The sequence below is a fragment of the Harpia harpyja genome, chromosome 1 (genome assembly GCF_026419915.1).
Source record: "Harpia harpyja isolate bHarHar1 chromosome 1, bHarHar1 primary haplotype, whole genome shotgun sequence".
NCBI classification, from domain to species: Eukaryota; Metazoa; Chordata; class Aves; order Accipitriformes; family Accipitridae; genus Harpia; species Harpia harpyja.
Window position 1 is genome coordinate 103,438,831 of NC_068940.1, and position 62,439 is coordinate 103,501,269.

Here is a 62,439-nt window from a genome sequence, read left to right on the forward strand (position 1 = left end):
TGTTTATTCAGATCGCTGCTTTGCCCTAACTCACTCACTCCTCGTCTCAAAGGTTTCTTGCTTAGCTTAGGCATTTCTGGGTAAATGATTTTCCAGCTTTTGATGTCAAATGCAGCCCTTCTTGTTCATTATAAACCAGCGCACTGTTATCTGCTCTTATTCGTGCACTGGCTTTGTTGCTCGATCAACTTTCTGATATGTGCAGAATAAATCCCCAGAAAGAACTCCATAGAAATCCAGTTATCTTTTGGTGCAAAAGCAGCTCTGTTTATGGCCATGATGCTTTTTGAGAGGGCTAAGAGGTTACCTTTGCCAGACTCTGACTTCAAGCAGACTTAGACGTTGCCTAAATCAGATCCCCTCAGACAGTCCTGCCCTTTCTTGCCCCCAGTAGTGAAGCATTTAGATTCATTTCACCTGGACCCTGCCTCCCTTAAGGTCTGGCCTGCCTTTCATTTTTGCCAGGAGGACCAGGGTATTCCTTAGAGCTGCTAACACCCTGGAGAGATGCTCTCTCCTGCGGCTCATGCAAAACCTCCCCAGTAAAGCCACAAGCACAGGGGACCACAAGCTGAGCTGAAAAAACTCGCTGGTTTAGAGGATGAATATATGACCTGTGCCAGAAGCACCCATTTAAAAATCCCCATACAGAGGAGCTCATTTCTGCTCCACCTGAGACAAGGTGGGGAGATGGATACCAGCAGATTTCCACCTAAATCAGAATCTAGCTTTGGGTCTAGATGGCTGTTGGTGCCCCGGCTGTGATATGAATTTACCCAGTGTTTTTATGGGGAAGAATGAGACCTCAGTAATTGGCAACAGGCTGACAGGAGCAGGGAGGAGGCTTCATCTCCTCCGCTCTTCTGTGCCAGCTCTCCAATTCACACCATCCCCGTTTGCACATCAGCTTTTAATATTTAATTGCAGCTTTGCCAAGGGACTTTGCCTCCTGTCTTGTAAAGAAGGGGGAGAGGAAGGAGCCAGAAGCGTGGTACTGAAGAGCCCCAAGGAGACTATCGAATGGCAGATCTCGGGTGGAGGAAAGCGCTCTAGCATGTAAGTGATTTTACACAAAACCCCTCCCAGATCACAGAAGATGGAATGAATTAATATCAGAAAAATCCTCTAAACCCTTAGCAACTGGGGGATGCTGTGCTGATTGTGGGAACTGTTCAGGGTGGGCTGAGAAGACTATTTCTATTGACTGCCTGTACTGTATTTAAGGAAAAGGGGGGATATAAATGGAAAATCAGGGAACACTTCCCTCCTAACAGGCTCATTCTGCCACAGAGTAAATCCCTCGAGGGCTCTTCACCTGGAATTGTTTAATGTTAGACACCACCGCAAAAATGGAAAACAATCCCTGGACTGTGGGAGGTGGGAGCCTGTGATCTAACAAATCTGTCTCTTCTCTAACATCATGGGTAATGACCTGGAAAACAAAAAAAGGAAATTTCTAAAGCAACTAGTGAGAAATACATCTCCCTTCCTCTGGTTGTGATTTCAGATGTCTTAAAGGCATGAGAGGAGAGGCAGAGATTCATAAACTGCTGAATGATGTCCCTGTCCCCCAGAAAATCTGCCCCACTTAAGTGCATCTGGAAGTGGACACCCCCCAACACAGGTGGACAGTGGCTCTGGGCACAGCCTAATATTCAGGCCAGTGCAACAGAAATCGCTTATGAAACGTATTTTGCAAACAACATGGCTTTTAAGTACTTTCAAAATCTAAATACAAATATCTAATAATCCCATAGTTCAAATGTCTGTGTCAGTAATTAAAGAGCAATTACATATAACTTGTATGTCCCTAGAGCTCTGTCTAATTCAGAAAGTGAACCCCAGATGACCTAATGTACTTGCAAGTGTCAGATCAGTCATTGCAAATCCAATGCTTGAGACTTCTGCTGCACATTTCTGATGCCTGGAAAACAAGAACATTTTTGGCAAAAGAGGCCGAGAGGTGCTTAATTCTCCAGTTACTGCCTGAATTCAGAGCTTGTTCAGGTCTGTGCAACACTGGAAACATAAGAAAATTTTAACCAATAATACATATGCAAAATTTCCATCAAATAATTTTTAAATTATTTAAAGCTAATTCTTCAGGTTCTTTCCCTCTCCCTGTCACAGAGACGAACTGGGAGATCTAAGAGAATTATAAAAGTGGTAGGCAGAGGTGGAAAAGACCCATTCCCTGCATCAGGAGTAATTTAATTTAAATCGTGTCTTCTTTAACCCTATTTTATTTTTTCAAAAGTGAATTTATGTGATGAGGTTTGCAGATGTATCAGCGAAGACAGCATTTGTTCCACAGCCCTTTACTGATGCACCGATCCCATGAGTGGAGATGGATGCACTGATTGTTGGCCTCTTTTCCCTGGATCATCACGTCCAGCACCGTAACCTTTACTCTCTCACTCCAATGCCAGCAGACAGAGAACATGGAAAAAACTGAGAAGCTGAGGCCAGCTCAGTCCTTTCCTTTCCTGTGCCATTATGCAAGGAGCAGTCCAGAGCGCAGAGCAGTTTCTCTGAGAAAATCTCTGTCCGTCTCTGAACTGGTTGCCAGGTGGGTGGTTAATCTACTGTTGTAGTTCACCTTAGATCTGGGGGATTCCAAGGTGGACTCTCCCTCTCCCACCTCCATAACAAACAAACCTCACTCAGATAAGGTCTTTCCCAAGGACAGCATCTCAGCATGTCAGGTCTTGAGCTAGAGACAAGTACTTTTCTGTCATAAGTGCTCTTACCTTTTATATATTACCAAAGTATTATTTAGTCTGGGAAGGCAAGTCCTGATTTAAAAGCCAGATCCTCTCAACAAACTTCCCCAAATACAATGACGCAGAAGAATTTGCCCTCAACCCCAATGACTGGAGCATTCCCAGATGGATAATTAAAGCTTTTAATCTTGATAGTCTCTAAGATGCCACGAGGGAAACCAGCAAATGAGGGAGAGATGAACTGAGGAGGAGACAAGAGGGGTGTGGGCATCTCATCCCCTCCCGGTTTCTCTCAGCTGTTTCTAACCAAAATGCTCCAGGGAGAGTCACATTTCAACCCAAGCCCTTTAAGGGCTAATTTCTCTTCTGGTTACAACCCATAACTGAGATCAGACCACAATTCTGCCAAGAGCGAGACAAATAAGATTAGCAACAGTACCCAAAGTGCATCTCCCTCAACATAAGAGTGACAGAGCAGCTGTCAAGACTGTCTCTTGAACTTCCCCTTGGGACAGTTTAGTTCTGAATATCCCAAACTTGATCAGTTTTCACTGTAAAAAGTCGTCTCTGACAGAATCTTTGGAGAAAGCTGAAAGTGCACTCGCCACAGCAAGGAAGAGAAGGAAGGTGGTTTCTTCTGCAAAGGTCTCACTCATCACTGGTGTTATATTAGGTCAGGTAGTGACTTGATAAATCCCTTTACATTAGGTTAAAGCTGAATAAATAAACAATGCATTGACCTTCTAGAAAGTCTGACTTCATCTGCAAGCCACATACTATGAAAGTGCAATAATACACCACTTTCAGCCAATATAAGCTGCCAGCACAGCCACCACCAGTGGGGAGAGAGGGTGCTCTAGGGACACATCTGCGTGGAGCTTGGGAGGTGAGGGCTCACACTGGATCTAGCGGCACTGCACTGAACTAACCCATTAGACCGAAAACCAATCCTCTTTGGGGCATTTTTCACCTCTCTCTCACTCTTCAATATTGCTTTTGAAGTCTACTGGGTTTGATAATTTCCAGAGGGTAGGGGAAGGCAGAAAGAGCCTGTCTGCTATATAGAAAAATACATTCAGACTAAAAAGGGATTAAGGTGCCATCTCCTGTCTTCCCTACAGGTACCAGAGCATCCTGGACTGTGAAAGCAGCATGTCAAAGCAAGAACATCCCAAGGTGAGAACCAAAGGCTCAGACAAGGTGGGACAGAGCATGTACTAACAATATAATACTCCAGTTCTTGCCAATTAGAGACCGGAAAAAAAAAAACCCACAGTTTTTTGGGGTTTTTTTTGCAGTAGCTGGTGCTGTTTTGAGGACATCTCAGGGCAGGTCAGATCCAATTTCCTTTTAGTATGTACAGATAGACCGACACATAGAAGATGTTCCAGGATGGGATGGAAGCTTCATGTATAACATTCAGATTGCTCTGGAGTGAATAAATTGTAGGGGTAGAGACTGATGGAAGACCATCAAGAGGTGTAGGACCTGGCAGAGGATTTAGTAGCAGTTAGAAGGTGAGGGAAGGATCCAGCCTGAGGGAAACGCACACAAAGTTATTAAGGCACCCAGACAGCCACACTGGGATGACAGATATGACACTGAGGCATCTCTGCCCTCCTGCACCAGCAGCTGGAGGTTTTTGAGGTTACCCTGTGTGCCTCAGATAACACTTAGCACCTACCAAAGAAGGTAGGTGCTTAGTGTCATTTCTGTCATTCTACCCTAGGGTGCAGAAATCACTTTCCTGGTGCTTTTGACTGTAATGGGACTTAGACATCAAGTTCACGAGTAGATTTTGCTCACAGCTGCATTTAGATGTCTACATTTCAGCACCTTAAACTGAATTCCCCCCTAACTAGAAGCTGTGACTAATGTTCTCACATTATGGCAAAGGTGCACCTCCCACCTACCAGTGTCCCTTATATCATAGTTTGACTGCAAACTCATTGGCATAAGGTACAGTTCTCGGCTCTGTGTTTGCATGTTGGGTCTTGCTTTGTGATAAGGGCCTCTTACAACCTGGAATAACAATGATAAAATCACACACTGGAAGCCACATGCTCTAAACTTCATCCAATTTCCCTGCTGAAGACAGGGTTGATTCCCACTGACCAGAGAAAGCTGAATTGAACCTCATTAAAAAAAAGGCAGAATCTGAAAATTTTTATTTTCAATCCAGGTTTTTAGGATGAAACTGGAGGTTTCCCATGAAATGATAGAGAGGGGGATTGACTGACTCTTTGGAAACACAATTTCCTAGAGGAAGAGGATGGAGATGGGGATAAAACAATGATCCAAGAGGGAAGACAACAAGTGGTCATATTTTTTCTACTCCAAGGCTTCCTTGCATGACCACGGACAAATCAGGAGGGTGCACTGGAAATAGGCAAGACAGAAACTTCTTCCACACTTCAAAAAGGGCTAGAATGTGTTTAGATCATGTCCCTGACATTTACTCCAGAGAACATAGAGCAGAAAGTGATGAGACACACTTTCATCCCAAAAAGCTAGAAAGTCAACAGATGTGACCTTCCTGAAGAGCAGGAAATAAAAATTTCAGAAGATTTATTACTGAAGTTAGATATGAGCCTATTTTGATGTTTGTGGTTTTTAGCTCATGGAGAGAAGATATCTGTCACAGACTAATGTCAGTACAATGGGGAAAAACCATCCCAGCGATATGTGCTCAAGCAAGTCCATGGAGCATCTTCCCATCCCTAACATCAGTGCCCCAACAAGGAATCTCAAAGGAATCCTGACCAGCTTTGACACTCCTAAAGCCACTCCACAGTGTAAGAGTTTACATTTTGCTCCACTGAAGACACCAACTCCCAACGGCATTTTGAGGAAGAAGGAGCCTGATGCTAGAATCATGACAACAATCGAACCCCTGAGCACGGAGACCAAACTCCATAAAGACCCATCCTTCCCTTCCTCTCTTCAGAGCATCCAGAAGAAGGCACAGTGGAGTCCTGCCACCATCAAATGGACAGAGTCTCCTGCAAAGGTTAGTAGGTGCTCTTCTTTGAGATCTCCTGGAAATTTATTTTCTTTGGGTATCCAGAGTCATCCTTATAAGCAGTTGGGCTTCATGGTGGTGCTTCATCATCCACTGACGCCAATCCCTGGGCCTGGGGACTGCCCTGTGGAAGTCTAACCTTCCATTGTTAGGGAAGGAGGAGCAGGTTTACAGGGGAGCCACGTTGTGACATTGGAACTACCATTAGGATAGAACTTGCTCCAAAATGTGGTGAGGGTGAGCAACACAGCCTACTGCAGAAAACCCCTTGGCACATCACCTCCCTGCAGCGTGGAGGCCACCTCTCTTTCTGTATTAAAGCTGGCAAACACCCCACCAGATCCTCAAACTTATGCTGGGTCTCCCTCAGGCCAGGTTCTGCAATGCCACAGCATCCAGTGGAAAAGGGGTACCATGTGCTGTGACAAGTGGAAGATAGACCTGACTCTACTGTTAAATACCAAAGCGCCAGAGGAGCTGGAAATGGATGTTAGTGCCAGTTCATGCAAACAGCTAACAATGGCTGGAGCCAGGCAACATCTACAAGCAAGCACAAATTCATAATCACCTACGGCTTAAAATTCCTTCCAGCCCTGTTACTCTGCCCAGACACAACAACATATCTCCTTGGCCCAGTCCTCTCAGTCCAGACACCAATCTTTCGTTCTGTGCTCGCACATAGTTTATCTCTAGTCCCATCCAGCTCTGGGTGATTTAATGGTACCAGGGGCACAGGTCGTATGTTCAACAAACTATTCCTTGCCATGATCCTTTTCCTGGAGGGAAGGAGCTGGTAGGAATGGGCAGCCTAGATTGGAGAGAGACCTACATCAAGGAAACAAGAGAGTGCCATGAAGTTGTTATCATCTGGAATATTAATTATGTATGAGATCCTGTCTGAAATGGTCATGTCCATGTCACCACTGTATGATATCACACCAGTGATTACTACTCCACAGGAGGGACTGGTCCCTTCACTGGGAGTATAGCAAAGGGCAACACCAATCATTACTGGGTTTGAGACACTAAAATCATTGTGGGAGCTGGTAAAGAAAATGGCTGGATACTCCTGACTCTGAAAGAGCAGCAACGGTTCCTCAAAAAGAAAGATGGGTATGGAAAATATCACTTAGCTCTGGAAACTGGGGAGGGGGCAGTGGGAGAGAGGCAAAAACGTATGAAGCACTGTCCTTGGAGAGAACAGAGCAAAACCAAGCCTGGGTCAGGTCTACAGGAAAAAAGTCCAAACCACACACAATATGAGGAGGCAATGTCAGGGCCACCTTTGCCTCTGGAAAGTCTCTGGTGCGGTCGCCTTCCCCACAATGGGGCTTTGTGCAGTTCCTCTCCCCTATTTATGGGTATTTACCTGTTTCCACGCTGTCGTTCCCACACAGGAAGGGAAGCTGTTCCGTGACAGGCAGGGGATCATCTCCTCGGTGCAGGATACAGCCGATGACTCAACCACGGGCAGAAGCTGTGAGTTGGATTTATTTTGGTTACCAGTCCATTGCTACTCTGCTGCCAGCTCTATAGTTGCAACTGGGAAGGGTCTGCTTGGTCCTTGCGCAAAGTTGTATTTCCCATGTAATCCCATAGCAGAGACTGACCAGGCAATTCTGGCTGGAGATGGTGTGGGTACTGCCAGGACTGGCCATGCAGGAGCGTGGCCAAGGACAGGGAGCGCAGAGAGCAGACAACCCCACGACTGCAGCCATATCCCTTCCAGCCCTGAGCGGTCCCATTGCACGGAGCTGGCAAATCCCAACACAGTTGGGATCTGGGCCAGTGATGAGTCCACGCTGACTCTCCCTATGCTGTTAACCCAGCATTTAAAAATAGCTGGTATTACCAAGGCAGAAGTACGTCCACGTTTAGTTTGGGATGAGTAATATCTCCCTGCACCTCAGCCTTGAGGATAGGAAAAGGGAGAGATTCCTCTGTACCTAGTTAAGGAGTCTTGGCTGGGCTCCTTTTTGAATTGGCAGTGATGGTGTATCAGACACAGCCATCCTTGGCTTAAGATAGGACATGTAAGTGATCCCTAACGCTATGATATCATCGGGACTAAAGCAGGTCAGGAATCTTTCAAGGCAAGAGGCATCTGTGAACAGTGAGAGATTCACGCTCAAGCTTTGCATGGAAAAGGGTTGAATTTTACCAAAACTCACTGTCAGGAAGGTTTTGTAGATTTGGAGCAGAAAGAAACTACTCTCCAACAATCCCATGAGTGGATTTGAGACTAAGGGAACCATCCTGACTGCTTTGGGCCTGGATCAGGAATCCAGGGATGCCATATCCCATCTATCTAGGATTTGTTCTCTTTTCTTTCCATTTCTTCCTTTTCTTTCACAAAAGAAGGGGGAAAAAAATCACATGCTGTCTGGATTTGAGACACTGTATTTAATTACCCAGCTGCATGGGAAAAGAAGTCTCTTACATAGAACACAGACAAATAAAGGAGCTGAAGCTTCCACAGCGTTGCTGGGATTTTTGTTTAATATCAAAGCACATGAAGTCACCATGCTATCTTGCAGAACACGATCACAGTATTAGCTGCAGTGTGCCTTTTACAGCGTGAGGAACATCTTTTCTTCTGGCTGACGTACGATGAATCATGATCTATCTTAGAGCCTTACACCACTCTCCAGCCCCTGACTCAAAGGCCTTGCAATAGCAAAGACTTCACGTTGTCTCCAGCACGGCTTCTTTGGTAGGGCTAGGGTTTATGTGGTATGGGGTCCTTCTAGGGAGGCAATTGCAGCCAGGGAGCTGGGAATATGACAGCAACCTCTGATGTAGGTGCCAGATTTGCTCAGAGACAGGAGCTGTAATGTTTCCTAAAAAGTCCAGGAACCAGCTGTCCCTTATCTCTTCTGGGACATGAAGATGTGTCTGGGACTATACCTGTGCTGTGCTTGGTCATTCCCATTGAGTGAGAGGGACATCAGTGCTCCACGAGCCCCAGCAGTGACCAGGGCAGGTCTTCTACAGGAGCCTCCTCACCATCACCCAGGGACTGCCCCACAGCCCTTCCCCAGGGCTGAGGAGGGGACACCCAGCCGATGCAGTGACCTGGGATGGGGAAGGCAATGTTGAATAGTTTGAAGCCACACAATGTTGTAAGGTTCTCAGGTCTGGGACACTGCGATCTGGAGGACAACAGCTTGGCAGTTTTCAAGACAGCTCTGACAACTGGCATTTGGCTTATGAGCAAGCACATGCCCATGCAACAGGTCAGAGCTGAATAACTAGACATGAAGTCAAAGCACTGGTTGCTGTACCTTCTTCCAGACACAGCATAGTCACCTCTGAGACACTGCTGGAGTCCTGAGCATTGCTGAAAGGGGAAGGCCGCTACACCCCTTAGAAAAGCCCCTTTCCAGGCAGCTAAACCAGCTGGGCTACATCCCCAGCCATGCTGACGATATCAGATGATCTGGAGGAAGGTGCCACCAAAGATGTCACCAAGATACTAATTAAAGAGGTCCAAGCAGCTGTAGTTAGCAGTAATGAGATTAAACTGAGCAGTGGAAGACTTACACGATAGAACAAAACACTTCCTGGGGAGGAAGACTGTAAATCAAGGAACCATTTTCCCCAAAGGGGAATGGTTGAAAGCTTGAGTCCTTTAATATTAAAAAGGAGAAGGCATCAGCTAATTTGCTGCAGGTAGAGTCTCCTGAGTACTCTGGGTTTAAAAATTAACAACTTCTAGATGAATTTTGGCAATGAGAGAGAGGACAATCACGGCCAAGAATGAGAAAAGAGGGGCATGCATGTGGGCGTGCCGGTCCCTCAGCTCACACACATACATATATGCTTGTGCATGTATGTATTAATATAGCTCCATTATTCAGTGCTTTCAGCTGAAGGGCACACGAGGATGTTACCTCAGTGCAGTGCAAAGACAAAACGGGAGCCTGACATGACTGCAAATTACAGAGCATCCAGACAGCCTCCAAAATGCATTTAATTCCCTGCTCCCCCTCCCCTTTCTATTCTGTACTTGTTTCGACCTCCACTCATGGGGAATTTTCAAAAGCAAGGAGAGGAGGTGAAGGAGAGGGCAGAAAACAGTGGGTTCCCCCATCTTGCATGCAGGGAGACCCAGGCTTGGTCGCAACGCTTGCTTGGCAGGGGATGGTTTTTCCCCTGCTCTCTGTAGCACCCACACTTTCTTCTGCAAGGGGTGCGGTGCCATCTAGCGACAATGAAACCATCCCACTTAGAGCCCAAAATTGGTCACCGCAAGGATGCTGCTGCACAGCTGCCACCCAACACCGTGCCTCAGCCTCAGCGGTGGAGGGAGGCTGTCACCCTCCATCTCTCCATGACCTGGGGCCTTGCAGCCAGCATTCCCTCTTCTGCAGCACACTGTTCAGCAGACGGGTTTGGGTGAACGTCACTAGTGAACTGGAAAGATCTGAAAGGCGGAGGAAAAATGCTGATTTAAGATAAAAGGCTGTGCTTGTACTCACAGATGGCTCTGAGTTCAAGGCAACTCTGGCACCGGCAATGAAAGAGGCTTCTGCAGTCAAAATATTCCTTAAAGGCTCATTTTTCTTTCAACAGTTGCTTTTCATGAGCATGACAAGCGGGAGTTGAATGTTGGGACTCCTGTAAGTGGCCAGTCTGTCCGGTTCTAAGTGCTTTGTGCCTCTGTGACTCAGCCAGGAGGGAAACTTGGGGTGTTTAAGCATGAGATCTCTCTGCCCCCCGACTAGAGCACCCCACATCACAGAAAGAAGGGGCAGAAGCAAGAGTCATTCATCCCCTTTCACCTCTCCAGCCCCTGTGACAGCCAGTCAGGGATGCTGGGATCACAGGCACCATTTTTGGGGGCTGCCAGGGGAGCATGCAGTGGTTCCAAGGCAGCTGTGGAGGGCAGGGGAGCCGGCCAAAACCAGGACACCCTATCACACTCTCAGTAAGGCCCAGTGCCCCATTAATTAGAGGGGTTTTTTTCATGTCCTGCTTTCTAATTAGTTGCTGTCTTCCAGACGGGAGGAGAAAAACCCTTCCCCAGGAGCTGTGCAGAGCCGTCGGGTAGCTCAGATTGTGCAAGCTTGCAGGAAGGTGCTCACAGGAGCAGTTTGCAGGGACACTGATGGGGGGGGACATGCGTGAAAGTCACAACCCGTACAGACCAGGTCCTCCACCTAGGGATGGACAGAGAGACAGCAGGAGAATGAACAGCCAGCCATGCGTGCAGTCAGACCACCCCCCGCATACGTATGTATGTTGTATGTTGCAGTTAGACAGGCAAATGCATGTTGCAGATGAAGAAAGAGCTCCACATAAATACGTGCCTGCACCCTGTGTGTTCCTGCTGGGCATATGCATGCCACAAGGACACACACGTGCACACACACACACACACACACGCCCGTCGTGAGCTGCTGACTGAGCCGATATGCTCTGCCCTTCACCTCCTGCCTTTATGTCCCTCCACCCATATGGAATAAGTAAGATACTGCTGTTCCCAGCCTGCCGCTGTGTTTGCTGACACCCCTGCCACCCAGTTCATGCCACCTGAGCAGGTGGGTGTTTGCTGACAGCCCCTGCCACCCCCAGCCCTCTGCCTCACAGCCTGGCTGGTGACCAAAGACCTGTCTATCACCCTCCTAACAACATCCCTCGCTTTCCTGCTTCGCATCATTGGATATACTCAGCGCGGACCACTTCGGTCTGCACCTCCTCGGCTGCTTAGTACTGTCTCGCTCGCAGCCGTCACTCACAACGTACGGTATTCCCCTCAGCACGCAGCAGTAACAAGGGTGGCTGTATTTCCCCCCCACCCCCAGAATGTTAAATTTCAGCCCATTCTAATTTAGCTCTTTTCTCTGATCCTCATTTATTGAAGGAAGCAACAAAGAACATGCAGACCACTTCCAAAGGAGGGGTGATGATCTTCCTGGGCATCAGATTTAACACTTCGTAGCCTTGCAGGATGTTTAAAGAAACTGGGCTATGGTAGGGAGGAGCCAGGCCCTTCCAGGAGCCTTGGTGAAAGCAGATGGTCATTTGGAGCTGGACGTGATGTAATGTGATGTGATGTGATGTGATGTGATGTGATGTGATGTGATGTGATGCGATGCGATGCTGGCAAGGAAACCTCGTCACATGCTGAACTGCAACCTGGTTAAAGTGTAGCATCTTCTCCAGGGACTGATACCTGCTGACCCACAGGAAAAAGAGAGAGGCAGCAGCCCTTCCAAACACCCCTGTGAAACTCCAGCAAAGGTGTTCAGGAGGAGGAAACCAAAAAACTTAGCATCTCAGACTGGAAAATCAGCAGCAGTGAGTTGTTTGGCCCTTTGGAGCAAAGAGGATGGAGCCCCTTTGGGGACCGGGGTCATGCTTCACCTACTCAGCACAATGTTGCTGAGATCTTTATGTGACCAGTGAGCCCGGCTGAAATGGAGATGTGCCTGTGCTACACACTGTACAAACACATTGCAGAGGGGCTAAAAGACCTTGGGGAAGTACCCCTACCCTGTATTTGTGATGGCGCATTGGGGAACAGGAAGGCTAAGACAGCTTCTGTGCTGGCAGATAACATAGATAAGATTTTTGCCCCAGGACCATCTGGTCCAGCACAGCTCACATCTGTGCATCTCTCTCTCTCCCCCATCGCTGCAGTCCCATGTTGTCTGGCATTGGGTGCTGTGGGCCATGGGCATGGCCTGGAAGGTTACAAGCAGGGTGGGACAGAACATCGGTCTCTTGTGGCCCTCTCCCTGTGTTTTGTGACCCTAAGTACCTCTGAGTGAATGTTTTATCTCAGGTGATGGTGACTTCTGGTACTGGCATAGCCAACCCACATCTCCTTTCATTGCCACATGGTGATTTAGTCAAGCATATGCTCTCTAAAGGTGTCAGAGAAGTAAACCAGAGAGAAAACAGCTGGACCTGATTCAAACATTACTGGGTATCTCAGCCGTATCGCTATCCCAGACTGGTAAAGGTGGACTGTTAAAATAAGTCCCAGAGCTGTTGGTTATGTTTGCATTTGTAAATCAGCATGCCCAGGCCAGGGTCCCCAGCTCTGGCACACAGCTGTACCCACCATTAATGTGCTAAAAATAGCACCCATTGCCCAGCTAAGCTTTGAGGGCATTTAGAGCCCTCTGGGGCTGAGTGCTTTATTGTTATCCTTCTCCAAACACCGTCCAGAGCAGCTACCTGCAACACCGCATTGCTAGTAGAGGGACTGCAAGGATGGGAGTGATTCCCAGCTGACCATAAAGCAGGTAGCTTGATCATCCTTCTTGGCATACATGCTTCCCCTCACTTTCCTAAAATATTTTTTTCTTTCTTTCTTGGTTCTAAAATATTGGAACTGATGAGGAAATAGGGAACTAGAAAGTGTAGCTAATACCTGTCACCCTCCCAGCTTTTCCCTTAAAACTTTGGCTGTAGCCAGAGGCAAAGGGGGCCTGGCCGTGCAGATCACAGCCCGAGGACATGACAGTGAGTCAGGGAAATGCCGGTTCCCCATTGCACCACAGCCTGGAAGCATCCCCCATCCCGTACTGGGTTACACCAGGGGTATTTTGAATGAATAAGTTCTGAAAATAAGTCAGGCCCCCAGACTTCCTCAGGCTCCGTGGGATTGCTAAAACTCATGATTGACTCAGCCTGGTGGAAGCGCAATATCATATCACTCTTCCCTAAAAATAGACCGAGTGGTTCATCCTCTCAACATAGCCCAGCGCTCGGTGATAAAACCAGCTGCCAGAGACCACTGGGAGGCAGTGAACAGGACCGAGGGTGTGGGGAGTGGAGCAGGGCTCCTCATAGGATACACTAAGGGCTGCCCAGCTGTGAGTTTCACATAGATTTTCCACTGGGGCTGTCTACGGCGTGACACAGCTGTTGGGACTACCGAGACCTCCCTGTAAGTAATTTGGGGGGTAGATTAGAGAGGGGTGAAGTGTTGCATGAATATGAACTTCAGAGTGATGCTCGAATGCAGGGCAAATGAGGATGCTTAGCACTTCATGCTATGAAAACGGTGTTGCAGCTCATGGAAAGCCATGGATTTTATTTTGTTGGCCCAGAGTTTGGTAAATCCCACCCGCTGCTGCAGAAGGTGCTGTCTCTGTGTTCCACGGATGGTGGCTTTGGTCTGATTCAGCACCATCTTCTAGGGTGCTTGGGCATGTTTAAGGCAGAAACAGAGCATTGTACGTGTATGCTTTTCCCTTGTCCTGAAATATTGAAGTTCCTAGCTTTGAGGCTTAAAGTCACGGGGCCAGATCTGTGTCTACTCTCTCCCCCCAAAATACTGTTATTTACCATGACTCTGGTCACTGTGACCAGCAACAGGGGAAAGAATCTGTACGGGATTCGGTTGAGCCGGATGGATGCTGGGGGTAGAGGGGACATCTTCCAGATCTAAACCGTGTTCAGGACTGGTAGGCAGTGGGCAGCAAAACATGGACTGTTCAGGGGAAATGAGCTTTGCTTCATCTTACATCCCTAGGGAAGAGGAGGCACAGTAGGACGAGTTAAGGAGGGAATTTCTTTCCCTCCCTCTTCTCTCCTGGTCTCCAGGGAGGGCTGAGAAATGTGTTCGTGACCCTGAGCCAAAGAAAGGGCTTCAGGAGCCTGTTAGGTCAGCAGCATTAATACGGCGATACCATTCCCTATTTGTGCTCACGTATGGAAAGTAACTCCAAAAAAACAGCACGACTGTAAGATGGAGCAGAAATCTCCTCCTGTGTGTGCGTCTCATACCTGATTATCCATTTGCTGAAGCCTTTTAGCTCTAAGGTCTGTGTCGTGGCCAGTAGAAGAGAGCCAGGACTCCAGGTCCAGGTCTCGGTGCTGCCCCTCAGTCACTGTGTGATGGGCCTGACCCCAACAGCCTGAGCTGACAGCAGTATTTTCCTGCTCATGCATTTGGCGGTGGTTAATGTTTCCTTCTGAGATACACGTCCTTCTGATTGCTGCGAGAATGACAGAAATTCTTTAGCTTTCCCCAATTCCCTCCAGGTCTCCAGTTTTCACCCAAATCTTTGCTGGAAAATATCTGAAGTAGCTTCAGGTTTTTATTAGAAAACAGGGATTTGGGGAAAGAGACATGAAGCTGATGCATCAGGTACAGATAACACTTGATGAGAAGAGGCAAAATATGAAAACCCATGTTCTTGTCCAGGCAAAGTGGTAGATAATCCGCCAGTGGCAATTAAGAGATCCAGCATAGGTGGAAATTCATAGGAACATCCTACAAAGGCCATTTTCAGTTCTTGAATAGATGCAGTATTTTGCAGGATACAAAAGGTTCCTTTTGGGGGGAAACCAGGTGAGGATGCCCTAACCCTGTTGCTAGGGAATGAAAATCCTTCTTCAGCATTGGCAAAAACTCCAGGTCTGGGTCTGAACATGGTAGCAGGAATCTCTGCATTAAGTACTGTACAGTCTGGTATTTTACTCTTTTAAAGCCAACCATTTCTCTCCTCCCCCATATTATTACTGGCAATTTGCCTCATTCAGAAACAAATGGAAATGCCGGGGAAACTTAATAGCTACAAGTGGGTTGGGTTTTTCTCTTTAAAGCATACTGCTAAATTTTTTTTGGCTGTGGCTGTTTCTTCCAAAACAGTATTAAGTTTTCTTGGTTGTCAGTGATAAAGAGCTGACAGCAGCATGGAAACACCATGATAAGAATAGAAAGCAAAGGCAGGGTCTCAACAGCTCCTCAGAGCCGCATGGTATCCGTGCAATGCCCGTGCGTAAACACCATGGCATGGCGAAAAAAACCGCTTAAAAATGCATGCCACAGCCCTGAGCCCGGCTGTGCTCTGCATCCCAGGCGGGATGTGGAGCCGGTGATGCTCTCAGGGCTCATGCCTGCCCAGACATTCCCAAGGTATCTCTTCACGGTGGTTAGCGAGGGCTTCCCTTAAAAGGTCTGGTATTCAAGGCATGCCGAGAAGCCCTCTCCCCAGGCAGAGGTTATTCCAGTGGGTAGCTTGGTGTTGCTTTCCCTGGGAAAGGGGATTTTAGAGGGAGAGAAGCTGCTGTCATGAATGGTCATCCTGCATTGAAGCCTGCAAGCACTGAGATACTGCTCTATGGGAGAAGGTAGAGCACACAGAGGACATGGAGCCTGGCAGAGGGACAAAAATAGTCCTGCTGCCGGCCAGCATTCAGGGACAGGTGAAATAGAGAAACAGGGAAATAAAAACAGCTCTCGTTGGATGCCAAGCAGGGGAGTTTATCACCATTTCAGTGAAAAAACCCTGTATAAATAACAGATAAATAGTTACTGGAGGGTACGAGAACAGTGCCGGCATGAGCGGGGCATGATACACCATCCCCAGCATGTCAGAGGGCAGTGCTGGATGCCGAGATGCCAGCGATACACAGCCTGGGGCAGCGATTTATTAAACATCTGCTCGCCCTTTATTAACCCTTTGCAAATAGCAGAGGAACATGGAGAACGAGGCAATGCTGAACGGATAGTCGGGGCTGCATCCACCTTGTCTAGGCACTTTGTAGCCCAAAAGCAGGGGGGCCAACTCGGGTGATGTTGAAGACCCTCTCTAAGGAAAGACAACCCCACAGCAGTTGGCCCACTCGGGAAGGCCACGTCCCCAACCAGCAATGCCACTCGCAGCTGTCCCTCAGCAGAACTTCTTGGCATTTTTTGGTACCAGGAATAGAGTCCTCCACATTCCTGGATTTTTGCAAAGCCCAGAAATAGCCCCGAGCTGCCTTGGGGCAGATACTCAGCTTCGCCTGAAGCTAAATTTTCCCAACTCTTCTCTGGAGCTGTTTAAATTACCTGGGGGTTGTGGTATTGCTCCAGCAAAGGAAAGTCCAGCTGACACTGAGGAGCCAAAAACATTTGCAGAAGTGACTAAAGATCATGAACCTTCAGTTTAGAGGTGCTGGAAATTGTAGAGATCTGATTTTGAAACTCAAGTGCAGGATACAAGACACTCTTCAGTAGCTGTTTTTTCCTTCATCCCCTCCCACTCCCTCAGATCTGCAAATGCAACTTTATACACATGCAAAACGTTAATTGACTATAATTTAGTAGACAATTCCTAAAGCATGAAATGATATTTTAAATCTTATTTCCTCTTCAACACAGCTGCTTTTTAATTACATTATTTTATTTTACTTATTTGTTTAGCACCTTCCTCTGGTTCTGGCGCTTTTCTTTTCAGCCTATTTCCCACGCCAGAATTCATATATTAGCTCTATGCACCAGAGCTGCTCAAGTGATTGCAACATATGGCTTGCAGACGGCGCAAAATCTTTCTTAAAGCTTTTCAAAAGAGAATGATTTATATTTTTTGATATGCGTTAGTCATTACATCTATGATCTATACCAGAGATGCCCCCCACCTCCAAATCAGGGATCCATTGTACGTGATGCTGTACAAACTTATTTGAAAGGACAAGTTCTATTCATGAAAGTTTGGAAGCAGAAAAAAAGTGTTGTTAATTTGTATGATTTTTGTTAGTTATCTAACTGTAATCAGTGGTGTGCTTACATCTGAGTTGGTTAGGCGAGCCTGTGAAAATCTCAGTTTCCACTTTAAAAGACTGATTCCTAGCCTATGTACTTACAACAAAAAGGTAACTTGGACCAAAACAGTCAAAAACCAGATGACTTCTTTTAAAAAAAAAAACATGTTTACAATCGCCACTCTCTCAAATAATTGGCCAATCAGTGGCAAAAAGAAAAAGCTTGAATTTCAAATCCTCACTGTCCTTTGTAGAACTGAAAATGAGAGAAAACACTGCAGTTTGCAAACAGAGCAAAGTGTGATCCGGGAGTCAGGAGGGAGTACCCGTAAGGATAAACAGGATGTTTTAGAGCATCACTGGTCCTCACTCTTTACTAGAGGCTGCCTAAAATCCTGTTGAAGCTCTCTGCTGTAGCCTTCTCCGATCTTTTTTCCCCTTCCTTTGGAAAAAATAGCACATGACATTTTAAAATGCGCTAAAAGCCTCAAGGGTGGGTCAAGAGGCCAATGAGAAATAGCTAGAGATGCTCTCCCCTCCCCAAACCCTCACCCTCTCAGGACTACCCTTCCCCACACACCCTTCACTGCAGCATCCCGGGACCACTCACCCTTTCGGCAGCCTTCAAACTGGGGCAGCAAGGAGCCGGCCCCGCTTCCCACACCACCTTCAGCGTGCGTCTCCTCTGGCAGAGCTTCCCCATGGACCAGGACCGCCAGTGCAGGGGCTGGGGGCAGAGATTTAAACCTTTCCCCGCTGACCGAGCACCCCCAATGGGCTGCCAGGCTCCCGGATTAAGCAGCAGCACTGGTTTCCCGGCCAGCTTTTATGGGTGCTTACCCATCCGCACAAATTCCCCCAGCCCAGCCATGGAGCGGTGCCGGTATTTAGGAGCCCCTTTTGTCAGGGGACTGATTCTCCAGGGTGTAAAGCTGGGAGGAGGATGGGGTAGGTGTGATTCAGCGCATGCAGCTCCTACATCCAGGGACAGAGGCTCTTAGAAATGAGGTCCCCATCCGCAGGGACAGGTTTCCAGCTTCGTGAGGGGGACGGTGAGTTGCTGAGTTGTCGCCGACATGCACGCTAGGGACAAGCAGGTGGGAATGGGGACACACATCCAGCCACACAGCCTGAGTCAGGGGACTGAACTGGTAGTAACCGGCTAATTGGGAGTAACCCACGACCTTCCCAAGCAGGGAGGAATAGCAGAAATGGCCCCAAATTCCCAGGAAACAGCCAGCCCAGAGCAGCACAAACCCAGGAGCATTTCCATGTCAGTTCACCTCCATCCCCTTGGAGAACAGAGTCCCTTTCACAATGTGAAGAATTGCTCTTTTCCTGCCCTGATTCCCCCGGTGCTAAGAAGCTCCAGGACACGGGTCCCTTTGCTCCCACTAGCCTTTGAGTATTGGGATTCGGGTCCTGCACCGTGGGATGCTCCGAACATCTTGCAGCGCCCAAGCCGTGGCACAGCCAAGGGGTGAGACACGTCTGTGGTCCATGGCATAGGACGTGCCAGGTCCAGCAGCTGTCGTGACAAACCCGAAGCTGATCTGCAAAGGAGCAACGTCAGGCAGCCACTGAGCAGGTGATGGAGGATGCCGAATTCGGCTGGCTGGGATGGGATGCTCTCCGGAGCACCGCTCCCTTCGGCGAGCGATGGAGAGGGACGGGACCCTAGCACAATTTGCACCACTGGGCTATCCCTTTCCCTCCGGCTCGTGCAAGCCCTGTGCAAGCCCCCGGCTGATCTCAGGCCCCGTTACACAACCTCCAGTTCACGGACTGCCGTGGGGCACCCACGGCGACACAAAGGGCTTTGCTTAGCAGCTGTGTTTGCTCAGGGCGGCTGATTTTGGGAGCAAAGCCGATGACATGTGGTTGGCCAGGCGACCCGGGAGACTGGTGCTGAGCTTGCAGCTTCCTTTTTTAATAGGTGACTCAGGCAGTCGGTAGCTCACTGGGGTTGGTGGTGGGAGCCAGGCTGCGAAGGAGTGCCAGCGGCAGAGGTGGTGGACACCAACAGGTGGGTAGCGTTGTTTCTTTATAGGATAAAGTGGTTTAAACAGAAAGCCGAGCAAGCCGGAGCTGCTGTGTTACTGGTGAGATGGGGTTTTCTCAGGAGAAGGAGGGGGAAGGGGTTTTGTTAGTGATTTGTTTTCCACTTGTTGGGAGCTGGCTGTCAGATGTAACATGATTACAGTTCAAGAGACCTGTAATATTGTCTTCAGCAGGAGGCACAGCAGTTGAGTGATTTATGGGCTATAACTGAAGAGGAAGTGAGTGAATTTTTACATGAATATTTAAGAGCCTTTTCCCCCCTGTTCCCTTGCCTTTTCCCCTTGTGTCTAGAAAGATCAGTGAGTACAAATGAATATGAGGAATGATATTTCCCCCATTGCAAGTTTCCAGGTCCCACAGCCCTCCCTGCCCACCTGGGGTGCAGCTTATGGGGCAGAGAGGCTGTAAAGTGAGCCTGAGCTGCACATATGTGGAGCAAGGGAAGAGCTAAAGAAACCCCGACAGCTGCTCCCTATGGACAGTCCTAACATTGCAGCCCCTCACAAGAAATGTGCAGATTCATCCGGCGCCAGACGCTGGCACGAAGGACATTTTGCCGACAAATCCCAGCGGGGAGGAACATTCCCCGTATCCTTCACTTAGACAGCAGCGCTGTCGGCCGCGGTGCCAGCCGCTGGGTGGGACGGGAGGAGGGGGTCCTCAGGAGATCTTTCCTTCTATTTTAGCTCACAGGGGATGCTTTAATGCTTGAAGTATCAGGTTTAAAATCCCTGGGGCCGCAGTCAGTGCTAGTCAATCAGCGCCCCGCACGGGATGCATCATTCAGCGCTGGAACGGATGCCGAACGTACCAGCAGAGCCCTTTTGCTCAGCGAGGCAGAAATGTGGAGCACAGCACAGCTCTTGAACTGGACTTCCATGCCCTCCATCTCATACACAACAAATAACACCCTAAGTCCAGTCTGTATAACATCCTTTGGCTTTGCTTTAGCATCCCCAGCTGGGAAGTTTCCCCCTCCCTCCCAAGGGATGCTGCGCAGCAACACCGTGCTCACAACTCTTCAGATGTCCTAGGTGCCGCTTGGATGCTGTTAGCAGCGCACGTGTGACAGCTCGGCTTTCTCGTTAGTGGAATGAACTGTTGTTCTTTTGCTCTTATCTATAATTAGCAATTTAGAGGGTGGCAGCAGCCTGTTTCGTCAGGCAGAGCTGCGTGGTAGGACCAGACTTTCCGCAAGCGCAGAGCCAGCCGCCTGCCCGGAGGGTTTGAGCAGCCCCCATCTAAGGCAGGCAGTTTTGTGAGAAGCGATAAGCAAACAGAGGGCTGTGCATAGCCTGTGCACTGCAAAAATGTCAAAAAGGGGAAGAAAAAAAAATTAAAACAAAGGCAGCAATAAGGGGAAGGCTTTAACAAAAACCTTACATCTAATTATACCCATCATTAAAACAGAAACCCTGTGGCCTTTCATCCATCCAAGCTAACAGATGAAGGACTAGGCAGCACTAAGGCTGTGCTATTTTCCACTGCATGGACTGGAAATCTTCCTTCAGCTGCATTATTCGTTCTTGGCTGGAGGGGCTCATTGCACTTCTTTGTGCAGCATCTCAACCCATGGGCCCATGGGCCAATGCAAATTATATCAGCTCAGCGGTAATACCCACAGCCTGCAGTGGGAGGAGACCATTAAACGTTACCAGCCCAGCTCTAGGACATGGGGATGCTTTTGCTAAACACTTAGCACCGAAATGGTTAAGCACAGCAGTGCTTGTGTCAGCCCTCGGCAGGGTCCCTGCCTTGCTGTGAAGTGCTCCCATCTCCTAGAGGTAGTTTTTAAGGGAGTTTTTTCAGTGTGGCCATGCCCTTGCCAAGGGCTTGTGTTCATTCACCCAACCAGAAGAAAGGCTGCAAATCTGTGCTTGGTTTTCTTTCTGCTTTAAAACTATCAAGGCTGACTCTCCCAAGATCTCCCCATTGCTGTTACTGGTAGGCTTAGCCAAACCTCATTACCTTGCAAGGAAGAAAGCTTCTGTTTTCCAGACTGATTGGACCCCTTTTGCCTTTCCAGTAGGTAATTCAGCAATGTAGGAGAAAAGAAAGAGATTCCCAGACGAGATTTTTCAAAGCCCTCTTCAAAGCTTTCTGCAGATAATTCAGCACATGCTGCAATGCTCTTCTCACAGGGTACAGCCATAATACGGAAAGACCATGAGATCTGAGGTACCTTTGCTGGCAATTACTTCGCTTTCCATTTTTACAGAGTAGGCCCCTTCAAATGTGTGCCTTGAGCCTCCAAATGAAGGGAGAAGCCCACTGCAGCAGATAGAGGGGTTTGTGTTAGCAGATATTGGCACCAGCTCCTGTAAAAACAGTGTTTCAGCCATGCCTTGACCCTCTCCTCCCCATTTCCAGGGTGCTGTTCATCTCAAAAAGCCAGGGACCTAGTCAAAGTTTGGGATCTCTTGAGCAGAGTGGGGAAAAACAGATGCAATCAGAACATGGTTGCAACCTCGCAGCCTATCTTAAGATGCAGCAAATCTGCCCCAGCAGTGCCACTGTCTCCACTGGCTGTAGATGGATAATTCCTTTTGACTCAGTGTTCAAGCTGTGGACAGCAGAAATCAAGGAGAGAGGTCCCATATTTACACGGTGACTTAGCAAAAGAAGCATTAAGGAAATATCTTCTGTTTCCTCCCCTGGTGTCCTAGTGACCTCTGGCAGAACTGGGCAGCTAAATCTTTATTGCATCCCACTGCTTCCTCATGTATCCAGCCTCAGTTCTGCATCAAAATGCCTGTACATCTGCAGGAGCAGCTGGAACCAAGGACAAAAGAAACCTTGGGGTTTGGCACCTTCCAGCAGCACACTGGCCAGTATCTGACAAGCTCACTGGGGTCCCTCTGCTTCTATCTTCATGGCTTTTTGGTGCCTGCTTGTCCCTGTAGGAACTGGTATTTCATTTGAAGCACCAGCTCCCGGAATCCTGTTAGTATATAACATTAGCTGTTGTCACTTTAAAATAAAAACAGAGTAAATCTCCTTCGGTATTTCAGAGGAAAAACTTGAAAATCTGAACTCAAAATGCAGAAAACAAAGAAAAAGAGTCATTAGGTTTGTTATTTACAAAATCTCATGATTTAGGGGCTGAGATTTGAGGACAAAAATGCTAGAATTGCTGCAGTGCTTCTAATGTGCACGTATTAAAAAGTACATCAGCCCTTTCCTGGCTGTGCAATAGCTGGATTTGTGGAGAGAGAGCCCATTGTTCAAACAGAAAGCATTGCAAATACCGCACTAAATCCAAATGCAGCAGTGCAAGTCTGCAGATAAAAGGAGAACCTTCTCGTGTTTTTACAGCGGTAACAGAGAAATTACAGCTCTGACTAACCTGGAGGACTAAGATGCACCATATAGGTGTAAAGCTCTATATAGGTCTGTGTTGGGAGGTGGAGATGGTCATCCTGCTCACACCTAGCAGAGTAATGCAAAAAAAGAAATTCCTTAGCTAGAATTTGGAGTTGCCTCTTTCTTTGAAAACTGAACCCATCTGCATTAGAGCCATTAATTTTGACACGAACCTCTCTCGGGGGATGGACACAGCTCTCATCCTCAGAGGGAGGGGAAGTCCCCGCTGTTTAGGGGGATGAGGACCAATGGGGAGGGAGTACAATAGATGGGAATGAGGGAGCATGGCCCGAGCATCATCCGAAAGTACACGACCGCTCCAACCATCCAGCCCCTCTGTGTACACCTCAGGAGGTCTGGCTAATAGATCCCCTCCTCCCAGAGTAGCCATTTCTCCATGAACCAGATAGGGACATCCTCAGCTGTAGTCATCTCCATGGGAGGCATCTGAACAAAGGTAGGAGGAATGCTGAGTATCTTGAATATCTCAGCAATGCCATGATGGGTCCCGGTGGGGGCCCCGTGGAAGCTGGTGCAGCTCAAAATGTCAGATCTCTAAACTAAGAGCAGGGTTTGGTCCTCTGGCTCTGCCAAAGACTCCCTGCTACATCCTTGGGGAAGTCTCGTAGCCTCTTCATCTCTCCGTTCCCTGAAACAGGCTCCCAGGGCAGAGGTAAAGACAAATAGATGTAACTGCTTGTGAGGCACAGGGATAGGAGAGTGGTGCAGCCACGGAGCAAAAAAAGTGGGAATTGGTTCAAGCTGAACATGCGTAGCTCCTTCACGTCCTCCGACTCGCTCATGTTTGGCAATGGCCTTGCCCAAGGATGCAGGAATGGGTGCAGGCTCTGTGCCCCACCGGCAGGATGGTGGCATCAGGTCACTGCCCGATGTGTTACTCTCATCCAGGCTCAAAGTCCGTTTCAGCCATGAAAGAGGTGGAAATGTCCATGTTTTCTCCCTGAACCAAAAGGGCATGATGTTAAGTTTTGGGGGACCAGGGCGGGGGCTGCCAGGGCAATCGGTGTGCAGATGGCGGAGGCGCCTGGCAGAGCCCTCGGTAAGCGATGCTCACACTCCAGGCTGGCCGTGCCCTCGCGTCTTTGGCGCATAGCTCACCACACACGTCTGTCCCTGTTTCAGATGAGAGGACGTGGTCATTTTTAGACATATTGGACGACGCTAGCCACATACCTTACCAAGGACGAGGGAGGTCCTCTGCGCCCTCCGTGAAGGAGCTGTCGGCTCTCTATCTCTCCCAGACAGCTGCTGCTGCTGCTCACCCCGGCAGCCCCGCACAGCCGGTAAGCATCGCGCCGCCGTCCTCCCCCTCGCAAATCACCAGCGGCATCCAAACAATGTCCTGTCCCAGCAAGTGGCTATAAAAGGGTGAGAGAGAACATGTCTGGTTTCATAAATCTGGAGAAACACAACATTTGGTTTTCCAAAAATGACCAGTTTCCCCTTGTCATTTGCAAATATTGAATAAATGTTATCAGAGGTGCTGATATGTATGTGTATGATGTATAAGCTGCATATACATACACACACACATATACACATTATATTCACACATGCACACACATACCAAACATACACACACGTCTACATCCACTAGCTCATAGAAATTTTTATTCATACGTAAGATTTCCACCTTATTTGCACATACATATTTACACACTCACATCCATGGAAGAAATATTCGGCACACAGCAACACATACATCTCCATGCTATACCCGTTCCAACACATGCACATATATATATATATGTCCATATATATCACACACAGGCATAACTTTACAGTGCAGCCTCCCTCTGTTCCTCTGTTTATAGCCCTTGGTCTGGGATCCAGGGATTTAATCACCCACTCCGGGCTGATCATCAGGTCATAGGATAATTCAGGTTATAAGGTTTATGAAGCACTGAGCTATATTCTTCCCATTTCCCCAGCTCCACTGGTGATCCAGGAGTAACACGGGATGTGATTTCACATCTGGACCTTTCCTGCAGGCACGTTCATGCTCCCTCCCACTCTCAGTCTTTTGCAGGGTCCCTGTCCAGAGATGCAGTCTCTCAAGCGTGTGTCAGGGATCTGTACTGGTGGAGTCCAAACTAAAGCAGTCCCAGTTGAAAATAAATGAGTGGAGACTGTAATTGGAAAATTACAACTGGTTAGAAGTCTAAGGAAAAAAAAAAAAAAGCCATTTCAGAACAATGCATTACACAATCTGTAATGCAATTACAAACGTAGATCAGTTTTATTTTTAAAATATTGAAGTAGAAACAAAAATATAGGCTAAATCAAACTTTGGAGAAATCAATGCTCGTTTTGGTTTTCCCTCAACTCTAAACAAATGTGTTTAGGGTTTTGTTTGTTGACTGAGACTTTTAGAAACAAATATTTTTGATCAACCTGGAATAAGATTGTTTTTCCCAGCTGTACAGAACTGCCAGTGAACCAAAAAAACCCCTCGCTTGTAATGGTTTTCAGGTCTCTGTAGTTGATATACATATATATATACACACAGATAATGTGTCTTCCTATGCAGTTTGATGTCATTTCTTCTCGTGTCTTTTCCAGAGTACTGTGAAGGACAACTCCACTCACTTTCCCCACAGACAGAAAAAAAGCAAGGTAAGAAATGTTAAAGATAAGCACCGTTATCTAACCAAATATTTGTGGACTGTGGTGGAGTGTGATTTAAATACCCTTACAAGGCAGCAAGGAGCGCTTTCATACTGAATATAGCTATCAGCTGCTTGGTTGCCCTTCCCCATGTTCAGAAGTTCTTCACAGATCCAAAAAAAAACTTATTTTAAAAAGTGCATTCAAAGTACATTGGCTCATGTGAAAGATTTGCATGTTACACTTGCTGTAAAATATGCTGATTTTGGTATTCTTGTGTTTTGGGTTTTTTTACTAATGTTCAATACTTATTTTTAGCCAGAACAATCTGTGTGTAACAGAGTGAAATAACACCGCGCGCCATTGCTTTGAGCAACAACTAATAATATTCCAGGCATAACTCTACAGACGTAACTCCACAGGCATGCCAAGGGTCAGCAGATCTGTTTACTGAAAGGAAAGCCACCAGGATTACAGTCTCTTTTAGATAATGATTACAGGCCTCAGCTACCTTCCCTTTGGATAAATGCCAAGCTAGTGCAGGTTGCAGGTATTCAGTTCAGCATTCAGCACCCAGGCTTCCCAAGCTAAGGAAAAAAAATGTAGCAAGTGATGCTCAAAGGTAGGCTAAACAACAACAGTCCACCCTGTCACGACTGACCCTCTGCTCGCTTCTGTACCAACGCTGCTGCCAATTTTGAGTTGAGCTCAGGCTGACTGAGTCTACACAGGTCTAACTTTTGCTGGCCCCCAGCTATGGGTATTACCCCAACCTCTGGTCCCTCAGCCTTGTTTTTTCCTCCTAACAGAGCACAGAATTTGGCCTGCTGATTCCAGCAGTTTGTAAAACTTAGTTAGTCTCATGTCTGTACAAGTCTGCAAGTCAAAAGAGCTTTATTTAAGTCTCTAATTGTGTAACTGTGCATCTATTCTTATGCAAATAATGACGTGGGGTACTCTGCTGAGTCCAACAGAAGAAATCATTAATCAGACAAAAGCCCTTCCCCAAGCCCTCACTCCTGTGCAGTGGGCAGCCCATGGTGCTACCAAAAGCCCATCGTGCTAGCTCACTGCCCAAAAATAGGCTGTCCTCATCAGCTCAGTTAGACACTTTGGTTCCCTCTCCCCATTTTCTTCTTGGGCCCTCTTCACCAATAGCTCTTTGGCTTTCTCCTGCACCCATAGCCTATGTTCCCAGACTCTCTGCAGGTCCTCACACTGCCCTAGACACTTGGGAGCAGGGAGGGAAGTTAACTTTTAGCTCACTACTCTAAGACAGCCTTCTTCATCTTATTCTCATGATCACTGTCTCTTGCTGACAGCCCAAATCAGGTATCTCTGTCGAGCTGTAGCTGAACTTAATCCTGGAGACTGTAGACTAACCACCACACATGCCTGGATTAGAGACCTTGCTTTAGAGTGCGTTGCTGTGGCACTGGAGCTAACACCGAGCCTGGAGCGTGTGCAGTGGTGTGATGCTTTGGAGTGCTGTGTGCTACTGAACCAAAGGTATGGAGCTTAGTAGGTGCATGGATTTCCCTTGTTGGCTGGCTTTTTCCTTTGCCGTTCTCACTATTAACGGCCATGGGGTTGGAGGGTAAGAGATGACGCTGACGTTTAAAACTGTTTCCCTAAAGATGTCAGAAGCTCAGCTATCATCTAAAGTTGCCATCAAGAAAATGGAAGACGACTTACCTCCCCCTCCCGCCCTTGGCTCAGTCCAGGTCATCGCTCCAGGGAGCCAGGATCTCAACCCACTCCCTGTGCCTCCTCCAAAGCAAGCGTTCTCCAAGTTCTACCAGCAGCGTCAAGTGAACGAGCTAAAGAGGCTCTACAGACACATGCATCCTGAGCTCAGGAAGAACTTGGAAGAAGCTGTGACGGAGGACCTGGCAGAAATGCTTAATACTGAAGATCCCAATGCACAGGCATCTGTGAACCTGGACAAAGTTCTTCCAGGGGAGGTTCAGTCCATGCGCTGGATTTTTGAGAACTGGGCACTTGACTCCATTGGGGACCATCAAGCCACAAAGAAGCTGGCAGAAGAAGAGATCATTCCCGGTGGGGATGTGAAAAGTACTTCCCTGAAGTTTGAAAGCCAGTCAATCAACGGGGACAATCTGTCAACATCAGCCAAGGTATCAGAAACAGACCTTGCCAGAGGGGATGTGCACACTGCCCGATGGCTGTTCGAAACGCAACCACTAGACTCATTAAACAAACTGTATTCGGATGAAACTGAAGTGCAGGAGGCGGTTCTCAAGGAGCCTGTCCAGGGAGGTGATGTGAAAGGTGCCAGACAGCTCTTTGAAGCGCAGTCCCTGGATGCTATAGGACGCTGCTGTTCAGTGGAGGAGAAAAGCATCCTACAACTCAAGTCAGAAATCCAGGAGCTAAAAGGCGATGTTAAAAAGACTGTCAGGCTCTTCCAAACAGAGCCCCTCTGTGCCATCAGAGACAAAACTGGGAACATCCATGAAATCAAGTCTGTCTGCCGAGAAGAAATTCAGAGCAATGCAGTCAGAACGGCTCGCTGGCTGTTTGAGACTCAGCCCCTGGATACCATCAACAAGGACACCTCCAAAGTGCAAATAATCCGTGGGATTTCGCTGGAAGAAATTGGAAGGCCAGATGTCAGTGGAGCAAGGTGGATATTTGAAACTCAGCCTCTGGATGCCATCAGAGAAATCACAGTTGAAGAACAGGATTTCAAGGCTTCAACGGATTTTGTCACAGGGGCAGATGTCAGTAAGCAGCGAATGCTCTTTGAGACCCAGACTCTTGACTCTCTGAAAGGAGAAGCATCAGAAAGTGTTGTAGCCAAAGAACAAGTCATTGGAGGTGATGTGAAATCTACACTCTGGCTATTCGAAACCCAGCCAATGGAAACCCTGAAAGACAATTTTGAGGTGGGACGTTTAAAGAAAGTAGAGCTTTCAGCAGAGGAGAAGGGCGATGTGAAGCAAAGAAAACACGTCTTTGAGACCTGCCCCCTTGGCAGCATCTCCAAGGCATTTGAGGAAGAAATTCCAGCCACCAACATGGAAGAGGTAGTGAAAGGAGATGTGAAGTCTTTCAAGACCCTGTTTGAGACTCTCCCCTTAGACAGCATTAAGCAGGCTGATGCTGAGCCCATTACCAAAGAAGAGGAGAAGATTCCAGCCGGCAACGTCAAAGCCAACCAAATCCTGTTTGAGACAACACCTCTGTATGCCATCAAGGACAGCTTTGGCAATTTCCATGAAGTCACCTCTGTAAGCAGAGAGCAAATCATCAGTGGTGATGTCAAGAACTACAAATGGATGTTTGAAACCAGGCCCCTGGACCAGTTTGATGAAAGCACCAAGAAAGTGGATATAATACGGGGGATCACAAAACAAGAGGTGGTGGCCGGTGATGTCAGAACAGCCAAGTGGCTCTTTGAAACTCAGCCCATGGATGTCATTCATCACCGAGCCATGCAAGGTGAGGAGCATCCCTCGGTGAAGCGGGAGATCTCCCAGCGGGGGGATGTGAAGACCTGCAGGTGGCTTTTTGAGACCCAGCCCATCCACACCCTGTACGAGAAGGCTGAAAAGAAGCAGGAGGAAGATGGTGGTGTGCCCCAAGCTGATGTGAAGTCATACACATGGATGTTTGAGACTCAGCCCCTGGACTCCCTGAAAGGCCAGGAGGAGCAGTATTTACAAATCAGTAAGGCGTACAGTCAGGAGGAATTACAGGGAGTTGACGTCAAAACTGTCCGGCACCTATTTGAGACTGAACCCTTGGGTAGCAGTGTTGTCGGTGAAGCTGACCGCAAAAAAAACATGCGGTACTCCAGTCGTGTGGAGATACAGTCTGGGGAAGTGTCCAGAGTGAAGGAGTTCTTTGAAGCTAAGCCCTTGGATACAGCCACCAAACCAACATCCCAGAAGGATGATGGGACAATTGAAGCCGGATCTGTGCACAAGTTCACTTGGCTCTTTGAGAACTACCCCATGGACTCCCTGAAGGATAGCTCTGAGGGCATCCAGGAAATCCCTCCAGAGAAGGATATCAAGGGGGGAGAAGTTGGAGGCAAAAGGTTTGTATTTGAGACCTATTCCCTTGACCAAATCCATGACATAGTGGATGAGACAGAGCTCCAGAAGATCCAGAAAGACACCATGAGCAAAGCTAATGTCAAGTCCTGCACAATGCTCTTTGAAAGCCAACCCTTATATGCTATCCAGGACAAAGAGGGGGGATACCATGAGGTCACCTCAGTGCAGAAAGAAGAAATCATGAAAGGTGATGTGAAAGGTGCCCGGTGGTTGTTTGAAACTAAGCCTCTGGATCAGATCAAGAAGGAAGAAGAGGTGTTTGTGATTAGGGCTGTCACCCAAGAGGACATCAAGAAAGGAGATGTCCAGGCTGCCCGGTGGAGGTTTGAGACAGAGCCTCTTGACTCCTTCTCAGGGGGAAAGGCGTCTGTGCCCAGAACAGTAGATGATGTGCAGAAGGGAGATGTTCAGTCCAACAAGCAGCTCTTTGAGTCCCAGCAAGTGGGCCAGAAGAAGTACGTGAGGATGGTCAGTGTCAGTGATGTTCAGCGGGGTGATGTGAGGACATCCACTTGGCTTTTTGAAAACCAGCCTGTGGACTCCCTGTACGGGGATGCAGAGAGAGGATCATCTATCAGTACAGTGCAGAGAGAGGACAGCCAGAAAGGGGATGTAAAACGCTGCACCTGGTTGTTTGAAACCCAGCCAATGGACACCCTTAAGGACCCAGAGACGATGACCAGTGTTGGGGCCCAAGAAGCGATCCCTCGCGCAGATGTGAAAAGTACAACGTGGCTCTTCGAGAGCACACCCTTGGATAAATTGAGTGCTTCTGAAGGTAGTATAGAAACGGAACTGAAAGAAAGGACCATGAAGGAGACTTTAGAGACGCTCTGCACTTGCCAGGCTATTCAGCACGATGGGATTCTCATCGAAGCCAATGATATGGAGAGTGTGAAGATGGTGAAGTACCAGCTCAGCAGCCCAGGTGCTCCAGAGATCCTGAAAGAGGAGATTGTGGGAGGCCATTTGCAAAGGATCATGCTGCAGCTTCTGCACAGAACCAATGTGGAAGCACAGAGTGTGCTGGTGGAGGAGGACAGAGAGGGCAAGATCAAAGTAAGCCCATTGCAGCTACTGGACCAGCGTGAAGCTGTAAAAGGCAAAGAGGACTTCAGCGGAAATGTAGCTAAGGCTTTACAGGGTCTCCTCAGTCAAGACTCTTCCATCAAAAAGGGGATGGTCTTACAAGAGACAAAGTCAGGATCAGTGAAGATGACTCTCTACTCCCTCCTGTTCCATTCTGTCCAGCAGAAAGTTGTCAAGGGGGATGTGAAGTCAACGATAGGGAGCCTGTTGGCTTCTTCTCAGGAGCAGAAAGCAACAGCAACCGTTAAGCGTGAGGACAATGAGAAGGGAAATGTCCAGCTTTTTGCGAGCTGCATTGAGAAGGGAGATCTAGACTATCTGAAGAATCTCCAGCAGGAGTCGGAAATACAATCCCTCATCTCTTCCCAAGCAGAGCAGGGAGCAGATGAGAGTGCCCCACAGGTTGTGCAGGGGGCTAAGATGCATATCTTAGCAAATAAAGAACAAATAGAGAAAGTAATTGCAGAGCCAGGGGCTATGGAGGGAGCAAAAAAGGTATTTGCATGTGAAAGCATGGGCAAAGAGGGTGCATTAGAGAGAGAGGCTGTGCGTGCAGCAGGTGTGACAGGCACAACTGTGCAATGTCTTGGGAAGCCCCTGCCCACAGTCATGGGAAAGGAAGAAATTCTGTCGGGAGGGCTTAAAGTGACTACAAAGTCAATCCAAAGGGTTGCAGATGTCAGCAAGAAGGCAGAGAAAGAAGAAGCCACCACTGCCAGTTTGAAGGAACCCAAAGCTATGATGCAAGGTAAATTTCAAACCCAAGTGACGGCTCAGAGGGAAGTGGCTGGGAAACAGCAGAGTTTGGTGACTGGGGAAGCCAGCCAGATGCAGCCAGAAGAAAAGGCCCTTGGGAGCGATCTTCAGGCTGCAATGCAAAGCCTGAGGCTAGCAACAGCAGAAGCAAAAAACATTCAACACCACGTCCAGAGCAAGCTACAGAGGAACAGGGAGGAGGTCCACACGGCCTGCAGGCAGCAGGCAGCCAGCACACAGGGGACAGTGACCCTTCAATCAACCGTACGCCAACAAGACTCTGCATCCACCACACAGGAGAGCACCAGCACTGCCATCAGGACCACCACCACTAGAGTCCAGGAGGCATCCAAGACCCACACAAGCGTGTCTCAGAAGAGCATAGCATCACACAAAAAGGTCAGTGCTTCAGAGGAAGTACAGGGAGGACAACTATTGAGCCAGGAAAGCCAAGTCATGCCTAGTAGAGATTTTAGCATTAAGGATGGCCTTTATACTGCCACACCCGTGAAAACCTATATAAACCCTTTTGTTGAGTCTGATTACAAAGAGCAATCAGTGCAAGAAGAAAGAGATGTTATTATCAGAGGGGATGTACAGACAGCTATCAGAGCACTGCAAAGTGCCGCCACAGAACAGCGCCTGGTAGAAAAGGAGGATGTTGTCCGAGGTAATTTAAAAGCCACACTTCAGTCGCTGGAAAAGTCTAACGTTAATGTCTCCAGAGGGGATTTTAAAGCCGCTATGATATACAGAAATGCAGGGCAGTCCTATTCTGTGTGTAAAAAGAAAAATGAGACTCCAGTCGTTAGTAACCAGACTGCTGTAGTGGCTTCAGGGTCTCAGGCTGATAATGACTTTCCTCCTCCTCCCTCAGTTGCTGTGATGAAAGCAGAGCATTGCCCACCCTCAACTAAAGCAACAAGAGAAGGTGCCCTTCCACTACCAACCAGCAAAGATGAAGCCCCAGGATGTTCTGCACCACTCCAGACCCCTCTTCTTGCCCTCCCTTCTCTGTCCTGCAAAGCCAGTGATCAGAGTCCTGCAGAGAAGCCCAGGACGCCTCCAAAACCAGAAATTACTGCCCCACCCCGGAAAAAACCTGTTCCCCCTCCAAAACCTGAGCACCTCTTCCACGAGGCACATTCTGCCTCTGCAAATAACGGCACAAGCAGATCAACCAAACCCATCCCTCCACCCATCCCTCCAAAACCTTCGGGCCTGAGGGAGATCAGCAAGCCAAAGCTTCCCCCCACAGAGCTGGGATTAAACTGCGTGGAAGTACGTGAACAATCAGGCCATGGGGAGGTTCAGGCAAAATGCTGCACTTCGGAGACATCTGTGAACAAGCCTGTCACAGTTCAGGGTATAAGCCCTGAGAGAAAGCTGCCAAAAAAGGCTGCCAAAACCCCTCTTCAAATGGCAGAGGAACGGTATAAGGCTAGCAAATTAGGACAAGGAAAGGTGGAACCAGAGAGTGCTAAGACTTCAAAGCCAATAAAAAATGGAGTGGTTAGTTTTGAAGTCGAGCATGCAATGATGAACGGGAAAGCAGTAGCTCCAAGGCGATGCCCAGGTGAGGTGGTTCAGAGGCATATAGAGCTGTGCCAAGAGGAGAACGGGTGCTCTTCAGTATCACATCCAACCTGCCCTGCTAGAGCTCAGACACTTTATGTGTCAGGACAGACTGAGCCAAGCACCTCCCCTGTGGGCCACACCGCTCCTCCAAAGAGAGGAGATGACATTGCACAAAATGCCTCATCCAAGGTGGAAAGGGAAAGTGTGTCTAATTCTTATGGATCGTGGGACAGTCAGAGGGTCGTGCAGCAGGTGAATGAGAGGAGGCAAATGTGTCATTCAATGTCCTTTCATCAGCAGCCAATGAACTCCTTTGAGGAGCAACAGCAGGGGAGTAGTGGGCAATTGAAATGTCCTGATGGGGAGGCAGACACACCTGCCCAGGAGAAGCCAGCAGTTGTTATGAGAGAAAAAAACAAGAGAGAAACAGAAGATGAGCGTCGGAAGAGGCTTTCAGTACACAAAGAGGAGATCATGAAAGGCAATGTCAAGGAGGCTATGGAGATCTTTGAGAACCTCAGGAGACAGGAGGAGCTGCAAGAGATCTTGACTCGAGTGAGGGAGTTTGAGGAGGAGACAAGCAAAGTGGACGTGAAAGCTCTGAAGAGCTTTTTTGAGAAGGTCCCTGACTGGGTTGTTCGTCAGAAGGCCCACCAGGCCAAGCAACAGGACAGGGCTGAGACACTGGCAAAGGAGGACACCGACAGTGTCTCCTCAGTGGAGCTGGTTTTTGGGGACCTGGAACGAGCAAGTGCTGAGATTATCCACCTGAAGGAGCAGACACTTGCCCGGCTCCTGGACATCGAGGAGGCCATCAAGAAAGCTCTTTATTCTGTCTCTAGTCTCAAGTCCGAGTCAGACATCGATGGGCTCTCAGGGCTGTTCAAGGAGTCTCTGGGGAACACCCAAAGCTCTGTGAGCAGCAGCAACATCCGTAAAATCAGTATTGTCTCAAGCAAAGCCAAGCAGGAAGGAATCACACTGGAGACAGGGGAAGCAGCATCTGTGGAAGGTACAAAGGTGGCAGAAAAGACCGAGGTAACGAAGGCAGAGCTAGAGGTCCCTCACCTCATTCAGTCTCGTGTCAGCTCTCCCTCCTCACCTTCTTATATCTCCATCGAGTCTGCTGCCAGAAAACCAGCAGAATCACCCAGGACAGCACATTCCCCCTGGGACATCCCTTCACCAGACTGTCCTGACACTGCAGGAAAAAGGGATGCTTTTGCGAAGGACAGCTTTAGCTCCTTTAACCATCCATCAGCAGGGTCTACTGGGCATGACATGACCCCCTTTGAGAAGAGACCAGAGCCCGTCCAAACAAAAGTTGGCCTGAGCTCAATGAAACAGCACACCCTTGGCAATGCCAACCACCCGATCAGTGAGAAAGAGAGGTGCTCTTTGGACACCTCCAAAGGCAGCTGCCACTGTGGGATGAAAGGCGGCTTTTCGGACTACTGCTCCCTGAATGTCCCCAGCCCGCAAAATCCACGGAGGCAGAAAAGCATCTTGGAGCTGCAGACAGGGCCCGATGGGTCCAAGCTCTATGGAGCCACCCGGACTGTCATGGAGCAGTACGAGGAAATGGACCAGTTTGGAAACAAAATCATCACTTCGTCCACCACAGTCACCAAGCAATCTGAGACACAAACATCTTCCACGTGCAATGTGGCCTCTCATCCCCAATATGAGGTATCTGCCTCACCTGTGTTTCGGAGGTATTTGAAGAGCCCAGGCGAAGACTTCCACACCAACGGCAGTTTTCAGGAGCCGGGAGTGGTCTTTGTCACCTTTGGCAACTCCAAGCCAAAGAAATAGGAGATTCTGGAGAGCAAGAGAGAACTGTATAAGACAAAAAAGAAAGTCCACAACAAAAAAATCTCCTGGTTTATCCACGTTACATACAGGGATTCGCCTACACCCCTAAGGACTTCTCAGGGTCATCGTCTTGGTGTTTGCGTACAGACAGGACAAATGCAGTCTGCCTTGACACTGGAGGAGAACAGCCCTCACCTGGCCAACCCAACAGACTTGGTGCTGCACCACAATGCAGAGCCCTGACACTGTTAGAAGCACAAGGGAAAAATCCATCCATGGGCAACTTAGGGTAGCTTCTTCCCTCTAGAGTGTCGGGGAAGTGGCGGGGGGCGGTTGTATCAGGCTTCTCTGAACTAATACAGAAGAAAGGATAGGTAGGATCAATTAAAGAACCAACCAATCTGGTCATTGACGAACACCTTTATGCTAGCTTCTTTTTCTAATTTTAATATAGATTTCCAAGAAGGGCATCCTAAACACACATATACACACATGCTCATATTGATGGGTGAGTTGGATAGGTTTTCTCTTAGCAATTAACAAAAGAAAAGGAAAAAAAAAAATCTCAAATTGCTATCACTGTTGGGGTTGGGGGAGGTATTTATCAGTTTATTTTTCAGTTCCTGGAAAGTACTCGATGCTACTGAAAATTGTCAAGCCAAGACCTACAGCGATTATCAGTGCCATTCCCCCAAAGAAAGATGCTATGAAAGATTCTCTACTTGAGTCAGAATGGTTACTGCTTTCCTTTCTTTATTTTTCAAATTGTAATTTATTATTCAATACATACAAAAGCCTTATTTTAGATTTTCCATGCTTTCATACATGTTTACTGTTTAAATTCATTTTGAGACTTTGTAAAGCAATTTTCTTTTTATTATGACTTTGTTTTGTACATTCTCAACTCAAGATTTTAGATATTTTGTGGCTTTTTTTTTTTTTTTTAACTTCTATTGCTGCGTTCTGAAGGTAAACATTACCTCTAAAAATACTTTCGTGTGGTTGAGTTTCTTTTGTTAAGTGCTTGGTTCCTTTCAAAGTACCTAGAAAGCATCCCTCAATGAATTAGTTGAATCACATATTGAGAGCATTCTAAATCACTGGAGGGATTTTAGTCTACATCTTCTTTACAACGTGGGCAGATTAACGGCCCTGCGGCAATCAGCATTCATACTCTTGTCTGAAAACTGAGTGGAGTTCAGGATGATATGCACCACCCTATCCAGGACCCTGTGCAGGTGTGTGGAGACTGAGTAGGATGTATACACCAAGAAAGGTCTGAACACTTGCCTGTACCCATTTCCTCCATGTGAGAAGGCAGCAGAGGTTTTGTGCCTCCATAAGCCTTACAAGGAGGGGCAGTTGATGAACCAGCCATTGCTCAGTGCTGTGCCTCAACCTCACATCAGAGGTTGGCCTCAGTTTGGGAATGAGGCGAGCAAGCACAGAGTTTGCTCCAGATGTGGGAGAAGGCGAGGAGCCTACAGAGCGACTGGATGGTTTCTCAGGGAGCTGTGTCCTACTGCCTGGCTACTCACCCCTGAGTCTGACTGTAGACCTTCTGGCTGGTCTATGGCAAGCCACTTCATCTCTCAGTGCATCAGTTTACTCTTCTGCAGAAGGGGACAGTAACCCTATTCAAAAAACCACCATGTTTCAGTAAGATATTGTGGTTAATGTTTTGGTTTTTTTCCTCTGAGGGAAAAGAGCTCACACTGACGACTGAAGAGCAGGACACTGGGGAGGAAGGGACTGTTTCAGCATCTACCACTTCACATCCCCGAGTCCATAGCTACATTTTGAAATAGCAAATAACATCTCACATCATGCATTACCTTGTTCAAGGTGTTGCAGACCAAGTAGAAGTTCTGTTTCAACCCCCAGAAAAGCAGGCACATACCCAGAGCTCTTTGGTTTGCCTCTAGGACCCCATAAATTTGCAAGTTAGGTATGCCAAAAGAATATAATTATCAGTTCCACCAAAGAGTATGCCGAAGGTTGAGGTAGAAGAACAGATCATCATAAACTGAGTGTATGGTTCTCTGGTTTCACAGAAATAACTGCTTAGACTTTCCCAATTGTTTTAGTAGGACTAATTATAGAAACAGGGGAGAATTAGTAATTTGGAGCTGCTCTTCAAAATTTTTCCAACACTGCTTTCTTATCCTTGATTGTTTCTCATCTTAACTTGTTTCAGGATGCCCGTAACACATGTTTGTTTCATTTCTTTTTAAGGACAGTTGCAGAGCAGTTTTAGTAAGTTGCAAACAGGTTGCTTGGGCAATGAAAATTATTCCACAGGAACTCAAATAAACCCAAATATCCTGCACTGCCAGTGCTTAAAAATACTGATCTTATTGTTTGTGTTTCTGGTTTTACAGGATTTCTAAATGTCTCAATGAGCCATTTATGAGGCTAAGATCATTTGAGTTGTGTTTCTTTCATGGTATTTCCATCAGCCAGGAACTGAAATATCATGACGGGACAGATGCTGCATTATTTCAGGACCATACATGGCTCCTTGAAACACTGAAAGAGCTGGAGAAAAAAACAAATGCAAAGATCTGAAACTCAAATACAAGCTGATGGATCAGCTCATATTCTCAGACTTTGCAATAATAAACCAGCAGAGCATATACAAACTTTCAAATCCCAAATGAGTTGTCATAGTTTTTCTGTGATCTTTGGATACAAGGCATGACATTGTTCACCATTCTTTGCCCTAGTGGGTCGCTACATTCTTACACGGTGCTAGGTAGATATTTTCAAGAGCAAAATGGCTGGGAGAATTACCTGGGCCGGTGGCCAGAGGACAGATGGCCTTGTCTTAACTGTACCTCCTTGAGTGGTCAAAGGAAAAATTCAGCTACAGATCTGGTTCTCTTGCAGCAGTAGACATGAAATATGCCACATTTGAAGTGCCTACATCAAGTACTACCCTTCCCAGCTCCATTTCAGCCACTGGTCTCCCTGAGGATACTCAGTCTTAGGTTAGAAAGCTTTGTGGTCACCATCTTCTCCACCTGTCAATAACACAGGCATGTTCAGGCTGACCCCTCTTATTTTTAGGATTTTATAAAGATTTTAATTCACCTACGGAAAAAAAGGCAACAACTGATAAGCCAGCTGCAACTTTCAGCATGGCAGTAATCAGCAGTGTGCTAGAAGAGCCTTCTAGGAACACTCTGTAACTGCTTTTCACAGAAGACTTAAGATAATTTCCTTGCCCACAGTGCCATTCAATTGCTGCTAATCACCTCTCTATCTTCCAAACCATTAGGAAGGCTTATTCCTGGGGCTGATAAAAATACCTCTGAAGAGCAAGAGTATTTGCCATGCATCAGACCGTGAGCACTTAAAATAAATCCCCTGGTGAAAGAGACCTATAAAAGATTATCCCACTTTGGAAACACACTCCAGGAGTACATGCACTCATTCCCATCTAAGAGTAGAGAGATCTTGTTTGTTTGCTAAACAGCTCTGCTTCCTTCCTTGGTATGAATAAAGGAAAGTATTTTTTTCTTATGCAACAGAGACATGTCAACCGTTACTCTTTTCTCTGCCAGGACACACACCTTCGTGCTGTATGAGAGCTTGTCACTGTCAGAGGAAATGCCTGGTGGAGTATCTAGAAGTAACTGAGATCTGTACTGCCAAATACAGCAAAGTTGATCCATTGACTGAGATTTATTATCGCCAGGACTGGCACTTTGCTCCATCGTCACAGATGATGCTGTGTTCCTGCAGCTGCCCATCACCACTCACTGTTCTTTGCCAAATAGCCTGTTCATTTCCTCCAGTGAAATGACATCCATGCCAAAGGTGCAGAGCTTCGATTTCTCTTGGAGAGACCCACTAACACAGCATCACTTTTCACCTGGTTTCTGCTACCATTTTCCGCTTGAAGGATCTACCTTATCTTTGCACAAAAACATATTTCTGCTTCACCTTCACCAGCACTGCCCTCCCATTGGCATTAGCACAGTTCTGTAGTCACATTGGTGAAATTCATCTTGCCTAACTGACTGATTTCATCCAACCACATGGGCCTGTTTTAGGATAGATGCATCACCTTCTAGATTCCCTTAACCGGACCTCCACTGAGTACACTGGGAGTTTAGACACTCATTACATATGTAGACACTTACAGAACTACGGTCTTCTCTCTGTAGAGGACTGGAATAGCAGAGGTGTGCTGAGATCATTGGAGACTGAAGGAAAGACAGGGGGTTTGCTTGTATACTTCCCCCTAGAGAGAGGGAAGAAACCCAAAGATGTTAAACTCTTCTTCTAAGTGTTGTCATAGCAAAACAAAGATGACCTAACCCTACTGGTATGTTCAGCCAAAATGAAGGTAATTAAAAAAAAATTGGTGTCTGTTGCAAATAAAAGACAGGGTTCTTGTTCCCTTGTTAACTCATCTCTTGAGATACAGAAACACCTTTCATGTTTCATAGAATCAGAATCATAGAATGGTTTGGGTTGGAAGGGACCTTAAAGATCACATAATCCCAACCCCCCTGCCATGGGCAGGGACACCTTCCACTAGACCAGGTTGCCCAAAGCCCCATCCAGCCTGGCCTTGAACACTGCCAGGGATGGGGCGTCCAAAACTTCTCTGGGCAACCTGTTTCCTCTGGTTAAAGCTAAAAATCTGGCCATCAGGCCACTCCACATAAGAGCAGAAAGTAAAGTTGCCTTTACTCTGAGCTGACAACACTGCAAACCAGGGTGACCACATATTGAACGGGATCAGAGAGCACCAGCAAAACTCTATCGAATCAAACTGTGGCAAATTACCCCTAAACAAAGAGGCAGAGATGCCCTCATGTGAGGGAGTATCAGTACTCAGAGCACTGACCTGGTCAGTCAGAGTTAGGTTAGGCTCAGCTGTGCTCCTTTGGGAGCTTTGGACAGACCTGACTTGCAGATGGACTCACCAGGGAAGCTGAGCCTCTGCTTTGCACCACAGTGAAAAGGAGTGCACAGAGATATCTGAATTGCCACCAGCATCCTCTGGATTACTTGACCGTGAAGACAACCTGGAGCTATTTCAGCAGCTAGGCTCATGTCCAAGATTCTTTATTCCCATCCTCTCTCCACTAATAAAATAGCTGGTCTTGGCAATGCTTTCCAGAGAGATTCTCTGGGCTCTTCACATTGTGATGGGTTAACCCTGGCTGGATGCCAGGTGCCCACCAGAGCTGTTCTATCACTCCCCCTCCTTCTCAACTGGACAGGGGAGAGAAAATATAACAAAGAGCTTGTGGGTCGAGATAAGGATAGGAGAGATCACTCACCAATTACCGTCACGGGCAAAACAGACTCAGTTTGGGGAAAAATTAACTTGATTTATTACAAATCAACCGGAGTAGGGTAATGAGAAATAAAACCAAATCTCAGAACACCTTCCCTCCACCCCTCCCTTCTTCCCGGGCACAACTTCACTCCCGGATTCTCTACCAACCCCCCCCAGTGGCACAGGGGGACGGGGATGGGGTTTACGGTCAGTTCATCACACGTTATTTTCTGCCGCTTCATCCTCCTCAGGGGGAGGACTCATCACACTCTTCCCCTGCTCCAGCGTGGGGTCCCACCCACGGGAGACAGTCCTCCACGAACTTCTCCAACGTGGGTCCTTCCCACGGGCTGCAGTTCTTCACGAACTGCTCCAGCATGGGTCCTTTCCACGGTGTGCAGTCCTTCAGGCACAGACTGCTCCAGCGTGAGCCCCCCACGGGGTCACAAGTCCTGCCAGAAAACCTGCTCCGTGGGCTCCTCTCTCCACAGATCCGCAGGTCCTGCCAGGAGCCTGCTCCAGCGCGGGGTTCCCACGGGGTCACAGCCTCCTTCGGGAACCCACCTGCTCCGGCGTGGGGTCCTCCACGGGCTGCAGGTGGATATCTGCTCCCCCGTGGACCTCCATGGACTGCAGGGGGACAGCCTGCCTCACCATGGTCTTCCCCACGGGCTGCAGGGGAATCTCTGCTCCGGCGCCTGGAGCATCTCCTCCCCCTCCTTCTTCACTGACCTTGGTGTCCGCAGGGTTGTTTCTCTTACATGTTCTCACTCCTCTCTCCGGCTGCCGAAATACCGCCGTCCCAACTTTTTTCCTTCTTAAAAATGTTATCACAGAGGCGTTACCACTATCGCTGATTGGCTCGGCCTTGGCCGGCGGCGGGTCTGTCTTAGAGCCGGCTGGTATGGGCTCTGTCGAACACAGGGGAAGCTTCCAGCAGCTTCTTACAGAAGCCACCCCTGTAACCCCACCCGCTACCAAAACCTTGCCACACAAAACCAATACACACATAAAGTGGTGTTTGGGGAATCAGGTCACGGCATAAAATACAGTCCACAGAGTAAACCACCAGGTTTATGGAGCTGTGGAAGCTTTAATGCTGCAATGTGTTTCCTTTTTAGGGTTTGGACTATGTGATCTGTGTGAGCAGCCATATGATATCAGTGATTTCAGGAGCTGCCCGACCAGAGTTTTTGAGTCAGAGCCTCTGAACAATGTTTCTTACCTCACTCAAGGCTTTTAAATGATTCAACTGAGTGAATCATTTGCTCTAATCAAATAAATAAATTCTCTCATCAGGGGTTCAAAGGTGTCTTGTCATTCTGTCCTGACTGAAAATTAATGCTGACCTATCCAAGATGACAAGTAAATTGAGTCAGACAGGAATCTGAATTCTCACAACAGATCTCCAAAAGAACATCAACAAGAAAATCCAACACAAGCAGAAGATCCAGCAAATTAGCTTACAGCTGCATTTCCAGGTGGTCATGATTCAGAGTTATTTAACTTCAGTTTCTCCTTCTTCTTCAGCCCATGTTGAAAGAAGTGTGTGCCTCATGCCTGCAGCCTGTCTACGCCATGGAGCGGGTGGTCACTGACAAAGTCTGTGTGCACCGCTCGTGTTTCTGCTGCCAGGTCTGTGGAAAGAAGCTGAGGTGAGTGGTAGGACCCAGGTGCATTTATTTTTAAGGGGTGTCCAAGTAGTTTCCATCACAATAGTCCAAGGGTAATTCCAACAGGGCAGGCATCAGGAAATGAGAAAGGGTAGACATATTCCCTGATGCAATCTGCCTCTCCATCACTAGAGTCTGAAGACTGCTCACCTCAAGCTTGTAGACATCTGTGGGTCAAGAATCTGCATGGTGGTGCAAGCGTGAGCTGAAAATACAAGAAATATTTAGAATTTGGGAATGATGATATAGAATTTAATTGGAGGAATCATTTGAGTGCCTCATGTTCATGGAGTCAGGTAGGTTGGAAGGTACCTCTGGAAGTCTCCACCCAGCCTCCTGCGGGTCCAAGGAGGGCAGGTAGCTCAGGAACATGTCCAGGAGAGGTTTGAATGACTCTAAGGATGGAGATTCCACAGCCTCATGGGTGGGACCCCTCTTTCAAGATTTGACCACCAGCGAAAAGGTTTTTACTTATATCTCATCACAAATTCCCATGTTACAACTTGTTCCCATTGCCTCTCATCTTGTCACTGCCCACCTCCAAGCGCACTCCAGCCCTGTCTTCTCTATAACCTCCCATAAAATAGACACACACAGCTATAAGTTCCTCCCTCTTAACCTTCTCCTTATAAGACCTAGCTAACTCAGCTCTCAGCTTCTCCTCAGATGACACGTGTTCCAGGCCCCTGCCCTTTGCTGGACTCTTTCCAGTATGTCAATGGCTTTCTTGCACTGAGGAGCCCAAAACTGGACAAAGTACTCCACATGTGGTCCTACAAGTGCCAAATGCAGAGGAACAGTCACTTCTCTTGACCAGTTGGCTGGGCTTTTGCTAATGCAACCTAGGATGTAGTTGGCTTCTCTATCACAAGGGCACACTGCTGGCTTGTTTTCAGCTTGTCAGTCACCAAGACACCCCGGTCTTTTTCTGCGAGGCTGCTTGCCATCCTCTTGGCCCCCCAGCTGTACAGAGACTTTCTCCCACTATGCAGTTGTTGTATTATGGGAGTCCTGTGCAGTTTTACCCATATGGTCCATGCTGCGCATACAGGGGGAGAGATGAAGTGCTGGTATGAAGCCCGGCCCATAAATGAGGAAGGGATTGCACATAACCTGGACTACAGCTCCCAGAGGTACTGCAAGGAAATGTTTAATTTTTCACGTTTTGGTTTTTGAAAGAAATATCAAACATATCCTCAAAAAAACGACACTACTTTTGAAAGGTTTCATTCTTCAAACCCCCTCCCTTCCCCAACAGTTTCCACTGAAGAACAATTTTGCTGAAAACTTGTCCATCAGTGCTACTGTTAATCCTTCCCTCCCACACAGCTACTAACAGCTATGCTAATGTGTGTTTTCCAGCTTGCAAAACTATGCTGCCCTCCATGGGGTGTTTTACTGCCAAGTCCACTACAAGCAGATGGCTGGAGCTAAAAGCAGAAGTGAGACAGAAAGACTTGAGCACTGGCTAGGAGACCAGCAGGTTCAGCAAGTCATGATGGTAGGCAAAGGACCACAACCCCAGGACTGGTCTAACAGGGCCAAAAAGAAGACTGAAACAAGAGAGAAACTCACACCCTTCGATGCACGGTGCAGCTTGCGGCTGACTGAGCACAGGCAAGAGCTGAACAACAGGTCTGTCCTCTTAGGGAACAAGCTCAGAATGAGCTGGCCGCCTTCAGAAACAGCCTTGTTGGCTGTAGATGGAAAAGCTGGAAAGGGATCGTGTTCCTGGGAAAAGCCCACACTGAGCCTGCAAACCTACCAGGCTGCGGGCAGCAGGGCAGGCAGGAGGATGCTCAGGGGTCAGGAGGGAAAATCAGCAGAGGAGGCAGCAGTGGAGAAGGGAAGCTTCTTAGCTGGTGTCACCTATACCAAGGAAAGAAAGCAAGCGTGTTCCTGGCCCAAGACCGGAGAACAGAAAGACAGTGAAAAGACTGGGGGTGGGGACGTGTCCAAAGGGAAGCGAGGGGGCAAGGTGTCCCAGCGAGTGGCTGCAATCCAGCAGGGCAAAGCCCAGTTGAAGAAAGGACGTGCCTCTGCCTCCTCCCCTCTAGTCCTGGAGCCTGTGAAAGCCCTGCCTCGTGGCTCACTTGTTGTCTACCACACCACACGTCAAAGCACTAAACCCACCAACTGGAGGTATCTGGGGGGCACAGGGGACTGCATCCTCTCTGCTGCAGAGCTCCCAGTGAAGGAAAATGAGGTCTGTGGGTCTATAAGCACATCCAACGAAGGACGCATAATGCCTGCAATGACAGATGACGAGCCTGAACTGACCACAGCCGCTCCAGCTACTGCAGGAGACAAGCGTCATCTTGGAGAGAGAATGAACAGCCCACAGCCCATCTGTGTGCCAGGAGAGCCCGAAAACAGAAACACTACAAGCGTAGAGCTAAAATGTGGAGCTGAGGGGGTTGATCCCCCTGAAAATGAAGCTGAAGAAGCCCATTGCCTCTCCGGTGTGTCAGGGATCCCTTATGTACCTCCTGGCTCCCTGGAGCCAGGAGGGCTGAGTGTATCACCTGAGATCGCTGAGCTGGTGAATAAGAAATCAGAGGCAAACACTGATGAGTTCCCTGGGAAAGAGATACCAGTAACTTTGGGGGAAAACATGCAGCCATCCAGCAGAAGTCATTTGCGTGGAATTGAGAGCAAAGGGGCAGCATTTGAGAAGACAAAGGAAGTGATACCAGTAAGTACGTCAGGGTTTCTGGAAGAGCCTAGTCCTGAGCATACATCTCAGGAAAACAAAGCAGAAAAGAGCAGAGTCTCTTCACCTGGTTTGCCAGATAAGACAGATGACCACAATGTGTCCTGTCTACAAGAAACAGAACCTCAGGGCACAAGTGGCCCACTGATAACTAAGTCTCATGAGGATATTTTGAGACATGATATAAAATCACCTGGCAAGGATTTTCCAGTATCAGCAGACACACCTCTGAAAGGAATCTGTGCCACTTGGCCCTCACATGATGAAGTCAACAACTCCAAGTCAAAGGATCCCAGAGAAGTTCTTGGTGGAAACTTCTTTCACATTTCTGAGCAACCAGCCAAGACATTAGACTCTTCCAAACCAAATTTATCCTTAGACAAATCTGGAGGTCATCCAGTGGATGAAGAAAAAATTGGTCTGAAACTCCCAGGGGAAAGCACTGTGCATACCTCAAGGCCTGGTGCCCAGAGCAAAGAGACCAGAAGCAGTCAAGCCTGCAGAGAGATGCTAGGTAAAGGTTTCAGGCTTCGGAAAAAACCCTTCACTACGCTTTTTGGTTCTGAAGACAAAGGCAGCACTCCCAAGAAGGAAACAACAACCCAGAGGAAACCCACTAAGCCCCAGTCAGCCCTTGTCACTTTGTTTGGTTACTCCTCAGAGAAGAAGCAGAGTCAACAAGAAAAAACTACAATGTCCTCAGAAAAAACAAATATTGACGACAGGTCAGAAAAGCCCCAGGTCCTCCTCAGCCCCTCCAGCCAAGCAAAACAAAAGGCCTCCAAGAATGATCAGCTGCCACAGCCAGGAAAGATGGAGGTCTTCCCTAAACATATCCAGGAGAGCTCTGGAGGCTTCTCAGACTCTTCTGAGGGCAAGGAGACTGACACCCTGTTGTTAGCTCCTGGCACAATCATTTCAGGTGATGATAAACGTGAGAGAACTGAACTTGACATTCATGATCAACTGGATTTAAATAGTCAGGTTCAGCAGCAACAGGACAGCTGTTGGCCCTCTCTCATGCCAGCACAGGAAAATCAGAAAGAAGCTGCAGTAACCTCGGAAAGTGGAACTAACCCTCTACATCCTCGTCCAGAGCTTATGCCTGCAGCTGATAACAGCAAAAATCTCATCAGGGAAGGAAATCATCATGATGATCATCTACTAGAAATTCAGAACCTAGTGAGTTTGGATGTCCAGGACGCAGTGATAGAGGATGGGATATTTTTTTCACCAGGCAATTCAGAAAAGTTACCCAAGGAAACTGAGCTTCAGTTAGACAACGTGGATTTTCTGGAGGACAATAACTTGTTCTTTTCTGGAGGACAAGATTTTCCCAGCATAGCAAGTAAAACCCCAAATTCAGCCTTGCAAAATTCAGAGGCAGAAACTCCACCTTGCTTTGATCCAAATCCTTCAGAATTATGCCAGGAAATCCCAGCAGAAACAAATGTCCCACTAGTGTTGTGGGATACCTCCAGTCTCTCGCTTCTTCCTGCACAGGATGAGACTAATATTAGAGACCCAGAAGGGATTCAGAGCTGTGCACTGCTGCAGCAGTTGGATCCACAATGCCGGGCTCCAAAGACTGCAGAAGATACATTTGGATTGGGTCTCAGTGCTGAAGGCTCAACAAACAAGCACCTCTCTACGCAGGAAGACAATTTCCCCCCAATGCACATGTTCCCCAGCCATGCTTCTGAAACCTTTAATCAGGGTGTCTTTGATCCTTTCAATGTTGATTCAACCAAAATGGGCCAGGAGGCTCCTGAAAAAATGAACACGAGCAGAAAAACATCAGGAGTTGAAGATTACAAAAGTCTGTCTTCTGCAGACCTGAATGTGTTAAATGATGGCCTTTTAGACCAGGAGTTCTTTATATAGTTGAAAAAAAAACATTTAAAAAAGCACCCACCCCTGCAGCACAAGTTAGCTGATATGGGACAAAAATTGATTCATTAAATCAGTTTAGAAATCCCTCACTCCTCTGGCACGAAACAAATTCAGTTGTGCGTAGGCTGGTTTATTAATGGCTTAAGGAGCTAAATTTAAGATCTCTATCCTGGTCATAGTGGGTCAGTGCTCAGTGCCCAAAAAAGAACACTGCAAGAACTGGCTTCACTGTGAGGAACCTCCAAGGAGACACCAACCAGCACCCCCTTCTCTGCACCCAGGGTCTTCTGCAGAGGGGATCTTCTGCAAAATCTACTGCTGAGGTCCCTCAGAAGATGTCTGCATGGCCACTGTCTGCATGGCAGAGGGGAGACAGACCTCCAGCCAGCAAGCAGCCATGAGCAACAAGCTAATCAAATACTAGAAGCTCAAATGAGAAGAGAATGCCATTATCAGGAAGGAACCAAATCCTTGGCCACAAGGAGCAAAGGCAAAGCTGAGGGGGGGGCAGGGTGAAGGTTTGTCTCAAAATTAGGTTTAGGTGTCTACAATATTAGTGTTTTAATGTAAACCAGATGCTTAAGCCCTCATCAGAGTCAATGGAGAATTGGTAAGTACAGTCTGGGGAGTGATTCAGCCCACCCTAAAACAGACAAGTGCATTCAAAAAGCTAACAGCTCTCTGGACTCTATTAACTGTGTCGATCAATCTTCACTAACTACAGTGCAACCTTAAGTATCTATATTTCACATATAGACAACTACATTTAGACATCCAGAGATTAATCCAACCCAAAACTTCATACACCTTTTCACCATATGGCTTGCCTACACTTAATAATAATGATATCTCACTCCCCCCATTATATTTTTTCCTTCAGTACAGTAGACTGCAAAATCGCTTCACATAGGAGGTCGCCATCATTAGCCTCATTGTAGGATGATAAGCAAAGATAAGTGAAATGACCTTGCCAAGGTCACACGGTCAGAAGGGCAGAGGAGGAAAGGGAACCGAGGTCTCCTGAAGTCTTGGGGTGTGGGCACATCACTACATCTGCTCTCCCTGTGCGGTTGCACTCTGACCCTCCCTGACTGCCCTTTGCTGTCATAACATAAATGTTATAGGAGTTAACAATTATACTAATAATAACCAAGCTCACCAGAAACCTCAGAGAGTCAAAGAAAGAACACATGTATTATGAAAAGGATTGTGTAGCATATCACTTCACCTGTTTTAATCAGCTGTCTGTAAAAAAAAAAAAAAAAAAGATGTTAAAATAATTAATTTTTAAAATAAAAGTTAAAAAAAACCCAAACCTTCCTGCCTTTCCAGTGCTGAAATAACCCTGGCTCTGTCAGATCTGCTGGAGGAATAAAGCTGCTTAATGACTGCCTCTGTTGCAAAGCAGTGTGTCAGTGTTCTGTGCAGGGAGACTGTTCAATCAACAGGAATCAGGGAAAAGAGAGATGTCCTTGAAAGTTACATGACTCATTAGATGCTGAAGTCGGTCTCAGCTTGGGATGGGGCAAGAGACTTGGGACAGAGATGCCATCTCACCAACCTGCCTGAAACTTGGTGAAGCTGTGTTTAGAGATGGAGAAATGAGACCTAAAGGCTTGCAGGGATCAAGCACCTTTCGCTGAAGCAGTGGGGAGGGGGTGGCCTGTTACAGGGGTGCCAAAGACACTCTGAGTGACACCCCAGACCAAGTTGTCACTAGCACATGACACTCATAAACCTGACCTCTCCCTGCCAGCACTAAGAGGAAGAGGGAAAATACAGGAGCACCACAGCTGGTGGGTACGAATCCATTCTGGCCGCGATTCACCCCAACATGTAGGTGTCCAAGTCGGTCTCCAACCACAGTCACTCCTGATGTTCAGAGCTGTGTAAGAGAAAAGCCAAGTCCTTGAATTCATGCATCAGTGCCCTACTGCCCTCACCAGCCTTCCTCCCCAGGCAATGGTTTCTTTTTCTGAACAACTATCTTGGGTGCACCCTCTCCTTTCCCCTAGTCCTTGACATTTGTATGTGGATGTACAGGCTTTCCAGTTGTCCATCCCAGGTCTTCCCTGAGACCTGCTGATTTCTCAAGCCCTCTGATAGAGGCTTTTCCATTTTCAAGAGGCTTTGGTGCATTAGTAATCCACCTGGGCAAAACTGTTGGCCAGAGAAAAATAAGCACAGAAACTCTAGCAGCGGGGCTCCAGGAAACAGAGGTTTGCAGGGCTGACCCAGCCTTTGTCCCTGAGAGATCTCCACCATGCAGGATTGACCCACTCAGCCCCAAATGATGAAGACAGTCATAAGAACAATGTCTTTCAATGAGAAATGTCATTTTAGGGTGACAGAGTTTACAAGGGACTGAAGCTTTTCCAGGGCTTCAGAAGAGCCAGTCTGGTGACGTTAGGAAGAACAGCCTCAAGAAGTCACATCTGCATTAGCGCATGAGACTGCAGTCATGTCTGGGTTACCCCCAAGGAGTTTTTTAGTCAAAATCTGAACTCTTTGCCACAGGAGATGCTGGTGGCTGAGGAGTGGGAGGGAAGACCATGAACCACGCACAACAGGGTAAGCTTGAAGACTCCAGCTTGTTGCACACTGATGGAAAAGGCACCTACTCCCTGTTCAGCAGAACAGGGTCAAAATTCCTCTGCCAGGGTGGATCTCCTTGGCCAAGTCATCCCATGACCTGGCCAGTGATGGATTTAGGGTAAAAGGAACCTCTGGAGGTTGCTTAGCTCGATCTCCTGTTCGAGGCATGTCTCTGAATAATAGCAGGTCTTCTCATCCAAGGACGTAGATCCAGAGCCCAGTGATATGCTTGGGTGTGTGGAGCGTGCACATGATACAGGCGCATCGTTGGTGCAAATTTACACAAATCTAAGTAACATTTACTCCTCTCTTCCTTTACTCCCAATAGCATCAACCAGTCTGACGTGTCTCCCCCACGCCAGCTTAGGGGGTGATGTTTTAAGAACCTATCTTCTACCCCTCTTCCCACTTCCATAAGCATGCCAGTGCCATACCCACGCATGAAACACCAGCCCAGACTTGCGTGAGCCGTCAGTGACTTTGTTGGGGGCTCAGACATACTATCTGGATTGAGACTGAAGGACAAAGAATTTGAGAGGAGACATGAAGTGAGCAGGTCAGAGTCTAGTGACGCGTCCTTATCGCTCTGGTGAAAGCGGCCAGGAGACCTTTGCCAAATTCCACACTGAATTGCATACACCGAGGGCAATCCAGCTTTGCCGTTTCCACGAATAGAGATACAAAACACTCAGGGAGTCTGTCCAGGAAGCAGCTCAGACATGCAGCAGAAATCAGGTCAATCTGCTTTTCAAGTGACATCAGAACCTCGGGTAAAGCCAAGCTGGTGTCATTTCTTATCCCCTAATCCTGTGTGCTCTGTATGTCTGTGTGCATAAGGTGCTATGTTTTTCTTAAGGGTACTCTCTAAACCAAATCTATTTTAGGATTCTCTCCAAGACACTGCAGTTTAGATCTAGTTTTATGACTAAACAAGGTTTCTACATGGGGCAAATGAAACCAACAGCTTGGGGGACAGTTGTCAAAACCAAGTCTACTCGATAGGAGAGGGTAGAGCTGAGCCCGGCAGGCCAGCTGTTAGCGGAGTCGTCCTCTGGGAAAATTGACGCGTGGGGCGGTGAGACGAGGGATGCCAAGTGCACCGGAGCTGCTCCTGGGCCCGCGTTCGGGCACCGTTCAGAGGCGACGGCTCGTTGCCGAGCGTCCCCAGCCTCCATCCCCGAGCGGTGCCGGGTCCTCCCTCGTCCCACAGCGCTGGCGTCTCCTCCTCCCCTCAGACCAGCCCGTGACCACCACCGTCCTGGCCGTCCTCGGCAAGTTCGCTGCCTCGGCCTCCTTCTCCACCTCCTACGTCTACTCGGCAGAGCTCTTCCCCACGGTCGTCAGGTGAGGTCTCCCCCCGCCTCGGAGCTTCCCTCCGCCGCGGCCGGCGGCAGCCGCGGAGCGAGAGCCCGGCTGGCGCCCACGGCCGCGCTGGGGCCCGCGGCGGCCCAGGGGACGCCGAGCCCTGCCCGCGCCTCCCGCCGCCCCTCGCTCCCCCAGGCAGACCGGCGTGGGACTGTGCTCCATGTCGGCGCGGCTGGCGGGGATCGTGGCCCCGCTGACCCGCCTCCTGGGCCGGTACCACCGCGCCGTCCCCATGGCCATCTTCGGGAGCGCCCCCGTGGTGGGGGGGCTGCTCTGCCTCCTCTTGCCCGAGACCCGCGGCACCGACCTGGCGGACGACACGGGGGATGGCTGCTCCCCGACGGAGGTGGGGACCCGGAGCTCTGAATTTAAGGCAAAAAAAATCCAAAGCTGAAAATTTAAGGCAAAAAAAATCCAAAGCTGAAAATTTAAGGCAAAGAGAAATATGTCAGAAACCAGAATGGATACACTATCATCTCTTCCTCTCTCCTTCTTGTCTTCAGCAGCAAGAGACTGGAAATTTTGTCCAAGAGAGTCACCAGAGAGGATGGAGTAGACTTGGAGAGGGATGTCTACAGATGCTCAGAGAGCAAGTGATGAATGGACAGGCATATACTAAAGTTTCAGTCTCACCCAATCTTTCTTTAAGCAGACCGGTGAGGCGTTGCTGTCTGGAAACTGGTCTTTCAGATGATCAACAAAATATTTGTGGTCAGAGGGAGAGGAGATCTGTGTCACTCTGCGTTTGGAAAAGATGCACTTCAAACTGTTCCTGAAACCCGGTCTGTTATGCCTGGCTGCGCGAGTCCTCCTCCCGACGTGTTTCCCAGTCCTTTGCAAACTGGTACCCGTGGAACCATCCCTGTCGTGTTTTACAGCAATAAAGAATCGCCAGTAGAGTGGTAGTACTGGGCAAGCGAGCACCGGGCTGTGTCCCTCCTGCACTAATCGCTTGGGTCATCAGCCTTCTCGTCGGTCCAAGCCTCGACATTTGATCAGGATGTCACTGAAACCCTGTCACACACGTATTTAGCTTTTATTTCTGTGTGGTGTTGAATTTGAGGTTCTACATGAATAATATAAATTATACTCTGCGTTTGATAAGAGACACTTGTAATGCAATATGTGAATAATAAATGGTGTTGATTTTTTTTTTTCCTACTGTTTCACAGTTGGCCTTTGTAACTGCTATTGGCTCTGGAGTGTTTTCTACACAGAAATTGTAAGCCTGTAATTTAACACACAGATGGAAACGTGTTTGGTTTCCATCAGCCACAAACAATGCAGAAACAGAGTGTTAAAGCAGAATGACTGGGTTCAATTAGGACTTTTTTTTTATTTCCAAGTCTTCAGATGAACGATCTATATTTATTTGCTCTAGTAGCAGCTGTGGAAGCTTCCTGAACTGTGTAGTGTACACTACAATTCAATGTCAGTTAAACTGAGTGGGCACCTGGACAGCATTCCCCAGTCATGGCCAGTCTTTAACAGTGTCTTTGGTTGGCTGCTGCCAGCTCAGCCGCAACATTTTAGTGTCATCTAGTGCCACGCAAAAGAAAGAGAAGTTTGGCCTCTTCTCCTGCGCTACTTGTTTGCAAGCAGAGAATGTATTTGGTGTCCTTTCATGAAGCTATCTCCTCAAACCACAGCACTGCTCTTGGTCAAAGAAGAAGGCTGGTCAGTTAGCCTTGCAGCAACATCCTTTTGTTTCCAATTGCTTTGTGCTGTACTAAATGGTGTTTTGAAGGCTGCGGTGTCCCAAGTCCGGGCTGGACATGCCTGGAGGTGATATTCATTTTCTGCTTTGGCTTTGGTGCACAAAATCTCCCCAGTGTCACATGGGACCTGACCATGGCTGGAGACGGGGCAGGGCATTTGCAGGATCTGGGCTTTGGCACTGACCCATCGCACAACGTCATGACAGCAGCAAGAATGCTGCTTCTCCTCGCCTCCTCAGCCATTCCCTGCTGGGTCCCTTTCTGCAAGCTTTGCTCTAGTCATGGACCTGGGGCCTTCCCAGTACGGGGTCAGGAGGAAGGAGAGGACAATGTCCTCTAGAAAAAGGGCAAGGTCCAGGATCCTGACACCTCTGCCCCACAGCCAGGAATCAGGGTTGCAGCATCGTTTGTTGGTGTCACTGACACCGAGGATGCGCTGATTGTCTCTGCTTTTCCCAGCTAAACCTCGCTATCCCATTTTGTTCTCACCTTCTCTTCAGCCGTTTGGCTCCCTCCCCTTGGCTATGGGGTCATCCTCTTCCCTTAAGTTATCCCTTCAGGTCACCTGGGGCACTTTTTACGTTTGGCCCATAGCCTCATCATGATGAGAGCCCAAAACATCCAATTTTATGTATGAAAAAGTGTGTTTGCATTCTCACATGCTATTCCACCACACCTAGCTCGACTCCGTACTGTGAGCTCTATTTGTTACAGTGCAAGACGATGCATGGACCAGGTAGCAGTGACATTAAGGCACAGCAAAACTTTTGGACATCCTCCCATTTCTGCTGAGCTGGGCAAAACACCATGAGTCAAGCTATACAGGTGCTCTTCAGCCAAAAGTGCACCGTCCAGTGGTCTTCAAACTAACCAGGTGCAGTGATCTAGAGAAGAGCAGATGAAATGGACCTTCAACCTACTGGACGCATGAATGAGATGGAAGCAGAAGTACATCAGATGTGCCTGGACACCTTTATTTTTGAGGCAACCTGAAACAGAGCGTCTCAGAGCAGAATTCCCAAAAGGAGCCATGGTTCACTCCTTTTGCTCCAAGCTCTTCCCTCAGCCTTTACCCTCAACGCTTTGTTTTCCATAAAAGCCCAAAGGAGCCAGCCCTCAGCCTTTGCCAAGGAAAAAGTGCCCTTGGGCAAAGGACTGAGCTCCTCTATACTCAGGGCCACTGAACAGGAGCACCACAGCAAATCCTTTGAAAAGCAGTGCCAGAGAGAAGATGGCACCACAGGCAGCCCCTCCTGGTGGGGCATTGTCGCATGTCACTGACTTTATCCAAAACTCTGTCTTCATCAAACTGCATATCTGTGAGGTACTTTGATCCATGGAAAACATGCAGGCATGACAACAGGGAGAAGAAATAAAGTCTGCTTGAAAAGCTTCTTGACACTACCAGAAAATAGCCTTTGAGCTGTATACAGACAAAGCTGGAACACCACCACTGCCTAACTTCTGGGCTTCATCTGTACCAAGCCAGTGGTAAAAGAAAGTCATCTTGAGGGACAGGAGATAAGAGGAGGGGAAGCACAGGAAAAGCACATGTTTTTTCATCACAGTATAAGACAAAAGTGGTCCTAAACCATTTAAAGACAGAAATGGGTACAGCAAGAAGCAATAGACTAGAACAGAGTAGGACAGACCTGATATAGTTCCCAGAAAGATTTGCACTTTCTTCTGAGACCAACTACCACAACATCTCTCAGTTTCCTGGAACAGACAAATTAATGCTGTCCTACACCACAGCCCGACAGCACAATTTTCCGTGCACAAAGCATCATGACATGCTTTAATTCAAAGCCACCAGCACTAAGGTGAAAATTCTGCTGCCTGTTAGACATCCTTGCTCACTGCTTGTTGTTTCTTCCAAAGCATCTCTTTTTCCTCAGCTGAGTGTCTGAAATTTTTAAAAAAAAATAAAAAGGAGTGTTTTTAAGAGAAGGTGAGAAGATCATGCTAGACAGTCAAGAGAAATCACTCCTTCTTGCAAGTGTGAGATTGTTTTCCATGCTGCATCTGCTCTGGCTTTCTCTTTAGTGAGCACAGTATTCTGTTGCAAGTCTATTCAATGCTCTAGCAGGTGTCTCGCTTGGGCAAAGTTTACAGACTCAAAAGGAAGATAAAATGTTGCCTCCACCCTGGTTTCTGATTTCTTTCTTTTTTCCCTTAAATGAAAAGCATTAGATTTTCTCCAGCGAGAGCACTGTTGAACACCAGAGTCAGCATGCAGTGCCTGAGGACAAGCTATAGAGGGAGATACAGGAAGGCAAAAAAGAAAAGGAAAACTAAGAATTGGCAGTGACCGCTTGAGAGGTGGTGGTGTCCTGCAAACGGAGACCTGCCTGTCCTCAGTGCCAGCACAGCACTAGGTTGCCTTTAGCTATGGCTGCTTGCAGGCCCAGCTAGAAGTGAGTGGTCTTTGTGCGCTCATTGTCTCGGCCACCTCCTTTTCCTTTTATGCGTCCATTTTCAGAGCTGCTGTTGGCATTTTCACAGACCTAATGAAAGGGAAAAGGGTTTAAAAGCAAAGGCAGACCCATTATGAGCTGATGGCAGCCTTCTCTGACACACGCAGCCTTTAGCAACCTGGCTTGCCGTTCACCACTCGCTCTCTGGGCCCCTGCGGACACCCTTCTCCCAGCACGACAACAAAAGTATCGGGGTGCAATTCCACCCGGTCCCGCAGGGAACGGGAGCTGGGAGCGACTAGAAGCCAAAAGCCAGAGGACATGGCTCCGAGCACCGGCCCTTCCCTGGGGAGGGCAGGGGGAGGCAAGCGAAGCACCGGCCGTTCCTGGATTCCCTGCATCCCAAAGGGATGACCACCATGGGCATGGTTCCGGGGCCTCCTCCTCTCCCTCCGCAGTGGGGCAGCCCCTCTCCCTGCCCTCCCACCGCTGTCAGCCCTCCAAGAAACCCCCAACCCACGCAGCGCTGATGGCCGCCCGCGGCGCTGGCACCCCACGTCCCTGCCCAAGAGGCGGCACGGGCACCGCCGGGTCCCCACCTCCGTCGGGGAGCAGCCATCCCCCGTGTCGTCCGCCAGGTCGGTGCCGCGGGTCTCGGGCAAGAGGAGGCAGAGCAGCCCCCCCACCACGGGGGCGCTCCCGAAGATGGCCATGGGGACGGCGCGGTGGTACCGGCCCAGGAGGCGGGTCAGCGGGGCCACGATCCCCGCCAGCCGCGCCGACATGGAGCACAGTCCCACGCCGGTCTGCCTGGGGGAGCGAGGGGCGGCGGGAGGCGCGGGCAGGGCTCGGCGTCCCCTGGGCCGCCGCGGGCCCCAGCGCGGCCGTGGGCGCCAGCCGGGCTCTCGCTCCGCGGCTGCCGGCGGAAGGAAGCTCCGAGGCGGGGGGAGACCTCACCTGACGACCGTGGGGAAGAGCTCTGCCGAGTAGACGTAGGAGGTGGAGAAGGAGGCCGAGGCGGCGAACTTGCCGAGGACGGCCAGGACGGTGGTGGTCACGGGCTGGTCTGAGGGGAGGAGGAGACGCCAGCGCTGTGGGACGAGGGAGGACCCGGCACCGCTCGGGGATGGAGGCTGGGGACGCACGGCAACGAGCCGTCGCCTCTGAACGGTGCCCGAACGTGGGACCAGGAGCAGCTCCGGTGCACTTGGCATCCGTCGTCTCACCGCCCCACATGTCAATTTTCCCAGAGGACGACTCTGCTAACAGCTGGCCTGCCGGGCTCAGCTCTACCCTCTCCTATCACATCGGCAAGCAATAGCTTGCTGATCGGAACGGGCCTTGGGGAGTTAACCAAGTCACCTGTGGCCATGGCACCAGGGTCAGCTCGAGCCCTGAGAGCAGCGAGCCGGCCTGGTTGGGAGGACAGGAGCTGCACCAGCAAGGGAAGGGTTGGGGCTCTGTGCCTCCCTGTCCCAGAGGTTGTCCTCTCGGCATGGGAAGAGGTTGTTCACCTTCAGGGATGCCAGTGATGATCAGGCACACCAGGCCACTCAGCAGCAGGAGAACAGCCTGGCTTTTCTTCCTCCCGAACCACTGCAGAATGAAGATACAACCAATACGGGCTGGGATTTCCACTGCTCCGAACGCAAGCTGTGTCAGGTAGATGTCCAGACCAAAATTTGTCACGTTCAGACTCAGCCCGTAGTAGACAAGGCTGTTCACAAACCTGAAAGATGGGCACAGTGGCACTGAGCATGCATATCTATTGGCCATGTGCAAGCATATCTATTGGCCGTGAGCAAATACAATGTTAATCTCCAATGACATTTTGACCAAGCCACGGCATTTCCAAGGGGACATAAAGCCAGACAAACACCACAGGACTGCCAAAGCTGGAATGGCTCTAACCTTTTGCACAAACTGCATAGGATCTTGAATAGCCAGAAGCAGAAACACCCATCAATAACACCCAAAAACCACAAGGTGAATTTACAGTTATGGCTAACCATCAATCCCTTCTTTTCTTCACCTAAAAGTTTGGAAAGAGGGGACCAGGGGATGTCTTACCAGGCGCACGACATGATTAAAGTCACCTTCCGGAGGTGTTTCTTCCGAAAGAGATCCAGAGGACTTCCAGACTTGGTCTGTTTCTCAGGCTTCAACTTCAAAATGCAGAAAGTCAAAGAGTCAAACCAGGCAAAGGAAACCCATGGCTAGCTCCTTTTCCATCTGCCGTCCAAGGAAAGCCTCAGCAGGACAGCCTTGTGACCCCAAGCTGCTCCGGGAGGGAGGGCAGCCCAGTGGGACTGGGCTCCTGCATCTGCGCTCTGGGTGCCCAATGCACTGGTTTGATGACTAAGAGGTTCCTAGGGAAGAATATTTCCCCAATGTAGGGACTTTGAGGTGAGCAAGAAGGTAAGCCCCTTTCAGGCATTTATGCATGGAAAACCACAAACTAAACAGAGACCTCGTGCTCATCTTCAACACTCCTGCAATCCTGACAGAAGGAAAGCCAGGGAAGCATTTGAGTCCTTTCCGTTTCCCAAGGTGGACTCCAGAAAGCTCCAGGCTCAGCCTCAGCAGAAGCTGTGCCTCTACCCTGACCTTGTCTCTGTACAACGCAGCTGAAGATGGAGCTGCCTACAGTCCATCCCCAAATCATCCCCAGCAGGCATGGGAAGAATTTTATCGGATGACCTCAGCTCCAGGGGTTGCTACAAACCCAAGCGCAGAGGAAAGTCTCTGACGACAACAAGCAGTTCCCCATGCCATTACAGGTACCTGCTCAAGGAGTCCTGGTGAGATGGTGCGCTTGTTGATGGATGCCGCCTTCTGAAGGACCTTCTTAGCTTCTTCTATTCTGCCTTTTGTCGCCAGCCACCGAGCTGATTCTGGCAGCACCCTGCCAAGGAGGTGAAATCAGGAGATGCTGCTGTGACCTGCTGAGTTTCCCCACAGCCCATCTCCCTGCAACCACGTCCAGCAAGCAATGGGCATCACATGTGATGGATGGATCTAAATACCTCCTCAGGTCAGGTTTTCCAGGCCTACATTTAGGCTTCAAAGGCCACATTTGAAGACCTGAAGCAAAGCAGCTGCTGCTCTCAGAGGTCCAGTGCCCCAGGGAGATGTGCTGAGCTCCGCAGAAGCCCCTCCAGCATCTGCACTCTGATGGGAAAGACCCAACCTGCTCCTGAACTGCTGCCTTCTCACTGCCATCCCTCATGCTTGCTGCTGTTGTGTCTGCAAAGAGCTCTGCCCACGTCCAACTTACCAGATGTAGAAGAATAAGGCAAATATAGGAGCAGATCCCGCAATCTGCAGCAGCCTCCAGTTGCGAATACCATAACTCAAGCCAGCCAAAATCATCTGTCCGATGGCGAAACAGCAGTGAGAAATAAGCACTGCCTTTGGCCGGGAGGAGACACCAACCCATTCTGTGGCTGAAAAGAAGAATGGAAGTTCAGAGTCATCCATGCAAATGATTTCCCCTGTTGCAAACAGGGCGTTTCCCCTGCAGAAGAGCTCTCCTGGAGGTGAGGAGAGGAGATGGGTAGTCAGAGCTCTGGCATCAGTCACACATGCAAGTCACCAGTGTTTCATGAGATGCTCACCTCTCCGTATCGTCAGGGTGTCCTGGTCCTCTGCAAGAGGACATGAAGCTCAGGTATGTCACCTCTTTGCTCTCAGTGTCCACAGAGCCCCTCACTGGGGCAGAGCTGGGGCCCAAATCGATCGTGTCCCAGAGCCACTGGGCTCTCTCCCTGCACTGACCTCCTGAGCGGGGAGGCTGTCCCCTTGCCCTCCTCTGAGCACTGGCATGGGAGAGATTCTCCCTTGGGGCTCTCACTTAGGGTTGAGGAGATGCCAAAGTGCCAACAGACAGCGCAGAGCAAGACCTGTCCTCACCGTGGTGTTTTTCAAGTCACACATGATGATTTTTATTTCTTTACAGACCTTTCCTGTCGCATCTTGAGAGGCCACATCTGTCTGCCTCAGGGCATGGGCATCCTACTCACCTAAAGCCAGTATCGTCATGGTGATCCCTGACACAGAAGCCCCCACGACACATCTGAAGGCCATGTACACATAGAAATGGGGCACAAAGGCAATTCCTACACCAAACAAGCCCTGGAGGAAGATGGAGATCAGAATGACTGGCCGGCGGCCGATCCTGTGAAGGAAGAGGGAGGACACAGTCAGTATCTGGAGAGACCCTGTGGAGATGGGGACGAGCTCCGCGGGTTACTCAGTGACTGTATCCCCCGCTCTTGAGGGTGGTAAGGTTCAGACTAGACTCTGGGTTGACTTGTGAAGCACCCTGCATGCACGCTGTGCCCTTCTCCCTTCCACCCCCTGTGTTGCCACATCCTCACGGGACCTGAGGACTTTGGTCAGGGTCCCTGTTAGTGAGGAGCGGTGACAAAATGCACAGAGTGCAGTGCCCAGGCAGGCTCGGAGCAGCGTGCCGCTCTGTGCACCGCCGGCTTTGCACAGACCCCGGACGGGTGGTTGCGTCTCCTTACCTGTCACTTAGTGGCCCAAAAATCATGGATCCCAAGAACAGCCCCATCATGTAGATGGACTGGGAGATGTCGTTCAGGTCCTTCCTGTCACACACCAGGTCAAACTGGAGGAAGGAAACACAGATGCTTTTGTTCTTGACAGGCTCCAGATGCTTTCTGATACCACCTCCAAGGATGCAAGTCTCCATGGTATGCACATAGCCCAGAAGTCAGAGGTGGGACAAGCCCATGGGGCAGTCAGTGGTGACCTTCTCCCAAGCACTGGGACCCGCAGAACTACCCCCCAGCCCAGGCACCGCCAGGGGAGCCTCCTGGTTGGAAAATTTTGCTTAAAGTGGGACTTGGGACAGAAGTCCCGGCAGGTTGCTTCATCCTGGACTGCCTGCCCTCGCAGAGGAAAAAGGATGAGTGCAACACTGATTCCTGGGCCAAGCAGTTTCTGTTAAAGAGATGTTCTGCAACTGCCAGCCTCCAGAGGGCATCTATAGAAACAGTCACATGTATGGGAAATAGAGAGGTCAGAATGCACTGAAACAAGTTTAGCGTTGCTCACTGGAGCACTGTTGCTGTTGCTGAGGCTCCTGTTGACCTGTTAGATGTGTGGCTTTGCAAGCTTTCCTCTCCTCGTCAAACCTGGTGGCTCCGCACAGAGCGAGGAGCAGTGAGGAACTCAGGCTGTTTGCGACAACCCTGAGCTGGAGTCGCAACACCGAGACCCCGAGGCAGACACCCCACAGCTGCTCACCCTGAGAGTTCCCCAGCATGCGTGGGAGCAGAAACCAAGTGCTGAGCTCTGCCTCCTCCCCCTGGCCAGGGTGTCCAAAGCACAAAGCTGGGCACAGGGACAAGATGGAAGGTTACCCCCTGTCTGCAGAGGGGCAGCTGGGGCAGGGAGACCCAAAACATCCCACCAGAAGCGAATAATCTCTCCACTGGCTCTGCCTGTGGCATCGCTGACATCTATATTGCAGCCTGCTTGCATGCAACCCCTCCACAACCACACCTGGGGGCTGGGTGGTGGAGCCAAGGTCCCCAAAATACACCTGATCTAAATCTCAGCCCAACCCAGCTGCACCATGGCCGGCACCAGCTTTGACTGAACTCCAGGACAGGGCGGCCGTTTGGGTGTCCCATCCCTTCCACATCCCCAGCGTGTCAAAAGGCGAATACGGACCTCGGTCAGCAGGGACGGCGGCTGTGCTGAGGGGTACACCCAGCCATTGCTGCACTTCTCCGTGGCGTTCAGGCCATACAGCATGATGGAGCCAAGGTCCCAGTCCACCGGCGAGTACATGGAGCACTGCTCGTACGCCCCGTCTGCGTCCCGGGGCAGGGTGAGGTTCAGCTGCTCTTCCTCCGTCAGGTTGGGGCCGATGGCACGGATCCAGCTGGTGTCGCAGCGGTGCGGCACATGTTGAACCATAAAAAGTTGGCAAAACTGGTGGAAAGCCACACTGAGGCAGGGAAACAAGGTGAGCAGCACCAGCCATTTCTGAAATGGCCCAAAATCACCAACCGCTTTCCAAATTTCCCCGACGCCTGACATTGGCAGCTGCATCTGAAGCGGGACAGCGCTTGGACAGACTTTCCACAGGGCTTCAATTAATGTTTAAACCTAAGATAAGCTCTGCAGTCATAGGCAGCCACCACAGATATGTAAAGTCAGGATAGACTTGATGTTTTACCTGTCCTAAGTACACTGTGTAATATATTAATCATCTCTGTGCAACTCACAAACATACGGTGCTGGCTGGAACAGAAAGACCCCTGTTTCAGGCAACCTGGGTCATCGCTTCTGCCGGGGCCAGGTGGCATTGACGGGAAGAGACTATTCTCCAAAGCAGCTGCAGAAGCTGTATTTGCTGAACCGCTGAGACGGTCCCCAGCGGTTCCGCTCGGGCAAGCAAGGTTCAGAGAGGCCGAGACAGCTCAGCAAGATGCAGAGCTGGGAAAAGTCCAGGGGAATAAAGGGAGTGATGCTAATGGATGGGCAGAGCCAGAGACAAGGAAAGGTGGCCAGTTGGTTGTGGTCCCAGGTGACAGGGGACTCCATTTCCTTCATCTTTTGCAGCTTCCCTGTGCAACCACGAGCAAGTCATGGACGGGACATCCACCTTTCCCACCAGTTCTGGGCCACCCCACAAGCTGGTGGGGGCTAGATGCAGGGAAGACTTGGGGAAGACATACAGGGGTGGGAGAAATCTGACATAGGGCTCATCCACTCTTCTCTGACATGGTTTAAATGGGGAAGCCCAGGAGGGTCAGTCAGACACCAGCCATGGGGCTCATGGATCGGGAGAAGCAGGAGCCAGAGGACTGGCACAAAACGCTGCCAGAACTTATGAGAGAGAAAATGGGGTCTGTTCTGCTCTGACCGGCATTGGAGAGCCTGAGCTGGGCATCACACTTACAGGAGGCTGGAGGATACTGAGGACCAAAGGAGTAGGAACCCCATTGCTGGAGGTTTCCAACAACAGGTGAGGAAGCAGCAATGGTTGATAGGAGCCAAGTCACACCTCTGGGCTGAGATGGCCTCCTCAGGACCCGATCAGGGCATGTGTCCAGGACACACCTTTCCATGGCTTTTGGTAAAGATCAGGAGGACTCGATCGATCTGCTGCAGTTCTGGAAGATCTTGTACACCAAAGCCAAAGCACAGAATGAGAATTGCCTCCAGGCATGCCCTGCTTGAGCTCAGCACACCCCAGCCTTCAAAACACTATTTACCACAGCACAAAGCAATCGGAAACAAAAGGATGCTACAAATCTGAGGGGTACACCCAGCCATTGCTATGTTTCTCCGTGGCGTTCAGGCCGTACACCATGTCCCAGTCCACCAGCGAGTACATGGAGCACTGCTCATACGCACCATCCGCATCCCGGGGCAGGGTGAGGTTCAGCTGCTCTTCCTCCATCAGGTTGGGGCCGATGGCACGGATCCAGCCGGTGTCACAGTGATGCGGCACGTGTTGAACCATAAAAAGTTGGCAAAACTGGTGGAAAGCCACACTGAGGCAGGGAAACAAGGTGAGCAGCACCAGCCATTTCTGAAATGGCCCAAAATCACCAACCGCTTTCCAAATTTCCCCGATGCCTGACACTGGTAGCAGCATCTGCAGAGGCAGACTTTGCCGAGGGTTGGAACTGGTACTTAAGCCCAAGATAAGCCCTGCAGCTCTAGGCAGTCACGAGTATGCAGATTTGAAGAAAAAGCAATGTTCTGGGTTGGGATTTGTACCCACGCTGCATTCCCATTAAGTGAAACAGAAATTTCAGGAGGTGTGGACCGTCCAGGGGAGGTCACTTCCCATCTGGAAACTCATCAGCTGGGAGGAGAGACTTTGAGAAGGTGATTGGGATGTGGTAAGAAGAGCAGGGAAGCCCACAAGCATGGGCAGTGTGAGACACCTCGAGGTGAGCACCCACAAAGGGAATCATCCAAGGATGATGGTAACTGGAGTGAACTATTCAGTCACAGGAGGACTGTGAGGCACTGGACTAAGGCAGCATGGAAAGCCTTTAGGAGAGTCCATAAAGGAATTTCCTACAGAGGCAGGAATGGGAGACAAAACTGGGATATAATTCTCTGGGGCTTTTTAAGCAGGGTTTGGCCAAATACTGGAAAGA

General features: G+C 48.9%; 2 protein-coding genes across 4 annotated transcripts; one reads left to right on the forward strand and one right to left on the reverse strand.

Annotated features, from left to right (window-relative positions):
- The first annotated feature begins 13,500 nt into the window (after positions 1-13,500).
- Positions 13,501-34,715, forward strand: XIRP1 (xin actin binding repeat containing 1). Of its 2 annotated transcripts, none has more exons than XM_052807611.1 (4): positions 13,501-13,648; positions 23,803-23,963; positions 25,243-25,296; positions 26,925-34,715. In XM_052807611.1, exon 4 carries the CDS (start codon positions 26,925-26,927, stop codon positions 34,608-34,610), a length of 7,686 nt encoding a protein of 2,561 aa, XP_052663571.1. In that variant the 5' UTR covers positions 13,501-13,648; positions 23,803-23,963; positions 25,243-25,296; the 3' UTR covers positions 34,611-34,715. The 2 variants fall into 2 exon arrangements, with proteins under 2 accessions (XP_052663571.1, XP_052663578.1); XM_052807618.1 differs by lacking the exon at positions 13,501-13,648 and adding an exon at positions 19,209-19,261.
- An 18,100-nt stretch (positions 34,716-52,815) lies between these two features.
- On the reverse strand, positions 52,816-60,423 carry LOC128150900 (solute carrier family 22 member 13-like). 2 transcript variants are annotated; one of them, XM_052807631.1, is made up of 10 exons: positions 59,987-60,422; positions 58,813-58,916; positions 58,306-58,460; positions 57,561-57,729; positions 57,068-57,188; positions 56,354-56,448; positions 55,798-56,012; positions 55,241-55,349; positions 54,883-55,093; positions 52,816-54,373 (listed from the first exon to the last, which is right to left on the reverse strand). In XM_052807631.1, exons 1-10 carry the CDS (start codon positions 60,368-60,370, stop codon positions 54,278-54,280), a joined length of 1,659 nt encoding a protein of 552 aa, XP_052663591.1. In that variant the 5' UTR covers positions 60,371-60,422; the 3' UTR covers positions 52,816-54,277. The 2 variants fall into 2 exon arrangements, with proteins under 2 accessions (XP_052663591.1, XP_052663602.1); XM_052807642.1 differs by having other exon boundaries at positions 54,311-54,373; positions 55,241-55,374; positions 59,987-60,423.
- Between the last annotated feature and the right edge of the window lie 2,016 nt (positions 60,424-62,439).

Bases quoted from the DNA above. Each gene is read 5' to 3' on its own strand.
- XIRP1 (XM_052807611.1), top strand. From the start codon at position 26,925: ATGTCAGAAGCTCAGCTATCATCTAAAGTTGCCATCAAGAAAATGGAA.
- LOC128150900 (XM_052807631.1), bottom strand. From the start codon at position 60,370: ATGCAGCTGCCAATGTCAGGCGTCGGGGAAATTTGGAAAGCGGTTGGT. The intron at 58,917-59,986 runs GTCCGTATTCGC...TCCTTCCTCCAG, and splicing joins CGCCGTCCCTGCTGACCGAG to TTTGACCTGGTGTGTGACAG. The intron at 54,374-54,882 runs GTGGGGACCCGG...CCCTTTCATTAG, and splicing joins ATGGCTGCTCCCCGACGGAG to GTCTGTGAAAATGCCAACAG.